Source organism: Myotis lucifugus, unplaced genomic scaffold, assembly GCF_000147115.1.
Source record: "Myotis lucifugus unplaced genomic scaffold, Myoluc2.0 scaffold_336, whole genome shotgun sequence".
Taxonomy (NCBI): domain Eukaryota; kingdom Metazoa; phylum Chordata; class Mammalia; order Chiroptera; family Vespertilionidae; genus Myotis; species Myotis lucifugus.
Window position 1 is genome coordinate 191323 of NW_005871384.1, and position 71555 is coordinate 262877.

The window sequence follows — 71555 nt, forward strand, 5'->3', positions numbered from 1 at the left end:
GATATGTTTATTAATTTTTTGGGGGGTGGGGGGCGGAGAAACATCAATGTGAGAAACATCGATTGGTTATCTTTCCACCAAGGTTCGAACCTGCAACCTGAGCTACCCAGCCAGGGCTCTGCCTCCATATATATATATTTTTTTAACATATTTTATTGATTTTTTTTACAGAGAGGAAGGGAGAGGGATAGAGAGCCAGAAACATCGATGAGAGAGAAACATCAATCAGCTGCCTCCTGCACACCTCCTACTGGGAATGTGCCTGCAACCAAGGTACATGCCCTTGACTGGAATCGAACCTGGGACCCTTCAGTCTGCAGGCCGATGCTCCATCCACTGAGCCAAACCGGTCAGGCTGCCTCCTTTTTTTAAAAAAAAAAATCTTTTTTGTTAATCCTCATCTAAGGATTTTTTTTTCTTTTTTGTTAATCCTCAGATGAGGATATTTTTTCCAGTGATTTTTAGAGAGTGGAAGGGAGAGGAGAGGAGAAGGTGAGAGAGAGAGAGAGAGAGAGAGAGAGAGAGACAGACAGACAGACATTGATTGGTTGCCTCCCGCACGTGCCTGGCCGGGACCAGGAATCGAACCTGAAACCCAGTATGTGCCCTTTACTGGAATAGAACCTGTGACCCTTTGGTGTGCAGGCTAACACTCTAACCATTGAGCATACCAGTCAGGGTTCTGCCTCCTTCTTACGAGGACACCTGTGGTTGCATTTAGGGCCCATGCCGATAATCTCTCCAACTCAAGAGCCTTCACTTAATTACATCTGCTGATGTACCTTTTTCCAAGCAAAGTAACATTTCTAGGTTCCAGGAATTAGGACTCAATATTCTGCCTACCGTAGTGTTTCTCGCTGAGCGTGAAAGTAGCTAACGCCTAGCAGCTCAGTCTGCACAACAGCCCTGTGAGACAGGCGTTGCCCCTCCTCTGTGTCAGATGAGGAGATCAAGGCACAGGGAGGCGAGATGACTTGCCAGTGGTCAGTCAGCAGCAGCTCAGGGCGCTAGCCCAGCGTCGGGGCGTTGAAGGCCATGCCCCTGGCCTCTGTGCTTCCTGCCTCCGTAACACTGAGTTACAGAGTGTGTGGGATGACTGAGCAAATAGTTTGAAGACCGAAAGACGACGAAGAGGAGGGAACGGCAGGATTCGGGGGGCAGGGTGAGTGTCCCCTGAGTTGCTCCTGGCACCCCACAGACTCTCCCAGACTTAACTTTTCATCTTAAAGGGCTAGTCACTTCTGGACTGGTCTCAAACACCCCTGCCCCGCGCCGCCTCAGGCATTCTTCCTAGAGGAAAAGCAGAAGCTGGCATGCCCCCAGGCTCACCTCTCCCCTCGCCTACAGGACACGAGAGCTACGTGACCTTCTGCCAGCTGGAGAACGAGGCTGCCTTCACGTGCAGCGCCGACCGCACCATCAGGAAGTGGGATGTGCTGACCGGGCAGTGCCTGCAGGTGTTCCGAGGACACACGTCCATTGTGAACAGGTCAGCATGGCCGGGCCCGGGCTGACAGGCAGTGAGGACTCGGCCTCTCCTCTGACCTGGCTGGGCCCCAGGGGACAGAGGGTAGCCCTGAGGCCGCTGCCCTGGAGGAACGTGGCTTCTGCGGGGAAGCCGCCTGTGGGCACGCAGGTTGGTCACCGGGAGCGCAGAGCAATGGGAAGTTCAGGACAGAAGTGTCCCCAGGTGTGACAAGTGCCCACTGCCCAGGGCTGCAGGTGGGGGTTTGGGAGGCAGAGGTGGGGAACACATTGACTTGGCTGCATACTGCCCCCTGCTGGGCACAGGGAAAGGCATCTGGAGGCCACAACTCCTAGGGTGGAACAGATTCCAGAGGAAATGGCTTAATTGGTACCCGATGGTGGGCCAGGGACGTGGTGGAGCAGCCAATGGGGGTGGCTCTGAAGACGAAGCCAGGGTATTTTTAAACCTCTCCTTTCCATGTTGCACTTGAAACTGTTCTCCTCCCTCTACCCTCACCCCCCGCCTCGGTTAGAGTTTTCCCTTATTGGATTTGGGTCTGAGCTGAGCCATGAAATTCCTTTGCTGGTCAGATCAATTTAACATTATTTATGTAACTGCGGCCATCGCAGGCTCCTGAGGGACTGCCCGGATCAGCAGGAGTCTGGCCCCGCCCTCGGCCTTCCCGATGCCTTACTGACAGGAGGCCACCTGCCTGGGCGGTAAATAAGGAGAGACCCAGTGCAGGCAGTGGTTTGAGCGGACAGAGGCGGGCGGGGCTGGGCTGGCGGACTAGGATATTCCCAGCCAGGAGGGACGCTGCCAGCACGGGTCGGGTGGGACCTGACTTGTTAATGGTCAAGTGCCCAGCAATGGCCAGACTGACCATTAACTGACCAAGTACCAGCGGCCTGCAGTCGGAATGGTGCACCCACAGGGCAGGAGCTCAACAATACCCCTAAGTAGAAAGACAGTAAAGAACTGTGTTGGCACACCACACACACATGTACACATGTTCACACACACACACAGGATGGTTCAGAGTGGGGAAGGCAGGCCCCGTCCCCCGCCCACCTTCCAGCAGCCCAACTTTTGTCCCCTACCGTTAGCTGGAGCAGGCAAGGCCGGAGACCTGGGAGGCCAGGGCCAAGCAGACAAGTGGACAAGTGGTAGCAAAGGGGTAGAATTAGGGCTCGGGACTCACAGCTCCGCTGGCCTCTCCCAGCGCTCTTGCTTCTTCCTCCCTCCCTTCCTCCCCCCTCCCTCCTTTCCTCCCTCGCTCCCTCCCTTCCATCCTTTCTCGCTCTTTTATGTATTTTTTTAAACATATTTTTATTGATTTTGGAGAAGAAGGGCGAGAGAGAGACACTGGGGATCGAGCCCACAACCTGGGTATGTGTGTTCTGACCGGGAATCGAACTGTGACCTTCTAGTTCATAGATTGACGCTCAACCACTGAGCCATGCTGGCTGGGCTCTTTCTTTCTTTTGAGAGAGAGAGGTGTGGGGAGAGAGAAACATCAGTTTGTTCTGCACTCATTTATGCATTCATTGGTTGGTTCTTGTATGTGCCCGACGGGATCAGACCCACAACCTGGGTGTATTGGGATGACACTAACTGAGCCACCCAGCCAGGTTCCAGCACTCTCTCTTGAGAACAATTTGTGACTGAGGAAAAGTATGGGAAAGGGGAGCCTCCTTTTGTGAGGCGTGAGTGGTTGGCAGTGCTGACAGGTGGGAGAAGCCACCCCTCAGGTGACCAGCTTGCTCTCAGGTTGTACCTGGAAACTATCAGCTGCTTTTTATTGATTTCAGAGAGGAAGGGAGAGGGAGAGAGAGATAGAAACATCAATGATGAGAATCGTTGATCGGCTGCCTCCTGCACATCCCCTAGTGAGGGTTGAGCCCGCAACCTGGGCACGTGCCCTTGACCGGAATTGAACCTGGGACCCTTCAGTCCACAAGCCGACACTCTATTCACTGAGCCAAACCGGCCAGTGCACACACTACTTTTGAGCAGTAGATCTGGGAAGACATTTGCATTAATAACTGTGTTTGCAAATGTGTGACACCGCTGAGGTGAGGACGTGGAATTCACTTCCTCCCGTGTTTTCAGAGCTGGGCCAGGTGTGTGAGCTTCTGGGAGTGCCCACCAGGCCTGGCGTCTCTGCTCTCTCATGCCAGGCCACACCCGGCAGCCTGCAGGCCCCCAGAACATCACCCATGGTGCTATGTGACAGCAGTCCTCACTTTCCTTTAGAAATACACACGTCGTGGAAACCACATCTACCAGGGCAGGAGCTGTTTCAGTGAGTCTGTTTCCTTAGTTACCTGCAGGAGGTGAGAACCTTGCAGGATGTGGGGCCTGGGTGCGGTGCAGGCAGGTCTGTTCTCTCGCGTGGTCCATCTCTCCTCCCGCCGCGCCAGCCTCCAGGACAGAGGGAGCGCACGGTGTCTCTAACCTGACCCCTCTGTCCCCACACCGAGGACGCGGCCTTATTCCAGCCTCAGCCTTGGCCTCTGCCCTTTGTGGTCTGTGCTCCTGGGGGCTCAGCCTCCTCAACACAGGCCCTTTGAAGTCACAGCCAATGTTCTATACTAAAGACAAATGTGTATTTTTCTGGGAAGACGGCCTTAGCATTTATCGAAAGGAGAAAAAGATTCACGAGTTTTTACTGTTGAGTGGCCTTTCTTCCTGCATTGGGGGCGGGGGGAGGTGGCCAGACCCTCCTGCTCCTCTCACCCAGGATTCCCTGGGGCCCTTGGCTGGAGTGTTGTCAGCAGACGTCGGCCCAAATGACATTCGGCTGTGCGAGCTGACAGCAGATGCCATGCCCACTCCCACCCCCACCCCACCGAGACTTGTCTGATTCTGTCTCCCGTGGCCCTGACTACAGAAGTCACTCGTGGGCTGATCTGGCACTGGCGCTGTGAGAGTGACACAGAGGCCTTTCAGAAAACACGCATAACTCGCAGCTTCCCCAAGGCTCTACCGTCCCGATGCCCCGCCCAGCCGCTGAGTCTGACCTGTCCTTAGGGTGACCAGTGTGTCCCACTTTGCCCAGAACTTTCCTGGTTTTTAAACTGCAAGTCCCATGTTCCCAGCAGCCTTTCAGTTCGGGGCAAACCTGGAGGGTGGGCCTCCCCACGCCCGCTTCTGTAACTAACGGGAGCGGCTGCCGTGGTCCACGCGTTGGGAGGGATGGAAGCATCGGAGCCTTGGGTCCTGCTGCGGGGAAGGTCTGAGTGGACCACGGCTCAGCACGTGGTGGGGATTCTGGGCGGCGTCCTAGAGAAGGGGTCTTCAGCTGAACCCCGGGGGTGACTGGCCACTGGGTGGAGAGGGAGGGTCTCCCAGCCACAGTGCAGAGGCAGCCGGCCCCTGGCTCGGGCAGGTGTCCATGCAGGTGGTGGGATTATGATGGCAGTGACCAGGACGCCTTCAGTCTGGGCTTTGTTCTGTGGGTGGTGGCCTCTGCCTGGGCCCCTGCGACTTCAGGGGTGTTCTCCTGACCCCCTCACAGTCCCCCCTGAAGCAGGGGCCTGGGGTGCTCCAACCCAGGACTTTCTCTGGGAGCATTTCATGCTTCCCATTGCCTGGGCTCAGTGAACATGGAGGACACCTGCCAAAGGGACCCTGTGACAGCCTGCCGGGCAGCCCTGTGGGCCAACCCCTGGCCTTTCCCTCTGCCACCAGGATCCTGGTCACCAACGACCAGCTCTTCAGCAGCTCCTATGACCGGACAGCTCGCGCCTGGAGTGTGGACAAGGGGCAGGTGTCCCGGGAGTTCCGGGGCCACCGCAACTGCGTGCTGACTCTGGCCTACTCCGCCCCCTGGGACCTGCCCGGGGCTCCCTTCGAGGAGGAGGCTGTGGCCGGGGGGCTGCTGGTCACAGGCAGCACGGATGGCACGGCCAAGGTGTGGCAGGTGGCTAGTGGCTGCTGCCACCAGACGCTACGGGGCCACACGGGTGCCGTGCTGTGCCTTGTGCTGGACACGCCCAGCCACACGGCCTTCACGGGCAGCACGGACACCACCATCCGCGCCTGGGACATCCTGAGTGGGGAGCAGCTGCGGGTGTTCCGGGAGCACCAGGGCTCTGTCATCTGTCTGGAGGTGAGACCGCCGCCCCCTCTGTCTGTGCTGCCCTGCCCCAGTGTACAGTCGGCTGGGCCTTCGTGACAAAGTGCCACAGGTGGGGGTGGGGTGGGGGTGAAACAGCAGAGCTCGGTGTCTCACAGTTCTAGAGGCTGGAAGTCCAAGATCAAGGTGTCTGCAGGGCTGGTTTCTCCTGAGGCCTCTCCCTCCGGCCACACATGGCCTTCCCTCTGTGTCCACATTTCCTCTACCTGGAAGGACACCAGTCCTACTGGGTTAGGCAGGAATCACCCCATTGGCACCTGGCAGAAGTAGTCTCTCTGCCGGCGAATGTTGGGGGTCCTTGCTCGTACCAGTATGGTGCTGGCACGGTCCTTACCTTCCGTGAAGCCGCTGAGGAGCAGTCAGTGACTTGGCCAAGGGCGAGTAACAGTGAAGACCTGAGCCGGGTCTGCCTGCCTGCCCAGCCCCACGCTCCCCGGGAAGCGGGGAGGAGCAGGGAGGTCCTGGGTGCCGGAGCAGGCGGTCAGGTGGGACCCACAGACGGGCGTTTCTGGTTCGTGCACTTTCTCCACTGAGCCCAGCACATCCCCTCCCCTTCCACTCGAGAGGCTGGGAGGGCCTCTGAGCCGCAGTACCCACGTCCCTCCTCAGCTCGCGAACCAGCATGTGTACTCGGGCAGCGCCGACAGGACCGTCAAGTGCTGGCTGGCGGACACGGGGGAGTGTGTGCGCACGTTCCCAGCCCACAGACACAGCGTGAGCGCCCTCAAGTACCATGCGGGCACCTGTAAGTGACCCTCCCTGCACCACCCCACCTGCCCAGCCCACCTTGTTCTGCCTGCCCCGCCACTCCGCTCCCCCAAATCCTCCCTGCCCAGCACCTCTGTGCTTCTCTACTTGAGGACTAATGGGCAGCTGTCATTCAGGACGGGCAGCACCCAAGAGCTGTGGCCAGGCCACCTCCATCCACGTGTTCCTCCAGCGTTACTAACAAAGCAAGCCCAGGAAGGGGTGTGGGGACTCCCCTCACTTTACCCACAAGAACATGCAGCCACCTGGATGCTCAGAGGTCCTAGGGCAAGAGCACGTCTCAGGACACATTCTGATTCTCAGTGAGACAGCGGCACTGCCGCTCCAGCCAGCGTGAGGCCACGTGGGTTGGGCTTCACTTGGCATTTAGGTTTGATTACAGATAAGAGGAAACGCAGAGAGCAGTGGTTTAAATGAGATGGTGGTTTATTTTTCTCTCAGAAGTATTTTAGGGGCTCTCAGTTATCAGGCACCCAGATTCCTTGTCACTTTGCTTCACCACACATACTGTCTATCGTTAAGGGGCTGATGGTCCAAGATAGCGGCTGGAGCTCTCCTGTTTTGTGCAGGAAGAAGAGGGAAGGGCAAAAGGATGTGTCTCTAGCTGATAAGGCCCCTTTAAAACTCTTCCCTGGAAGGGCCACCCAAAGACTTTTCCCTGGATCTCAGACCACGGCCTGCAGGGGCGGCTGAAGAAGGAAACCTCTTCTCTGGGGACGTAGCTCCCAGGAGGAACCAGGATTGTTTTGTGAAGGAAGAAGGGCAAATGGCTTATTCCGTGGGCAGCAAGCTGTTTATCCCCCAGGCTCATAGTCACACAGCTGGGCTTTGCGGGCTCTGTCCAATTGGCTTGTGTGTTTACACCCCAGGCACCAGAGGCAGACACTGTTCCAGGGAAGCGAGCCCCAACCTCCTCACATCTGCGGGGCAGGGGGCTCCCAGGTTCCTGAGCATCTCTCCCAAAGTGATGCCCAGTGCTCTGTGCTGCCATCAGCCTCCCTTCCCCCCATGTGTGCGCGTGCCCCCCACACACACACAGGTGCGCGCGCGAACACACACACACACACAGCACTGAGCCTGCTTGTCATCTTCCTAGCACTGGAGTGAGGGAGCAGACTGGGGCGGAGGAAGAGTCAGTGGGAAACTCACACTGACTTCACAGCATACGTGACAGATGAAGACGGAATGTAAATCTGAAAATAGCGCCTGAGATGCCCCCGGGATTTAGGTGTCTGACACGGACAAATTATTTTTTTCTTCTTCCTATATCCAAACCTGTGTGATTGTGTCTCAGCTCCCAAGTCGGGACACTTAGAAAGACTCTAACTTAAAAAGACTGTCGCCTAGAGCACCTCCCCATGGCAGCAGCCGGGATGGAAGCTGCCACTGTATTGGAGCGCAGGGACCCTCCTTGTTGTTGCCAGTTGTGAAGGAACTTGGTCTTTCCAACAGGCTGTAGGATGATTAGACTTAATTCCTGACCCTGCTCCCACCCATGGGATACACAGCGACCAGGCTGGGTTGGTGGGGAAGGGACGGCAGGAGAGGAGCTGAAAAGCCCAGAAAGGAAACTGCCCATCCAGGGCCACCTTGACGGGTAGCTTTAGCAGAAAGGCTGGGACACAGGAAGTGGGTAAGAAAGGGAGCCCTGGGTTTGCTTGCTGTGACCTGCTCAGGCTGCAGGTGGGTGTAGCGGATGCTGTGGGTACCGTGTTCAGGGGGTGCTTCTTGCCCCAGCACCTAAGGTCCTCAGCCCGCATGTGTGTTCCTGTGAGGGGCGGGGCAGCAGAGAGCTGGGATTGACACCCACCAGAGAGGCCCTCAGCCAATGACTAATGAGAATTGCTGGATAGGTAGCCAGCATCCTTGCCCTCAGGTAGGACAACTCTGGCACGTGGTCTGCACCTTCTCCCAAGGGCTCATTAGTGCACCTGTATGGTGTCCATCAGTGTTTCTCTCCCACTTCCTGGAACGCCTGCCAGGTGAACTATTGGCACTAAACTCCTAGTGTTGGGGTGGGCTCCTGGGACACCCTGGGCTAGACCATACGTGAACCAGAGGGTCAGTGTTCTCAGCGAGGTTCCTGACCAGCAGAATCAGAATCACCTGGAATGGTTAGAAGTGCAGGTCCCCAGGCTCCACCCCAGGCCCCTAAATCAGAAACTCAGGGGCGCCCAGCAGTCTGTGCTTAAGCCCAGCAGGTGATTCTAATGACCCTGGGCTTTGAGAACTCTACTTAAAGTTCTAAGAAACCAGCTTATCCTTGCAAGAGCTTGGGGCAGGGCACGCTGCTGACCCCCAGGCCTGCGCCGGGAGGCGAAGTTCATTAGTGCGGGAGGAGCATCTCTGGCTGGTGCTCCCCCCGCCCCCCCCCCCCATGGGCACGGCAGGGAAGGGGAGGCTCTCGAGTTGCGCCTCAGAGCTGCGGGAACACGGGGCAGAGACCACCAGTTTCACCAATGGCTTCCACCAAACGCCTAAGAGGGAACCTGGGCCCAGGTGGTACTGGGAGGGATGGCAGCCCCTGGAGGGGCAGCGCAGGACGATGGGAGCCCAAGGAAGAAGGCCTCTCCCGGCCCCACGGTCCCCCTGACGCGGGGAGGTGGTCAGATAATGAAGGTGCTGCATCCTTCTGTTCAGGGGCTTCCGCTAGGCCCCACGGGAACCTATGACATCCTTGTGAGGCGGGCGGGCGGAGCCCCCAGAGGGTCCAGGTGATGGGGCCAGCCCTGCCCCCTGCCCCGCGCGTGCTGGAGGTGGAAGGGCTGTGGGCAGGTGCCCAGTGGCGCGTGTGTCCACAGTGTTCACGGGCAGCGGGGACGCCCGCGCGCGCGCCTTCGACGCCGAGTCCGGAGCGCTCCAGAGGGTGTTCCGCGGCCACGCCTTCATCATCAACTGCATCCAGGTAGGCGCCCGGCCCGCATCCCCGGGGGCGTGTCTACTACGCCCGCCTGCCTGGGCGGGGCGGGGCGGGAAGGAGCTGGCGCCCACAGGCGGGCCTCCCCAAGGCCGAGGTCCTCGGGCTGACAGGCCCATCCTCGGCTTCGGTAGCGGATGTGCAGGATGCCCGGGCCTGCAGTGGCTGCGGTCGAGCAGGGTCTGCGTGGTTGATCCGTAACTGCGGGACCGATGCGGGGACCTACTGGGGCGGGAGTGGCAGCCGGCTCCTCCCAGCGCCGCCCGCGTCCCGCCCGCAGGTGCACGGCCAGGTGCTGTACACCGCCTCCCACGACGGCGCGCTGCGCCTCTGGGACGTGCGCGGACTCCCCCGCGCGCCGCCGCCTCGCCCCGCCGCCCCGCAGCGCAGCCTCTCCCGCCTCTTCAGCAACAAGGTGGGCTGCGCCGCCGCGCCCTTGCAGCCGGCCTGAGCCCGCGGCACCCACCACCCACGGACCCACCCAGAGACCCACAGAGGGAGCGCGCCCGTGCCCCCCTGGTGTCCGGAGGGCACAAGGTGGCGGTTTTGCCTTTCCCTTGTGTTCGTGGACGTTTGAAGCTCTCCCTGTCCACTGCGAGCCGGCCCACAGGACTCTGTGCTCGCCTGCGGGGAGACCTACCCGCCGCCTTCAGCCCAGGCCCCCTGCACAGCGGCCTGCTCCGGACCCTCCATGGTCTCCAGTCCCCAGAAGCCTAGCCTTTCCTGCTGAGAGGAAACAGATGTTTCTTCAAAGAGCCCTGAGCCACAAATTATTTTTGCAAATTGTTTGTCCTGAGGACACTGGTCAAGAACCAAAATAAATGTCCTTCAAAGTGCGTTGGATTCTCTGACTGATGTGGCTCGGTTGGTTGGGCATCATCCATGCACCAAATGGTTGCTGGCTCAATTCCTGATCAGGGCACATGTCTGGGTTGAGGGCAGGATCCCTGGTAGGGGGTGTGTAAGAGGCAACATAGAATTTTTTAGAATATATCTTTATTGATTTCAAAGAGGGAGGGAGGGAGGGAGAGAAACATCAATGATGAGAGAGAATCACTGATTGGCTGCCTCCTGCACATCCCCTACTGGGAATCAAGCCCAACCAGAATCAAAACAGGGACCCTTCAGTCCGCAGGCCAATGCTCTATGCACTGAGCCAAACCAGCTTAGGGCAGTGTGAATGTTTCTCTTCCTTTCCCTTCCTCTCCCTAAAAGTCAACTTAAAAAAAAAATAGTGCTCTGGAATTGTTCTGTAAATTGAGTCTCAACTCCTGGGGCCTCATACACCTGCTCCTCCCAGTGGGTGAAATGTGGGGCGGTGGCTGTGGAAGAGTCAGGGAGCAAGGGACCAGCTCTTTAGTGGGGACCCACCAACCCTGCTTTGGAGCTCCAATTTCCGCATGAATCAGGGAGTGTCTCTTCTCAATCTGGGGCAGTAGCCCCCTGGCCATGCACAGGAGCCAGCTCTGTCCTCTGTGGTGAAGGTGGGACAGACATAGGAGCAGCTGTAGCAGTACTAGCCAAGAGGTGCTTCATGGGAAGTGGGGCTCAGACTCTGGAGAGGCTGGGAGGGGAGCCGCCCCCAGCAGCCCCTCTCATCAGCAGAAGCTGGTACAGCTTTCTACATCCACATTGCCCTGTGTGCCAGGCCCTGGCTGGCCCCTGGTGCAGGAAGACAAGAAGGTGCAGGAAGAGAAACAACATTTGACACTGTCCTGCACCAGAGATTGAGAGGTGTAGCCGATCTACCTAATACATAGTCACAAACCCAAACAGGCAGCCAAAATGGGGAGACAAAAAACAACAACAAAAAACCCTCCCAAATGAAAGAACAAGATAATTCTCCAGAAGAAGAGATAAATGAAATGGAGATAAGAGCTCTCTGCCACTTGGCTTGCCGTTGCGTCGGTGAGTGTGGTCAGGGAGCTGAGATAGCTTGAATAAAGACTCTTATGCTTTTGCATTGGACACGGCTGGCTCCCTGGTGTGGTTTCTTGGGGATCCTGAAATCTGGGCATAACATTTGGGGGCTCGTCCGGGATCCCCAAGACCCTCGAGGGACCCCCGATCCGGAGAGTCTGACTGACCGCAGGATGCCCACTTTCACCATTCCTGTTCAACATAGTACTGGAAGTGCTATCCATAATAATCAGACAAGAAGAAGAAAGAAAAGGCATCCAAATTGGAAAAGAAGAAGTAAAATTGTCATTCACAGATGACATATTGTACTTAGAAAACCCTAAAGGCTCCATCAAAAACTACTATACTTAATAAATGCATTTGTCAATGTAGCAGGATAGAAAATACCCAGAAATCTATGGCTTTTTTATACATCAATAATAAATTCACAAAAAGAGAAAACAAAAACAAACATTCAACCCCCCCCCAAAAAAACAATCCTATTTACCATTGCAATAAAAAAATTAAGATACCTAGGAATAAATTTAACCAAGGAGGTAAAGGACCTGTACTCAGAAAATTACAGGACACTGAAAAAAGAGATAGAGAAAGACATAAACAAATGGAAGACTATACCATGTTCATGAATTGGTAGAATCAACATCATTAAAATGTCCATACTACCCAAAGCAATCTATAGATTCAATGAAATCCCCATTAACATACCAATGGCATACTTGAAAGACCTAGAACAAACTCTCCAAAAATTCATCTGGAATAAAAAAAGACCCCAAATAGCTGCAGCAATCCTGAGAAAGAAGAAAAAAGTTGGAGGGATCACAATACCAGATATCAAGCTATATTACAAAGCCACTGTTCTCAAAATTTCCTGGTGCTGGCACAAGAACAGACATTAGACCAATGGAACAGAACAGAGAACCTAGAGATTGACCCAAGCCAGTATGCTCAATTAATATTTGACAAAGGAGGCAAGACCATGCAATGGAGTCAAGACAGCTTCAATAAATGGTGCTGGGAAATTTGGTTAGATACATGCAAAAAAATGAAACTAGATCACCAACTTACACCATACACAAAAATACTCTCAAAATGGATAAAGGACTTAAACATAAGATGGAAACCATAAAAATCCTAGAAGAATCCATAGGCAGCAAAATAGTAGACAAGTGTTGTAGCAATTTCTTTACCGATACAGCTCCTAAGGCAATGAAAACTAAGGAGAAAATAAACAAACAGAACTACATCAAAATAAAAAGCTGCTGCACAGCAAAAGAAACCATCAACAAAACAACAAGAAAGCCCACTGCATGGGAGAACATATTTGCCAATGTTATCTCTGATAAGGATTTAATCTTCAAAATTTATAGGGAACTCATACAACTTAACAAAAGGAAGATAAACAATCCAATAAAAAATGGGCAAACAACCTAAATAGACACTTTTCAAAAGAAGACATACAGAATGCCAACAGACATATGAAAACATGCTCAAAGTCACTAATCACCTGAGAGATGCAAATCAAAACAACAATGAGGTACCATCTCACACCTGTCAGAATGGCTATCATCAACAAATCAACAAATGACAAGTGCTGGCGAGGATGTGGAAAAAAAGGAACCCTCGTGCACTGCTGGTGGAAATGCAGAGTGGCACAGCCACTGTGGAAAACAGTATGTCATTTCCTCAAAAAATTAAAAATGGAACTCCCATTTGACCCAGTAATCCCATTGCTAGGAATATATCCCAAGAAAACAGAAACACCAGTCAGAAAGGATATATGCATCCCTACGTTCATAGCAGCACAATTTACAATAGCTAAGATTTGGAAACAGCCTAAGTGCCTATTAGCAGATGAGTGGATTAGAAAACTGTGGTACATCTACACAATGGAATACTATGCTGCTGTAAAAAGAAGGAATTCTTATCATTTGCAACAGCATGCATACAACTGGAGAGCATTATGCTAAGAGAAATAAGCTAGTTAGAGAAAGACAAATATCACATGATCTCACTCATTTGTGGAGTATAATGAACAATATAAACTGATTAACAAAAATAGAGCCAGAGTCATAGAAGTATCGAACAGACTGTCCAACCTATGAGGGAAGGCTGGGGGTGAGGGGATAAGAGATCAACCAAAGGACTTGAATACATGCATATCAGCATAACCAATGGACACAGATGGCATGTGCTGGGGTTTGGGGGCGATCAGGGAGAGGTCAATGGGGGGGAAAGGAGACTTATGTAATACTTTCAACAATAAAGAATTTAAATTAAATATCTATCTATATCTATCTATCTATCTATCTATATTTATTTAAAAAAATAAAAAAATAAGTTTGTCAAAAAAAAAAGAAAGAAATGGAGATAAGAAATTTATCTGATACAGAGTTTAGAATAATGATAGTAAAGATGCTCAACAGCATGAGAAAAGTTATAGTAACTATGAAAAAAGAACAGTTGGAAATAAAGAATGACACAGCACTAATAAAGAACACATTGGAAAGAAAACAGCAGATTAGGGGAAACTGAGGATCAAATCAGTGAATTAGAACAGCGGTCACCAACAGGTGGCCCGTGGACCACTGATGGTCTGTGAGGTCCAAAAGGTAGGCGACCGCTAAATTAGAAGAAAGGGTAGAAAAAATCACTCAATCGGAGAACCAAAAGAAAAGACAATTAAAAAAACAGAAGGACAGCTTAAGGAAGCTGTGGGACAACATGAAACATTACATTTGCATATATGTGCCAGAAGGGGAAGAAAGGAAGCAAAGGATAGAGAACAAGTGTGAAGAAATTACGGCAGAGCCCTGGCCGGGTTGGCTCAGTGGATTGAGCGTCGGCCTGCTGACGGAAGGATCCTGGGTTCGATTCTGGTCAAGGGTACATGCCCGGGTTGCAGGCTCAATCCCCGGTAGGGGGCGTGCAGGAGGCAGCCAATCAATGATTCTCTCTCATCATTGATGTTTCTCTCTCCCTTTCCCTTCCTCTCTGAAATCAATAAAAATATATTTAAGAAAAAAAGAGGAAAAAGAAATCATGTCAGAAAACTTCCCTAACCTGGTGAAGGAAAAAGTCACACAAGTTCAGGAGACAAATAGAATCCCAAGTAAAAAGAACTCAAACAGGCCCATGCCCAGACATATCATAATTAAAATGCATAAAATTAAAGACAAAGAGAGAATCTTAAAGGCAGCAAGAGAAAAGCAATTTGTTACCTACGAAGGAGCTCCCGTAAGGGCTGACACCTGATTACTCATCAGAAACTCTACAGGCCAGAAGGGAATGGCATAAGTACTCAAGGTGATGGAAAGCAAGGATCTGAAACCAAGATTACTATATCCAATAAGGCTATCATTCAAAAGAGATGGTGAAATAAAGAGCTTCCCAGACCAAATAAAAAAAAGGGCTAAATGAGTTCATCACCACAAAGCAAGCGTTACAAGAAATAATAAAGGGACTGCTGTAATGAGAAGAAGAAATAGAGAAACCTAGGCATACAGAGTTAAAGTGACAATAAGTACCTGTCAATAATAACCTTAAGTATAAATGGATTAAATGCTACAATCAAAAGACATAGAGTAGCTGAATGGATACAAAAACACGACCCAAATATATGTTATCTACAATAGACCCACCTCAGAACAAAAGACAAACAGAATGAGAGTGAAGGGCTGAAAAAATTTTTTCCATGCAAATGGAAACAGAAAAAAAAAAAAAAGCTGGGGTAGCAATACTCATATTTGACAAAATAGATTTCAAAATGAAGGCCATCACAAGAGACAACAAAGTTCACTACATAATCCTAAAGGGATCAATCCTGCAAGAGATTATACCCTGGTAAACATATATGCACCCAATTTGGAGTACCTAAATATATAAAAATTTTGAGAACTTTAAAGGAGGGATCAACAACAATACAATCATGATAGGGGACTTTTATACCCTCCTGACTTCACTGGATAGATCTTCCAGACAAAAAATCAACAAGGAAACAGTAACTCTAAATGACACACTGGATGAGATGGATTTAATTGACATTTATAGGACATTTCACCCCAAAGCTACAGAATATACATTCTCCTCCATTGCACATGGGTCATTCACAAAGATAGACCACATGTTAGGACACAAAATAAGTCTCTACAAGTTCAAGAAGATTGAAATCATATTAAACATCTTCTCAGATCACAGTAGAATGAAATTAGAAATCAACTACAGTAAAAAACACCCCAAAACATTCAAACACATGGAGACTAAACAGTGTGTCATTAAACAATTAATGAGTTGCCAACGAGATCAAGAAAGAAATCAAAAACTTCCTGGAAACAAATGAAAATGAACACACAACAACCCCAAATCTGAGGCACAGCAAAAGCAGTCCCGAGAGGGAAGTTCATAGCACTACAGGCCAACCTTAAAAACAAGAAAAACCAACAATAAACTATTAACCCTACAACTTAAAAAATTAGAAAGAAAACAACAAGGAAAGCCCAGAGTAAGTAGAAGGAAGGAAATAATAAAGATTAGAGTAGAAATAAATGACACAGAGACTAAAAAAAAAATACAAAAAAATCAATGAAACCAAGAACTGGTTTTTTTTGAAAGGATAGGCAAGACTGATGAACTGTTAGCCAGACTCATCAAGAAACAAAGAGAGAGGACCCAAGTCAACAAAATCAGAAACTGAAGTGGAGAAGTAACCACTGACACCACAAAAATACAAAGGATTTTAAGAAAATACTATGAACAACTATATGCCAACAAGCTGGACAATGAGGATGAAATGGACAAATTCCTAGAAAAATACAATCTCCCAAAATGGAATCAGGAAGAATCAGAAAACCTGAGTAGGCTAATAACAACGGAGAAAATAGAAGCAGTAATAAAAAAAAACTCCCAGCAAACAAAATCCCAGGTCTAGTCGGCTTCACAGGGGAGTTTTACCATTCAAAGAAGAACTAACACCTATATGCCTCAAACTATTCAAAAAAAAAATTCAAGAGGAAGGAACACTTCCAAGCTCTTTTTATGAGGCCAGCATTATCCTAATTCCAAAACCAGATAAAGACAATACAAAGAAAGAGAATTACAGGCCAATATCCCTGATAACCATAGATGCTAAAATCCTCAACAAAATATTAGCAAATTGGATCCAGCAATATATTAAAAAGATCATACACCATGACCAAGGGGAATTTATTCCAGGGATGCAAGTCTGGTACAATATTTGCAAATTACATCACATAAACAAACTGAAAGACAAAAATCACATGATTATATCAATAGACAGAAAAGACATTCGACAAAATCCAATGCCCATTTGTGATAAAAACTCACAGTAAAATGGGAATAGAGGGAGCATATCACAACATGATAAAGGCCATATGTTACAAACCTACAGGGAACATCCTACTCAATGGGCAAACGCTAAAACCATTTCCCCCAAGAACAGGAATAAGCCCTAGCTGGTTTGGCTCAGCAGATAGAGCATCGGCCTGCGGACTGAAGGGTCCCAGGTTCGATTCCAGTCAAGGGCACATGCCTGGGTTGCAGGCTCGATGCCCAGTAGGGGGCGTGCAGGAGGCAGCCAATCAATGTTTCTCATCATTGATGTTTCTATCTCTCCCTCTCCCTCTCTGAAATCAATTAAGAAAAAATAAAAAGAACAGGAATAAGACAGGCATGTCCACTTTCCACTTTTCTTCAACATAGCACTGGAAGTCCCAGCCACAGGAATCAGACAAGAAGAAGAAATAAAAGACTTCCAAATTGGAAAGGAGGAAGTAAAACTCTCATTATTCGCAGATGACAGGATATTGTACATAGAAAACCCTAAAGACTCCACCAAAAATCTAGATTTAATAAATGGATTTGGCAATGTAGCAGGATATAAAGTCAACACTCAAAAATTGATGGCTTTTTTATATACCAACAATGAATTCTCAGAAAGAGAAACTAAAACAATTCCACTTACCACTGCAACAAAAAATTAAGACACCTAGGAATAAACTTAACTAAGGAGTTAAAAGACTTGTACTCAGAAAACTACAGGATGTTGAAAAAAGAGATAGAGGAAAATATAAACAAGTGGAAGAATATCCTATGTTCATGGATTGGTAGAATGAAGATCATTAAAATGTCCATACTATCCAATGCAATCTACAGATTCAATGCAATCCCTATTAAAATACCAATAGCATAGCTCACAGATCTAGAACAAACTCTCCAAAAATTTATATAGAACCAAAGAAGAAACTGATTGTCAAACTGCAGCGGGAAGACCAGGGAGGGTTGGGGGGCAGGAGGGAGGGGGGTAAGAGATCAACCGAAGGACTTGTATACATGCATATAAGCATAACCAATGGACATAAGACACGGGGGTAGGGGAGGCCAGGGGATTGTCAAGGGTGGGGGGAAAAAAAGGACACATATGTAATACCCTTTGTAATACTTTAAGCAATAAAGAAAAATAAATAAAAACAAACAAACAAACAAACAAAACAAAACAAAAAAAGAACCAAAAAAGATCCCCAATAGCTGCAGCAATCTTGAGAAAGAAGAACAAAGTTGGAGGAATCACAATACCAGATATCAAGTTATACTACAAAGCCACTGTAATCAAAACAGCCTGGTACTGGCACAAGAACAGGCATATAGATCAATGGAACAGAACAGAGACCCCAGAAATTGACCCAAGCCATTATGCTCAATTAACATTTGAAAAAGGAAGCGAGAACATACAATGGAGTCAAGACAGTCTCTCCAATAAATGGTGCTGGGAAAATTGGACAAATACATGCAAAAAAAATGAAACTAGACCACCAACTTAGACCATACACAAGGATTAACTCAAAATGGATAAAAGACTTAAATGTAAGTTGGGAAACCATAAATATCCTAGAAGAAACCATAGGCAGCAAAATCTCAGACATTTCTCATAGCAATGTGTTTACAGATATATCTCTTAGGGCAAAGGAAACTAAGGAAAAAATAAACAATATGGGACTACATAAAAGTAAACAGCTTCTGCACAGCAAAAGAAACCATCAACAAAACAAAAAGGGAGCCCACTGTATGGGAGAACATATTTGGCAATGATACATAAGATAAAGGGTGAATATCCAAAATACATATATGGAACTCATACACCTTAACAAAAGGAAGACAAATAATCCAATTTAAAAATGGGCAAAGGACCTAAATAGACACGTCTCCAAAGAGGACATACAGATGGCCAAGACATGAAAAAAATGCTCAAAGTCACTGATCATCAGAGAGATGCAAATTAAAACAACAATGAGGTATCACCTCACACCTGTCAGAATGCCTACCATCAACGAATCAACAAATGACAAGTGCTGGTGAGAATGTGGAGAAGAGGGAACCCTAGTTACTGGTGGTGGGAATGCAGACTGGTACAGCCATTATGGGAAACAGTATGGAGTTTCCTCAAAAAATTAAATATGGAACTGCCATTTGACCCAGTAACCCCACTTCTAGGAATATATCCTAAAAATTCCAAAACACCAGCCAGAAAGGATGTATGCACCCCTATGTTCACAGCAGCACAATTTACAATAGCTAAGATCTGGACACTGCCTAAATGCCCATCAGGTGAGTGGATAAAAAAGCTGTAATACATTTACATGATGGAATACTATGCAGCAGTAAAAAAGAATCTCTTACCCTTTGAGACAGCATGGAGGGACCTGGAGAATATCATGCTAAGTGAAATAAGTCAGTCAGAGAAAGACAAGTATCACATGATCTCTCATATGTGGAATCTAATTAAACAAAATAAACTGATGAATGGAGTGGATCCAGAGACATGGAAGCATGGAACGAGTGAGGAGTATCAGAGGGAAGGCAGGGGAAGGTGAGTGGGTGGGAGGTGATCAACCAAAGAACAACAACAACAAAAGGAAGCTGCAGTAGACATGTCTGTTCTTGAGAGCTCAGCATCTCTCCAAGGACAGGCCTCCCTGTGCAGAGGCAACCCTTGATACAGAGAAGTGGACACTCCACTGTCTTAGTGCAAAGGTGTTCCATTAGCAAGATGCACTGCTGGACGGGTGTCACCTGCTCCCCTGGTGCTCAGGTCCAGGCCTGATGAACAGGACAGTATTGGCACCATGTGTGGTAGGAAGGGGTGCACACCCTCAAATGCTAGGAGCCCAGGAAGACAGGCTTGCTGGTGAGAACCTGCAGAAGCCACATCACTCAGTAGGCATCCTTTGGGTGGGACTCACAGCACACGGTCCAGGTGTGGGGCTCCCTGGGTGCCACGGAGCACTCACGTCCTAGCCAGGGCCCACCCACCCCAAGAGGTTTCCCAGGACGCTGAGGTTCATGTCAGGGAGGGCAGGTGGAGCACCACCTTGAGTACTTGTGCCCACGTTCCCCCCCTCCTCAGACTGCTTTGCAGAGGCAGCTGGAGTACCAGAGCTGGGATGCTACCAACTGACACTGCATTCCTGGATCACCAGCTCTTACGTCATCAGATCCCCCGTCGTATAAGAATAAGCACACACGCTACGCATACCAGGGGACAGCCCCTGGGCGCAGACCCTACGGGGGTTCTGCACTTGCTTCTCCAGCCGGCCTCTCCTGGAGCGAGAGGAGGAAACAGAAAGCACCATCTGGCATTCATACAGCAGAGCATTGAGGAAATGTGTCCTTCAGCATCACAGAGGCCTTGGCTGGATGTTGAGCTTTAATAAAGACCAGACAACCAAAAGCTATTTCTTTGCTTTTGATATCTCCTTGCCTTTGATAAGGCAACAAAGACAGGAAGTAAAGGACACAGGGGCAGGGAAACTGAGATAGGACATGGCAGTGTCACCAGAGCCAAGAGCAGACAGGTTTCACAAGAAAAGTGATGGCATCAGATCTGACAGAGGGCAGCAGGTCCCAGCCACAGCCCCCCCTCCCGCCCCGGTATGCTGCCACTCAAATGTAGGTGCCTTTCAGGGTGCTCTGCAGTGGGACTCAGCAACCCTTCCAACCTCATTCTCTTCTCCCAACATGCACACGCTGGTGGCTCTAGAACAGCCCTGCGACCCCATAAACATGGCACACTTGGCCTCCCCGCTTTATTTTGTTAATCCTCACCCAAGGAACCTTTAGAGAGAGTGGGAGGGAGGGAGAGACCACACTCACCCTGACCTCCAACCCAGGTACATGCCCTTGACTGGAAATCAAACCCACAACCCTTAATCCGTGGGCCGATGCTCTAACCACTGAGCCAGTTAGAGCCATACCCCGGATCTTACCATTTGTCCCAGGTCTGAAATGTTCTTTTCTCCTCTATCCAAGGAGAGCCCCTCCCAGGACCATCTCCTCTTCCAGTCTGTTCCCTGCTGTTCACTTTAACAGCCTTTTCGTCACAAATGTCCTTTGCTTCTTCCCTTGCCCACCAGAGCAGGAGTGGCACGTGGTCGCTGCCTGCCCCGCTTCACATAACCAGCTAGAGGCAGGCAGCCCCCCAGGGGAACAGTGTAACCTGGGGCTGCCCCTAACTCAAGAACTGGCTTCTCTAGGTCTCTTCATGAGAAAATGGAGCTAAGTCAGAGACCTGCTGGTGTGGCTCTGCTTCCCTAGCCTTTTCCGTGATCATTAAGACAGCATTTGGGAAGCTACAGGCCATGCCTGACCCAAGCCCAGGACAGTAACTTATTAGCCAAAAGCTGCAATTCAGGTCCAAAATCTGACAGTCTGACATGGTCTCGATCGAGGCTGAGAACCCATCACCTGGGCCGTCAGCACAATCCCTCTTCCCCCACTCAGTCTGCCTCCCGACCATCAGCCCCTGCCCTGCCTTTTACATGCATTTTTTATAACAGGCATTGGTGTTTTGATTTCCACATGAACTTGGTGGAAGCAAAAGTTTCTAATCAAAATGATGCTCTAGGCCACCCAGGCATTTTCAACACTTGAACAGTTTAGAAGTTTGAGTAACTTACTGCAAAGTTAGGCTGACAAGTTTTGAATATATTTTCCTTTATTTCCCTCTGTATCATCCATTTTAGAATGACAAGAAAATATTTCCACCCATTCCAACTGGACTGCCGCCCAAGCTTTATGAAAATGACTAGTGAAAAAGTGACAGCACTTCAGCCAGTCCCGGCAAGACACGGCCGTGCCCGTCGCCCTCAGCCAGGGAGTTTCCAGTGACGTGGGAACACATCTGGCCATTGATTCTGGCAGTGCCCGCTGCCACCAGCTGTCCTGGTGCTAGAAGTTTTCATTTAATATCCATCTACAGAGGACCGCATGGCACAGTGAGAATTGTTATTTGAGCCAATAAGAGGCCATGTACCTTTCGAAAGAGTCTTCTGTAATATATATATGTATATATCCCCCTAAATCCCACAAAACCTGCAGAAAACATATCTTATTCTCTGTAGATAACTCAGCCAGCAGTGAGTTTAATGTAGCAGTACAGAATCTGAAAATGCTAGTTAAAAATAAGTTGCTTTTGTTAGAATTTAAGACTTTCCTATTTAATAAATTTTATTTTTGTAAAGAATTTGAACACATAAATTCTGAATTTCAAGAGCATATTTTACTAAACTAAGAGCATAAAACACTGACGTTGCAGGCTGAAGCGTCTGGCATAATTTGGATTGGCTGCTAAAGCCGATGCCCCATCTCTATGCCCCCAAAGCACTTGGAATGGTTGGAGATTTAAAGAACCTTCAGGGACAGGGCAGAGAGTGAAGCAGGCAGGCAGAGCTGCATCATGGGAAGAACGAAAAGATGAGCAGTGGGCTCAGGGCAGGAGAGCCAGGCAAGGTGAGGAGACAGAGCACTCCCTCCCATGATCTCACCTGAGATTTTCCCCAGGCCGCCCTAATCTCCAGTCCTTCCATTTCCGGGAGGAAAGAAACCCAGCAGGGAGCTCTTGCCCCAAATCACCCTGAGGGACCACACCCTGGCCCGTACCCCAAGTCTCCACTAACTTTATATGTCCCTGCCCCCTGCCTGCCCCTCCTATACTCAAGTAGGAAGCACTCTGGAGCAAAATTAGATGAAAAGAAGAAAAAAAGGGAAAACCTGCATTACACTTTGCATAATGATGGAATTTATAAGCAGAAACTCAGTGCTTCTTTCTGTTCGTTAGTTTTTCTTTGTTGCTGACTTTATATTTTCTACATAGGATAAGTACTCTGCAATAATAATTTCTTCGTCTTCCAGAGTTGAGTCAAGATAATCCTCTTCGTGTTCTGGAAGATCTTCCAGTATTTCATTGACAGCCTCTGTCTCCATATCTTCATCTGTAGAGACCCCAGAGGTACCTGCAACACAGTCACGCAGTGACAAGTGAGTCACGGGAGAACAGAAAGCGGAGAAAAACCCACGGAGAGACCGCACTGATCCACGTCAGCCTCGGCCACAACTTCCCTGGCCACACCACGCAGCCGGGTTGGATGTCCACGCCCTGCTCAGTCCCCAGGGAGGTCTACCGATGTCACATCCCCACCCTCACTTCCTCCGTGTGCAGAGGCCCAGACCGACCTGCAGAATCGGAGAGGGACGTGGTTGGCGTTGATGGAGACTCGTCCACCGGGAGCTGCAGGTCAGGAGGGAGACTGCCTCCGTTGTGAGCGAGGGTCTGAGCTGCCAGCTGCACGTTTCCCTTGAACACTCTCAGGGCAGCTTCGGCTGCTCCCGTGTCAAAGCCCATGTACACCAGCTGGGGGAGAACACAGAGGGTGGTGGCCACTGCTGAGGCTGGGCTGCCCGGAGCAGGCACAGGTCCAACACTCCTGTCCCCCGTGCAGCCAGGACAGCCTTATTGTCAGGGGAATAGGTTTTTAAAACCCTCGGCATGCGTGTCCTCGGCACGGGCCTTCTGCACACGCCGCTCACCAGCACCATGACTCGGCCTGGGAGGAAGACGGCCTCACACCTGTTGGTGCCTGGTCATCAGAAAGGCGACAAGCTCATGGGCTGAGGAAAGTGCTACCCAAACCTCGTTACTAAGGCCACTGGTTAAGCGGCCACAGCTCGGTGTCCTCATGCGAAGGGGGACAAACGTGGACCGAGGAGCTCCACAGACCTTTCTTACTCCTCCTGTTCCCCTTCCACCCACCACAACTCCCGGTGCTTGGCTGGACCCTGGGATGGGCCTGCGTCACACTAGGAGTCCGGGGAGCCAGGCCTCAGCCCTGTCCCACTGCCAACCACGTCACCCCACCAATCCCACCTGAGGCCGGGCAGGCGGAGCGGGGTATAAATGACTCTCGCTTACTTGGTCAATATTTTCCTGGGAAGGGCTTTCTTGATTGTTGTTGATGTTAGGATCGGAATCATTGAACCACCACATGTGAGGATTACTGAGAAGAATCTAAAACACACAAAAACAGCCTTTACTCAGCACAAACACCTGCGCACTTGTGCAGAGACTGAGCAGCTATTACGTGCCAGGCGGATGCAGCCATAGGGCTCACACACCTGGGGACATTGTGGTGAACTATGCAAAGGTGCTGTGGAAGCAGAGAATAGGGACCCCAAATGGGGCTGGGTGGGCAGGCAGGTGTTCAAAGGCTTCCTGCCAAAGGTAGGGACGAGATGAGGCCCATCATGCTGTCTCTATCATGGGGTTCGAGAACAAGACAGTACTGACCCTCAGATCCAAACCAGGAATGAGGGGCCCACAGGAGTGGGGCTCCATGCAGTGGGAAGGCCACTGGAGAGGAGCTCAAATGGAGAAGTGGAGGAAGCGGTGCCTGGGCCGAGAACAGGGGTTGCTCAGGGCAGCCAAGGGGCCCCTCGGGGACGGGTGTTACCTTCAGGGCCGCATCCAGGTTCCCACTGGCCTGATGGAGGGCCTGCTTGGCTGCGTGAGTGGAGTAGCCCATTCCTTTCAAAGAGTTGATGTTCTCCAGGCGGCGTCTTCTCTTCTCTTTTTCCTCTCTTCTTATTTGGGCCAATTCCTTCAGGAAAACAGCAAAATTCACTAAGTGGGGACTGAGGTGCTGTAGAAAGCCTGTTCAATCTATGCTCTGCGTCACACTACGTCACACTAGGAGTGTGGGGCCGACGGCAGGTGACCCCCTGCCAGTCTTGGCTAGTCAACAGCATGAGGGCTGCAGGGCAGACACCCTGGAGGGGCTCCCGGTGCAGGCCAGTGGGAGCAGGAGACTTCAGTCGGAGGGAAAGAGAGCACCTCACAGCTACCACAAGCCAGCACCAGAACTGCCACACAGAACCAGCGAGCTCACTGCTGGGTCCCAGAGAGGTGGACGGACCCCTTCCAGGGAGGGGGCTGGCAGAACATTCTGCATGGGTGGGAGGGCTGCTCAGCCTCTGATGAATCACTGGGCTCTTGGTAAAATGTGGATTCAAATGGGGGAGGGGTCCTGGGTGATGCCATAGCTGCTGATTCCCCCACCTCACTCTGGGTTTATAAGGTGTAAGAAACGATGAGAATTACTTTTCAAATTATCTCATTTAAAAACACTGGCTTTCAATGCTAATGAAATCTTACTGATAATCAAGTAATGGTACAGTAATAAATACGGTATCAGCGATGTTTGCTTTCCATAAGGACTGAAGTAGCCTGCGACCAATGCAAGCACACAGAACCGGGCTCTTCGGAGTCTCTGCCTTAACCTGAGATTTCTGTGGTTGGGTTGACAGCTCCTGGACCTGAGGTAATCTACACCAGCTCCGTGTTAGAGAAGAAAGTGGTTCCACCTCTCACTATCCCATCATTCACTCTCTGGACCTCAGCTTCTTTACTGTAAAACTAGCATATTAGTCATGTAACGTTCCTTCCAACTGCAAAATCCTAGTTCTTTTACTGTACTTATTTCTACTTGTTTTAAATGATAATTTTGTGCCTTTGCTTCCATAACATAATACTGATTGTTCCTATGATTTGACTCATGTTTCTAGGCAAGAATACCATCTCAAACCACAACCATGGCCCTATGGGAAAATGTGACCCCCTTTGCAAGGGTTTCCAGCACTGTACTATGATACGAATGGGAAAGCGAGAGAAGACTGCTTGGATCACTGTACTTAGGAGCTACCTGCCACCAGAGCAGGTGATAAGAAACTGCACTGTCTGACAATGAACGCAGTTAAAATGACCAGCTCCTCCTGACTTCCCAGCCTGAAGTGGCGGAGTTCCTTGTTAATACCTACTATGGAATTATCTTTTCCTGTTCTTTCATATCCGAGAGCTAAGGCACTTCAGAAATGAGCTGGCTATGCTTCAGGTTTCACACCTACTAACAGGCACAGGCGGCAAACCAGGGTCCTGAGACCACGTTAAGGTACCTCTCTGCGGTTGGTAATGTGGATGGCTGCGTGGTCCACGTTCCCGTCACAGGCCCTGAGGCCAAGCCGGGCTTCCTGGGCAGTAAAACCCAACTGCAACAAATTGTGAACTTTTGATGGATCAATATATAGCTCTTTAAAGAGCTGACGAGCCTATAGACAGGAAAATAGAAGAGTCATATAACCAATGCAACATTAATACAAACACAGAACTAAGCCTGGAGGAAATTAAACTATTCCCGATGGGAATTAGGGAGTGTCAGGCTCTAAAAACTCTCCACGAAAATGCAGACAGACAACACTCTGCTCACATGACTTATCCACAACATAACATGAGAAAATAGGCTGAATAGTGTAGAAGGAGCTGATATCCTTCATCCTCTCCTTTTTGCAATAAATCCCCTGAATCTGAGCTGTGCATCGCTATTTCTCACCCTCCCTTAAGCTGGGGGTAGCCATCTGGTTAGTCCAGATCAGGGGTCCTCAAACTTTTTAAACAGGGGGCCAGTTCACTGTCCCTCAGACTGTTGGAAGGCCGGACTATAGTTTTAAAAAAAACTATGAACAAATTCCTATGCACACTGCACATATCTTATTTTGAAGAAAAATACAAAACGGGAACAAATACAATATTTGTATTTGCATGTGGCCCGCCGGCCGTAGTTTGAGGACCCCTGGTCCAGATGACTGCATGCAGCAATACTGAGGGGCATAACTTCTGGTCCTCTCTCTAAAGACTCACTTGCCCCCTCTGCTGGCTGGAAGAGGCACTGACAGGACCAACTTTCAATGCCATAGCAGGGCCTCCGCTGCCCTGGCCTACTTGCCTCTAGGAGGCTGGATGACACAAAGAAACTTCTAAGCCAATTAAAGTCACCATCTTTTTACGGTTTCCTTATTGTGTGGCACCTGGTCTGACCACTAACAAATAAAAATATATTTATGGTATATGTGAGAGAGAGGGGATGGGAAATAGATATATGGTCATCACAAGTCACAAACTATCCTATATAATAAAAGGCTAATATGCAAATTGTCCCCTCGACCGGGAGTTCGATGAGGAGTTCGACCAGGGGGTGAGGCCGGCAGGCCAACTGCCTGCAGTCCCTGGTCCAGCCAGATCGGCCCCGATTGGGGTGGGCCAGCTGGACCCCACCCATGCACAAATTCATGCACCAGGCCTCCAGTTGAGTTTATAAAATACCTAACTTCGCTCTAAACAGTTTGGCTCAGTGGGTAGAGCGTCGGCCTGCAGACTGAAGGATCCCAGGTTTGATTCTGGCCAAGGGCACATGCCTGGGTTGTGGGTTCGATCCCCAGTAGGGGGCATGCAGGAGGCAGCTGATCAATGATTCTTTCTCATCATTGATGTTTCTCTCTCTCTATCCCTCTCTCCCTCTCTAAAATCAATACAAATATATTTTAAAAAAACAAAAAAACAAAACCTAACTTCTAGGAAAAAAAAAAAAAAAGTTAGGTGGCCCTGGCCAGGTGGCTCAGTTGTTGGAGCATTGTTCTGTACACAAAAAAGTTGTGGGTTTGATTCCTGGTTTGATGCCTGGGTTGCAGATTCGATCCCCAAAGTGTTGGAGTGCATACAGGAGGCAACAGATAGATGTTTCTCTCCCTCTCTCTTAAAGTCAATAGAAGCATGTCCTCGTGTGAAGATTTAAAAAACAAAACAAAACGTAGGTGGAGTGGTTACTGCTCTGATGCTCATTTCTTACCTTGTTGAGATACTCACAAGCCTCTTCACCATTTCCGCTGTGGTAATTTCGGATGCCTTGAAGCAGGTAAAGCCTTAAAAACAACACCTTCTCTTTTCCACAATTTCCCTAAAATTATTGGGAGGGAAAAAGGATAAAACTGTCTTATTTCTAATTACAGGTCAATGACAGTCGCATTTGTAATTCCATTCATCTCCATAGGAGTAAAACGGAATTCCTAAGATGTCTGTATTTTCACTCTTGCTGATGGTCAACGGTGAAGATCCCAGAGGACAACGACAGCCTCTGGCCCACATGGAAGAAATTATATCAGAAAACCTGTCTCAATCTCCAGGGCAGTGGCCCGCTAGTCAGTGAGAAAAATGCAAAACCCAAACCAGGAATAGCTTATGCTACCTGTCCTCCCCAGGCAGAATTCTGATGACTTGTGGAAATCACCTGAGAGAAATCCTTATTCAAATCATGGCACTTGAGCTGTGACTCATTCATGGGAACTGTTACTCTTCAAAATATCTATTTTCTGTATTTTAATCTCCTAATAGACTCTATTGAACAGTCACCTGCCCCCTCAGTCAGATGATCAGAGGGGTTCCATGAATAGGTAACCGTGTTCCTCTGGGTTAAATGCTGTACAGACCAAAGTAACAGCCAATCAATCGCCTTTGGGCAGCAGTCTAAATACTGTGGTAGGAATGAACTCAAATTCTAGAAACAGGCTCAATAACATAACAAATTACAGTAACGTACTTTTATGTGGACCAGTCTCTGATGATTTTCTCCATAGCAATTTTTAAAGCATTTCTGGGCCAAGTTTAATTTTTTTTCTGCATCATCAAGGCATTCCAGTTGCTCCAAGCGGAAGTAACACCACACTATGTCCAGCTGGAGCACTGCGTAGTTGTCCACCGTGTCCAGCAGCTCTCTGCAACACTCACTGGGGAGAGAAAGGCATGTCATCACCGAAACAGGGCCTTAAACACCCTTTTGGGAATTCCTAGGATTCTTCTCCAATTCTGGTGTATTTCCAAAGACTGGCTGCTCTAAAACAGAGACCTGGATGTCTATGAAGGGAGCTATATTTATAATCTCACACACACACACACACACACACACACACACACCACTCTGCTATGCTGGGTAACAGACCTATAGCAGAAAGTGGAAGCTGGGATCCCTGTGTCAGATCCCTAAGCAAACATGGGGACACCATGATTTAATGCAGTGGTTTCCAACCCTGAGTGCAAATTATAATCACCTGGATATGAGAAATTTCTCTTTTTTCTCTCTCTCTCTCTGTCTCTCTCACTTCTTTATTAACACTGATGCTGAGAACCAATCTAGATAATTTATAACAGAGCCACTGGGCCCTACAGGACCCCTACTATACAAGGTCACTCTACCAATTCCAGGAGACATAGCAGCTCTACCTAATACACAGAAACAAACACAGGGAAGCAGCCAAAATGCGGAGACAATGAAACATGTCACAAATGAAAGAAATGGAAGCAAGCAAACTACTGGATATAGAATTCAAAACCATGGTTATAAGGTTACTCAAGGATCTTAATGAGAGCTTCAAGAGACTTAGTGAGACTTTCAAGGATCTAAGTGAGAATGTCAAAGACATAAAAAAGGACCCGTCAGAAATTAAGCATACACTAACTGAAATAAAGAATAATTTACAGTATTCAACAGTAGAGTAGTGGATTCCGAGAATCAAATCAACGATTTGGAATATGAGGAAACAAAAACACCCAATCAGAAAAGCAAAAAGAAAAAGAGTAAAAAAATATGAAGATAGTGTAAGGAGCCTCTGGGACAACTTCAAGCATATCAACATTCTCATTATGGGGGTGCCAGAAGGAGAAGAAAGAGAGTAAGATATTGAAAACCCATTTGAAGAAATAATGACAGAAAACTCCCCCTACCTGGTGAAAGAAAGACTTACAAGCCCAGGAAGTGCAGAGAACCCCAAACAAGAGGAACCCAAAGAGGACCACACCAAGACACATCATAATTAAAATGTCAAGGGTTAAAGACAAAGAGAACCTTTTGTTTTTTAAATATATTTTTATTGATTTCAGAGAGGAAGGGAGAGGTATAGAGAGATAGAAACATCAATAATGAGAGAGAATCACTGATTGGCTGCCTCCTGCACTCCTCACACTGGGGATCAAATCTGCAACCCAGGCATGTGATCCAACTGGGAATCGAACCCTCACCTCCTGGTTCTTAGGCCTATGCTCAACCACTGAGCCATGCTGACTGGGCAAGACAAAGAGAATCTTAAAAGCAGCAAGAGAATAGCAGTTAGTTACCTAAAAGGGAGCACCCATACGACTGTCAGCTGATTTCTCAACAGAACTTTGCAGAAGGGAGTGGCAAGATATATTCAAAGTGATGAGTAGCAAGGACCTACAACCAAGATTACTCTACCCAGCAAAGCTCTCATTTAGAATTGAAGGTCAGATAAAGAGTTTTACAGACAAGAAAAAGCTAAAGAAGTTCATCAGCACCAAACCAGTTACATGAAATGTTGAAGGGTAATCTTTAAGAGGAGGAGGAGGAGAAAGTGGTAGAAGAACATTAAAATAACACTAAATACATATCTATCAACAACTGAATCTATAAATCAAAATAAATGAACAAGAAATCCAATGAAGAAAATAAACTGGTGAATAAGATAGAATCAGAGGCATGGAAACATGGAACAGAATGACGAATCTCAGAGGGGAGTAGAGGTGTGGGAAGAGATTAGCCAAAGATCTTACATGCATATAGTACGTATTACCTATGGACACAGACAACAGGGTGGTGAAGGCTTGGCACGGGACTCCACAAAGCTCTCTCCTTTGCCACCTTGGTCTTCCTCGAGTCCCAGCTCATCTTCCACTGGGGGAGACCACACAGGGCTGCTCCCTGCCCAGCAGCTGTAACCACCACGGCTCCCACCTTTGTTTCTCCACCTCAGGGACTACTGTCCTGAATTGCAAATAACCTATGTTTTCATACATTTTGCCCAATTTTTCAGTTATTTCAGGTGGGAGGGTAAATCTAGTCCTGGTTATTCCCTCTTGGCCAAAAGCACAACTCCCATTTCTTATTTTAAGTAAAGAAAGAAATGATTCTTGGTCATACTACATACCACTCCCCGAGGTGTATGACAAAGTTTACTAGCCCTTTTGGAGAAGAGAGGGGAAACATCAAGTGTTCGAAAGGAAATGAACTCAAACTTCTTCTAGTTACATGACCAACTTGCATTAGATTTGATCTCCTCAATGAAGAGGAGAAACTCACAAAAATTATGCTAAAAAGTTGGCCTAATAAACAGATCCTCAGAAAAGTCATTCTCTACTTAAAGACACTGACAGGTATTGTTGGATTATATCTACTACTTACTGAACATGTTGCTTTACTGTGAACTGAAGGGATTGTCATTGTTGCTCAGGGGCTCCCCGAGACCTGAGAATCACTGTGAGGACTTGCCCAGGGTCCGAGGAGAGAGAGGCACATACAGACCAACAAAGACCAGCCATGTCTTACTTGCTGAAACTTGATTATGGGTACATGGAATTCATTACACCAGTCCCTATTTTTATATACGTTTGAAATTTTCCCTAATGAATTAGGAACAACGATGGGAGGAAATGAAAAATGTGCCTGCATTTTAAGGACCTAACTTCGAGCCGGCACTGCCTGCAGCAGTGGAGAGTGACAGGGACGCTCAGCAAGCAGCAGACACAGAGGCGTAAGAAAAGCCTAGAGGCACCAAGCCCTTGTCCTAGCAACTTCTAGTGTTGCCCTTCCTCCCAAATATTTGAGACAATAAATCTCTTTTTTTGCTTAATTTGGTATTTACTCACTTAAAACTCAAGGGTGCTGCCAATACAGTTGGCAAACTATACACATTTGTATTTATCTTCCTGAATGTACAGTATATCTTGGGAATTCATCAAAATTGTAAAGAAAATGACACGAAAGTAATTTTGATCATTTCAAACATATCTATTTTTCAAATGTCTCATCTGCCTGGATCGTAGTTTCTCAGTACCATTTCCCAGCGGTTCTCAACCTGTGGGTTGCGACCCCTTCGGGGGTCGAATGACCCTTTCACAGGGGTCACCTAAGACCATCGGAAAACACATATATAATTACATATTGTTTTTGTGATTAATCACTATGCTTTAATTATGTTCAATTTGTAACAATGAAATTGGCCACAACATGAGGAAATGTATTCAAGGGTCGCGGCATTAGAAAGGTTGAGAACCACTGCATTATGAGGACAGGAGTCCCTGGGAAGCTGCTGGCTCATGGTGTGGAGTCGGAAATGCCCACGATGACTCTGGAACACCGTGGGCACCAGAGATACGAGACTACCAGGATTAGGTCAAAAAGATGCAAGACCTGCCTGCCGGCCACAGATGGCCAATTTAAGCACTGAGGTATGAAACACATCAAATGTGTTAAAATCCATATTGATACTTAAAAAGAAAGAAAACCTCGTTGGTAACGTCATGTTTGGAGGATGCTAGGGAGGCCACTCATTTATTCTGCACTTGATCTTGGGCAAAAGGCCGAGAAGTGATACACTCATTTATTCTGGAGGACAAGAAAATAAGGAAAAAGAACCAAGCATTTTATTCTGTCTTTCGGTACAATAGTACCTCAGCATAACCAAATGGCTGATGAGGAAAACTTTCTTTTCAGAAGAATTCTAGCAATAAATGAAGAAGGAGTAGAAAGGTATCACTTCTGCATCCTCAAAGAAACACTGGATTTGGGGAATGGTCATCAACACCAAAGCCAACGGATGAAAAGCTGATGGGGACTGGAGACTGGGCCATTCAGGCTGACAACACCTCGCAGAAAACAAACATGATGACCTACATGCTTGTTATAAAAACGTAAGTACATATGTTTATAACACTCTTTATAGGGAAGAGAGATTAGAAATATTTAAAAAAGAAATACTTTACAAATCGGCCTACACGGTAACTACTCTTTCACATTAACCATTGCCTGCGGTGAAAACCGGAAGTCTGCGGTGTACAGAGTTGAGAGGGTACAAAGGCGCCTACCAGAAATACTTGTCGGCGTCCAGAAGACAAGGCAGGGCTATTCCGTATTCTTTTCTTTTCAGGAAAGCTCTGCCCTTCTCATGATATCCCATAGCTAACGTAAGGGCCTAGGAAAAAAATAGGATTTTTAAAAACATCACTTTAAACTATAATAAAACGTTATATTAAAAGCATATTACGTCTAAAAAAAATCAAAGTTTAAAAAAAAAGATCACATCTAATTTAAAAGCCCAAATTAAAAAATATATAATTAGCCCTAGCTGGTTTGGCTCAGTGGATAGAGCATCAGCCTGCAGACTGAAGGGTCACAGGTTAGATTCTGGTCAAGGGCATATGACTGGGTTGTGGGCTCGACCCCCAGTAGGGGCATGCAGGATGCAGCCGATCAATGATTCTCTCTGATGTTTGTATCTCTCTCCCCCCCGCTCTCCCTTCCTCTCTGAAATCAATAAAAATATTTTTAAAAAATAAGAAAATATAATTAAAGCTTTATTTCACTTATGTAATTCAACCTTGCAAAAGTTTTCCAAAATGACCTGGATGTCATCATCTATCCTATCTAATAAAAGAGAAACATGGTAATTAGCCGTACCTCCACTACCCTTCCCATTGGCTAATCAGCATATCCTTATGCAAATTAACTGCCAGCCAAGATGGCAGCCGGCAGCCAGGCAGCTGACGCGAACAGGGAGGCTTGCTTGCTCCAGTGACGGAGGAAGCCAGGTTCCCCGCCTGCTGCTGCCGGCCTCTGAGCTTGCAGTTTGAAACATTGTTACAAATATAGAAGCTAAACAAAACCCCAGAAACCTGCTTTAATCAGCTGGGCTTCAGCCAGCAGGATCGCAACATTGTGTCAAATACAGAAGGTAAACAAAGGCCAGAAACCTGCTTTCAGCAGCGGAGGCCTCATAGCTGGAGCCGAGCCTCAGAGCTAAAGCTGGCCCAGAATAAAAAAAAAGAAAAAGGAGCGATTGGGAGCTTCAGTCACCCGCCAGCCTGAAAACGGCTCTCAGCCCCTCACCCAGACTGGCCAGGCACCCCAGTGGGGACCCCCACCCTGAAGGGGGTGTGACCAGATGCAAACAGCCATCATCCCCTCACCCAGGCTGGCCAGGCAGCCCAGTGGGGACCCCCACTCTGATCCAGGATACCCTTCAGGGCAAACCAGCCGGCCCCCACCCGTGCACCAGGCCTCTATCCTATATAGTAAAAGGGTAATATGCCTCCCAGCACCGGGATCAGCGGAGCCGAGAGGCCTCCTGGCCCCTGGAGCAGTGTGACAGGGGGCAGCGCCCAAACCCCGATCACCCTGTGGCTCTGTGTGACAGGGGGCGGGGCCACAACCTCCCTATCCGCCCTGCTCTGTTCGTGACAGGGGAAGGCGTCCCAACCCCCGATCAGCCCTGCTCTGTGCCTGATAGGGGGGAGCTCCCCAAACCCCTGATCGCCCTGCGGCTCTGTGTGTGACAGGGTGCGGCGCCCCAACCCCCTGATTGGCCCTGAGGCTCTGTGTGTGACAAAGTGTGGCGCCCCACCCCCCCCCCCCCAACGGGCCCTGCTGTGTGTGTGACGGGGTAGAGCCATAACCTCCCCATCAGCCCTGCCCTGAGTGTGACAGGGTGCGGCGCCCCAACCCCCTGATCCGCCCTGCTCTGTGGGTGATAGAGGGCGGTGCCCCAACCCCCTGATCCACCCTGCTCTGTGTGTGACAGGGGGCGGTGCCCCAACTCCCCTATTGGCCCTACTCTGTGAGTGACAGGGGGGAGCTCCTCAACCCCCTGATGGGCCCTGCTCTGTGCGTGACAGGGTACGGAGCCCCAACCCCCCTGATGGGCCCTGCTCTGTGAGTGACGGGGCAGCGCCCCAACCCCCTGATTGGCCCTGCTCTGTGCATGACAGGGGGTGGCGCCGCAACCTCCCCATCCACCCTGCCTTGAGTGTGACAGGGGGCGGTGCCCCAACCCCCCAATCGGCCCTACCCTGAGCGTGACTAGGGGTGGCATCGCAACCTCCCGATCCGCCCTGCTCTGTGCATGACAGGGGGCGGCGCCCCAACTCCCCAATCGGTCCTGCTCTGAGCCCGACCAGGGACTGCACCTAGGGATTGGGCCTGCCCTCTGCCACCCGGGAGCAGGCCTAAGCCAGCAGGTCGTTATCTCCCGAGGGGTCCCAGACTGCAAGAGGGCACAGGCCGGGCTGAGGGACCCCCCCTTCCCGCCCAGAGTGCACAAATTTTTGTGCACCGGGCCTCTAGTCTATAATAATAAAAGCATAATATGCTAATTAGACAGGACATCCTTCCGGACAAAGCCAGGGCTGTGAGGGAAGCCAGTGCCGGGGGAAGGAAGGCCTACTCTTGCATGAATTTCGTGCATCAAGCCTCTAATATATACATAAAAGGCTAAGTGACCGTCCAACCGTCTGACCATCCAGTACCTATGACGCACACTGACCACCAGGGGGAGATGCACAACGTAGGAGCTGCCAAGCTGCGGTGACTTGGCAGCAGCAGTTCTCGGGTGACACACCCCAAATCAGAGGGGAGGGAGCCCGATTCCTTGTGGGGCCATGCGATTCCACCTTTGGCCATGGGTTATGTTGTTCCTGGGGCACTGTCACCCAGAATCTGGTTTACTGCACACTTGTGTTTGCATTCTACACCCTGTATGACAGCAACTCGCACTCTGGGACCCCTTGGGGGATGTTGGAGAGCCGGTTTCAGCCAGATCCCCGCAGGCCAGGCTGAGGAACCCCACCTGCTGGAGGGACCGCGCTCACTCCCAGATGCCCTTCGAGCCACAGTGTCACCCCAGGAATTCTAGTTAATTTCCTTTCAATGTGCACGTCATCCATGCACTGGGCCACTAGTTTAATATAAGAGAGCATTGGACAAATAATTCCAACATTTAAAAAACAACAGGCCAGCCGGTGTGGCACAGTGGCTGAGCATCAACCTATGAACCAGGAGGTCACAGTTTGATTCCAAGTCAGGACACATGCCCGGATTGCAAGCTGGATCCCCTTTGTGGGGCGTGCAGGAGGCAGTCGATCAATGATTCTCTCTCATCATTGATGTTTCTATCTCTCTAGACCTCTCCCTTCATTGCTGAAATCAGTAACATTTTTTAAAAAATTAAAAAAACAATAAAGCAAACACCAATCCATTGGCAGTTACAAAGTTCTCTTATTAAAACTTAACTTTAATCTTCAATAATTTTAACATAGTAATTCATATAGTGAAACCTCCTCAAGACTGTCCTTTAAAGGTAGAAAAGTTAAAATTACCTAGACCCACAGTCACTAGTTATTTTGCTGTAGGAAGTTACTGGACTCCAGCTAGAGACCGAGCTCAGGGTCCAGGTTGTACAGTGCTGCTACATAGAGAACCCCTTGGATGTGTTCAAAGTTAAAACCACCCTCCTACCTATTCCAAATTCTAGAACAGGGACAGGGGGAGTGGAAAGACAAGGGAGACACAGTAGAATCACCTGTCATTCTTTCCCCAAACTACAGTTTCCCCAGTCTCCCACTCTAATCCATCCCTTAGGGGACTTGGCCCTCTCTCAAAATCAACCCCACCGAACCCCCAATACTGAAGGCAGGGCATCGCACCACTTGGGAATGTTCCAAGTCACTGCTACAGGACAGTGAGGTCATGCTGTTTTGTACCTCTGCCTTGGAAATCACAGAGTGAATATGCTTTGTGCTTTGTATGGTTATATCCTCTGTTTATAAGCTGGAGACAGAAAACTGCTTCTGATCCTTTGTAACATTCCAAGATAAAATGACTAGAAAACCAGCTGTTCCGACAGCAAATCCAAGAAGAAGCTGTAAGTGCCCTGGCCAGCATGGCTCAGTTGTTAGTATGTCGGCCCGGGCACTGGAGAGTTGCGGGTTTGATTCCTGGCCTGGCTGGTATGGCTCAATGGTTGAGCATCAACCTATGAACCAGGAGATCAGGGTTTGATTCCCAGTCAGGACACATGCCCGGGTTTGGGGCAGAATCCTCAGTAGGGGGCATGTATGAGGTATCCAATCAATGATTCCCTCTCATTACTGATGTTTCTCTCTCTCTTTCCTTCTCCCTAATTCTATGAAATCAATACAAATATGTAGTAACAACAAAAAAAGGATCTATACCTGGGTTGCAGGGCTGATCCCCACCCCCTGGTTAGATGTGTGTGGGAGGCAACGGATCAATGTCTCTGTCATATCGATGTTTCTCTCTTTCTCTCCCCTGTCTCTTCCACTCCCCTTAAAAAAAAAAAAAAAAAGAACAAGCCCTAACTTTTTAAAAAATATATTTTTATTTATTTCAGAAAGGAAGGGAGAGGGAGAGAGTGATAGAAACATCAATGATGAGAGGGAATCATTGATCTGATGCCTCCTGTATGTCCCCTACTGGGGATCGAGCCCACAACCCCGGCATGTGCCCTTGAACAGAATCAAACCCGGGACCCTTCAGTCCACAGGCCTAACCAAAGCTCTATCCAGAGCCAAATTAGCTAGGGCTGTAAATTTCTTACAGTACTTACTTTTCTTTCTGATGGAGGAATTTTAATTGATCTGCCCGTCTGGTTAGCTATCTCTAAGTATGGTGTGGTTTCTGAATCCACCATCTCACCTGCAAGAAGGCCAAAGGGAACTTTATGAATTCAATGTTAAAAAGCAATGACGGTTATACATACTTAAAATGTTAAAACTATTGGGAAGAAAACCAATGAGAGCACTGGCTGGTGTGGCTTAGTTGATTGGGCATCATCCCGTGCACTGAATTGATGTTTCTATCTCTCTCTCCCCCTCTGGAATCAATAAAAATACATTTAAAATGAATAAATAAATAAATAAATAAATAAATAAATAAAATAAAAATATTAAAAAGAAAAGCCATGAGAACTGTAATGCCCCCACATTGGTAGGATTGGCTGCTACCTTGAAGTACTCAGTGAGGTGAAAAGCCCAAAGCCCCGTGTACCTCTCTCTGCCAGTATCTCTAGTCCTCTCTTTGTCCTCTGAATTCTCTTTTCTTTGAGTTCGGCTTCATTTTGCTCTTCTTCTTCGACCTGGAAGTTCTTCCTTGCGTCCTCTTCAGACTGCTTTAGTTCCAGCACCATGGCTTTCACGTTGTGTGTCACTCCCTGCTCTTCAAGTGCTTTCCCTGTGAAAATGAGAAATGCACGCTGTAAAAAGCCTTTCCACGTACTCGGTAACAGGCCACTCTCTCCATGCTCAACAGGATTCTTAAACCTGCCTTAGCACTTGCAAACTGCCAGGTCAAATGGCGAGGACACGTTTAACTTTGGTTGTGTAACTCTATGACCATTAACCAGTGAGTAAAATCAGCCAGTGAAAACAGAGCAAATTCATTCTTTCCAATCTTCTTTATTTTCATCATTAGATCAGACTGAAGCAATACATATTTGAGACTATCACTGGGAGAGCACTACACTAGACAATAGAACAAGAAAACGAGAAAATGTAATAAGTGAATTTTCCTACCCCTGGTTCGAGAAGTGACCCACCCAACTCGGAGCAGTGAACGAGCAGCCACGGTGCAGCAGTGCACTGGGAGAAGTCATTTACTGTCGAGGTTAAGAGCACAGACCCTGGGTTCTATCACTTCTAACTCGGAGGCCCTGAGTAAGCTACGTATCTTCCAGGACCCAGTTTTCTAATATATAAGCTGGCTCTATGAAAAAAATTAATCAAAGCCCAGCCAGCATGGCTCAGTGGTTGAACATCAACTTATGATCCAGGAGATCACAGTTTGATTCTCGATCAGGGCACATGCCTGGGTTGCAGGCTCAATCCCCAGTGTGGGGCGTGTAGGAGGTGGCTGATCAATGATTCTCTCTCATCATTGATGTTTCTATCTTTCTCCCTTCTTCCTTCCTCTCTGAAATCAATAAAAAATATAATCAAATATATAAACCTAACAAAAATTAAGTCAAAGATACAAATAAACCACCACCAAAATGAAAAAAGGGTAAACATAAATGCAAACAGATTTTAAAATAAAAATTATGAACTACAAATATAAAAATCTGAACACAGTTCTGAAAAATGCTATTTGGATATATAATATATATATACACACGTACATATATGTGTATATATACATATAAATATATATATATGTGCATATATACATATGTTTAAATATAATTTTATTTTATTTTTTAAAATATATTTTATTGATTTTTTACAGAGAGGAAGGGAGAGAGATAGTTAGAAACATTGATGAGTGAGAAACATCTATCAGCTGCCCCCTGCACATCTCCTACTGGGGATGTACCCACAACCAAGGTACATGCCTTGACCGGAATTGAACCTGGGACCCTTCAGTCCGCAGGCTGACACTCTATCCATCGAGCCAAACTGGCTAGGGCTAAATATATTTTTATTGATTTGAGAGGGGAAGGGAGAGGGAGAGATAGAAACATCTATAAGAGAGAATCATTGATCGGCTGCCTCCTGCATGCCCCCCACTGGTGGTCGAGTCTGCAACCCAGGCATGCGCCCTTGACCGCAATCAAACCCGGGAACCTTTAGTCCACAGGCTGACACTCTATCCACTTAGCCAAACCAGCTAGGACTATTTATATATATAAAAGCCCAGTGACTGGAACGGTGGAACAACGGGAACGACCAGTGGCTATGACATTCACTGTGACAGCCAACCAGCATGATCCGGGCCCTGATTGGCCCCAGCCCCCAATCAGCTCCCTACACCCTGATTGGGGGTGGGCAAAATGCCCGCCCCCCACTGGCCATCGGGGCAGGCCAGCCAACCCCAACCATGCACGAATTCGTGCACCGGGCCTCTAGTCCATATATATAAAAGCCTAAGCGACCAGACGGCTGGACAGTAGCTATGACACGCACTGACCATCAGGGGGTAGACACTCAACACAGGAGCTGCCCCTTGGTGGTCAGTGCGGTCCCACAGCGGGCACACTGCTCAGCTGACAGACGGGTGCCAGACACCGGGCTCATGGCTGGCGAGCACAGCTACGGCGGCACAAGCCTCTCCCACGGACACTCCTCGTGCGCCCAAGCGACAGTGGTGGCAGGCGCAGCAGGGCCGGGATGAGTGGGAGCGGCACGTCACCCAGCCCAGGCTCAGGCTCCTCCCTGGCTACCTGCGGATTGACACAGACAGCGGGCTGGAGCCCGACGAGTTGGCGGGTAAGGCCGGGCTGCAGCGGCGTGGAGGTCCGCTGATCCCCGCAGGCCAGGCCAAGGGACCCCACTGGTGCACGAATCCGTGCACTGGGCCTCCAGTATATATATATTTTAAAGAAACTTGATATAAAGATCTACTGATGGCCAAGTCACATTGGTAAGGAACCAAGAGGGGACTTGTTTTACTAGGTTTTAAACCTATAATAAAACCACAGTAGGGAGATTAAAAATGGCATCAGAGTAATTGGAAGCTACACTGACATGCTTCCAAGACCAAACTGGAATTACAACTAAAATACAGGAAAATCATCCTGAATAACCAACTAAAGATTAGCTGGAGAGAACCCTGATAACCAAGTATGGAAAGTGGAGACCTCATAGAGACTGGTAGGAAGGGTGGAGGTGCGAAAGGGCTGGCCGGCCTTCCATAGTCAACAGGAGGAATATGTCAGCTGTGGGAGGTTCCTACTGAGAACTCTGGGGTCTAAACCCCAAGCTGGGCTCCTCAGCCCAAAGCACCAGAACTGAAAAAGGTGCCCACATAACATCTGGCTATGAAAAGCAACAGGGTTGCTGTCTGCCAAGGAGCGATGGCTGAAAATGCAGGCACCCTCTTAAAGGGCCAGCACACAAAATTTCACGTGCAGCCACTCACCTAGGGCTCCAGCAGAGGGAAGGCAGAGTGGACTGGAACTGTGTGAGCAGAAATAAGGTTTGGGTGGCTCTGGGGTTAGAACTCGAAAGGCAAACACCCTGGTTTACTATGCTGAGTCATTCCCTCATGCTGCAGAGAACATCTTTCTCTGGTGACCATTAAAACAGCAGTCGCCAACCTTTCGGACCTCACGGACCACCAGTGATCCGTGGACCACCAGCTGGCGACCGCTGCATTAAAAGACTAAGAATAACAATCAGCCTGAAGGCAGAAGAAATTGCCCCACCCTGTGGTCCATAGCCTGAGGTTAATCAAGACTGAATACAATCAGATTACAGGCAGAGGCAGGTCTCTGGAGACTTTGAGTCTTTGCCTGATCTAAGTCAGGGCCCAGGGCTAGGAAAAGCCCTTGTATACATCTTGGTCCTTTCCAAAGGTACCCAGCCCCAGCAGAGGGAGCCACAAGCTGTGGTTTGCTGATAGCTCCAAACAGGGAATTCAGAGTCTGACACTGTCATGCACTAGAGACTGGGAGACATAGCAGATCTACCTAATATATAGATAGAAACCCAAACAGGCAGCCAAAATGGGAAGACAAAAACCAAGCCCAAAAATGAAAGAACAAGAGAATTCTTTAGAAGAAGAGATAAATGAAATGGAAATAAGAAATTTATCAGACATAGAGTTCAGAATAATGACTGCATGCATAGATGCTCAACAGCATGAGAAGACATAATAACTCAAAGGGTTAAAGAGAATAAAACAGGACAGAAAAAAACTTATTGTACTTTGCAGATATCTTGCAGAAAGCCTGCAACCTTGAGCACCGCATGGCCCAGATAACTACTAGTCTCTGATGCTGGGAGGAACCAAGGACGGACTGGACCCTTATGTCAGCAGAGCCACTTACAGCCAGCAAAAATGAATAAAAACCTATCTCTCCCTGCTCTCTTCACTGATGCCTTTCTTGGTCTCAGCCCAACTGCACCCAGGTGCCTGAAATAAAAATCTCTTTTGATACATTATGACTTCATGTCATAGGTGTGCAACCCCAACCCACTCTGAACCTTTCAGTAACTATGAAGGATGACATTGCACTAATAAAGAATACAATGGAAGGAATACACAGCAGATTAGGGGAAGCTGAGGACTGGATCAGTGAATTAGAAGACAGGGTAGAAAATCACTCAGAGAACCAAAAAGAAAAAACAATTAAAAAACAGGAGGACAGCTTAAGGGAGCTGTGAGACAACAGGAAATTTAACAATGTTCGCATCATAGGAGTACCAGAATGGGAAGAAAGTGAGCAAGGGATAGAAAACATGTTTGAAGAAATAATGGAAGAAAACTTCTCTAATCTGGTGAAGGAAAAAGTTGCACAAGTCCAGGAGGCACAGAGAATCCCAAGCAAGCAGAACTCAAAAAGGCCCATGCCCAGACATATCATAATTAAAATGCAAAAAATTAAAGACAAAAAAAGAATCTTAAAGGCAGCAAGAGAAAAGCAATTTGTTACCTACGAAGGAGCTACCATAAGCCTGTCAGCTGATTTTTCATCAGAAACTTTACAGGCCAGAAGGAAATGGTATAAAATATTCAAGGTAATGAAAAGCAATGATTTGAAACCAGTATTACTATATCCAGCAAGGCTATCATTCAAAATAGATGATGAAATAAAGAGCTTCCAAGACAAAAAAAAATAAAGGCTAAATGAGTTCATCACCATCAAGCAAGCATTACAATAGTGAATGTCTTTCTTCCCCACTAGCACAGAGCAGACAATGAATATTAGAAAAGCTGTTTGCTGCTTTACCTTTTTATTTTAGTAAACTCTAAAATAATTGGTTTTGGATTATATATGCAATAAAACCACTAGACATTTGTGAATAGGGGAAGAGAAAAAAAGATGCAAAGCCATTATTTCTATATTAACTTTATTTTTAAATTCTGCCTATTTTGCCATAACATACCTAGTTGAAGTTGCTTCTTATTTATGACAATTTTGATATAATTTTCTTGAAATCCAAAGGTTTCAGCTATTCTGTAAAATAAACCAGTGAAAACTGTAATCAAATTTGTTATTTTCCCTTAAATAGTTTAACCATGATTAGCTATTTTATACATTTTACTCAGAAACACCCAGTATTTCAATTTACTGACTCACAAACATCACTTCATGATATGCAAGAGACAATGTCCTTTTTAAAACTAGCTATTTACTTGTTTCCTCATGAAGTGGAGACACTGGTACAGGATAGCCATTTAAACATCAGGGCCCTAGCTACCCATCAGGAGAAGATCCATTCTCTGTACCTTCTGCAGCCCCCTGGAGGAGCCCATAATAAGGAGCTGTTCCACACAATCCTGAATCCATCCCTAACAGCCCTGATGCAGACCAAAGAGGAAAATGAGAAAAATCAGCTTCAGAAATATGGGCTGGCGACACTCACCAGTGAGTGAGACAACTGACCAGGTCTCAAAAGTTAGAATTTCACTAGTAGGTGACAGGCAGGTATTTTTTTCTTTCTACAGATGGGCCAACAGTCTGAAACTCTTTGCTGAATGGCTCAGCAAGTTATCAGGGTACTAAGGAATAAAATTCAAAGCTAAGGACCTGGTGACCCCAGCTGTCTCCTATTTATATTAGTCATTCATTAGTCACACATGCATCAAGTGCTTGTTAGGTGGTGGACCTGGAGTTTCCACCTGATCTCGAGTTTTACCAGGAAATGAAGAAGAGTGGTGCGAGTCGAGTTCTCATTTGTCCTTCACTACCAGTGTGAGCCTGTAAGTCCTGCAGCCTCAAAGCCTCAATTTCCCTTCCATAAAGTGAGGAGACTAACACCTGCCCTATCTCTCTTCCAGGCTGGCCACCAGAATCAAATGCCCCAACTTAAAAGGTTTGGGGGCACCAGGCACACGGATACTTACTTAGATCTCAATTCTCTGCCGGTGATGTGCAATCGAGTTTCTAAGAGGTTCTTCCTATCCTATTAAAAATCAGACAAATAAAATAACTTTGGATTATAGCTTTCTTTATTATTATTATTATTTTTAGGGAGAGAAAAAGGGAGATAGATATATATATATAGAGAGAGAGAAACATCAATCAGTTCCCCCCTGCACACCCTCTACTGGGAATCAAGCCCACAACCCAGGCATGTGCCCTGACCGGGAATGGAACTGGCAACCTTTTGGTGCACAGGACAACACCCAACCAAGCCACTGGCCAGGGCTGGATTATAGCTTTTTAAAAAATATATCATAATTTATTTGATCACCTCACTAAGTTAACTAGGCATTACTACCTACATAAACTTGAGAAAATTACTCACTTTTCTTAGTCGTGGAGGTAAAAATACCTCAATTGTAGCAATTCCTGTTGTCTTATAATTTTCATTTCCTGTGCCACGCTCAATTGCTTTGCAACGTATTTCTTCTATTATCTTCTCTACTTCATTTTCACAACATTCTAGCTTGTCAGAGTACTTCTTAGCAAGGTCCTAAGAAAAACCAGAAAACAGTTCAGTGTAGTACCAACCCAAAATAAGATGGAGGTCAAAATACAGAATAGCACATGGATGATTCGAAGGCAAAAATCTCTGATGAGTGGTAGTCATATTATAGTGAAATCCAGGCTGGCCTGATATCTTTTTTTTTCCCCCTCACCCACAGAGTGAGGATATTTTTCCATTGATTTTTAGAGAAAGTGGGAGGGAGGGGGGCATGGGGGAGAGAGAGAAGAGAGAGAGAAAAACATCTATTGGTTGTCTCCGCTTAACGGTGACCAGGGCTGGGGATTGAACCTGCAACTGAGATACACACCCTTGACCAGGAATCAAATCCTTGACCCGTCAATCCTCTGGCCGACACTCTAACCACTGAGAAAACTGGCCAGGCCTGATATCTTGCAAGGTATAGAAACAAATAAAGGGTAGGAAAACTGACTCAAGAGAAAAAATGAAAATAACTGAGATTATTCTAGGGAAAAAAGACAAGTGGACTATAACTTATGCGACTGTAATATATAAAAATTATTTTAAGACATGCCCTGGCTAGGTAGCTCAGTTGGTTAGAGCGTCGTCCTAGATATGCCAAGGTTTCGGGTTTAATTCTCGGTCAGGGCACATACAAGCAACAATCAACAAATCCATTAAATAAGTGGGACAATAAATCAATGTTACTCTCTCTCCCTTCCTCTTTCTCTAAAATCAATCAACAAATAACATTTTTTAAAAAGAAAGAGTGAACTAATCAACTCCACTGGAGGGGGAAAAGACAAAACAGAGAAAACACTCTGTTTTCTAACTTGTGAGAACAAGTCAGGGTAAACATAAATAACTTTCTTAACAGAAAATTCAAGAAAATTCTGAATCACTGATACTGCTTGTAAAATAGTAATTTGTTAGACATATTCAACAGAACTCAAGAAAGTGCTCCACTTCCTATTATGGTTTATTTTAAAAGACACAAATGAACATCTAGCTAAAGAGGGAAACAGGTGGAGTCTGAAAGGGTCTGGGGTTCACCACATGGATGTGTTTGCCAATCTGGAAGCTCCCCAAAACCCACCACTTAAGGGATTTTATGGAGGTTCCATTATGTGGGCATGACTGATTAAACCATTGGGCACGGGTGATTAGCTGGCTCTCCAGCCCGCTCCTCTCCCCCCTTCCCAGAGGCTGGAGGGTGGAGCTGAGTCCCAAGCCTCTAATCAGTTTGGACTTTTGGTGACCAGCCCCATCCTGAAGCTGTTGCCAAGAGCTGCCTAATTAGAACAAAAGATACTCCTATCGCCCAGGGTTTTAGGAGTTCTGTGCCAGGAACCAAATAGCTTTCTTATCATGCCATGCCTAACTTCTGAGCCCCAAGAGATAATAATAAGCAAATTCAGAAAAGTCAGAAGGTGGTTGCAAAAAGTAAAAAGTGAGGCCTGTCAGGGACAGGAGATAGGAAAACTCTTAAGACCCTGATACAGTTGTCACCTTCCAAGTGCATCACTGTGTCACAACACAGGACAATCTAATGCCCTCATGACAATCCTTCATCCCTGATAAATGTTACATCATTTATCTCAAGATACTCATTCTGAAAAAGCAGAAAAGTGTGTGCTAGGATATTTCAATAGATTTCTATTAAAAAATTAATGTTTTTCTCTGCTCAAAAAAGCAGAAAAATTTCAATTTCTAGAAATTTCACATATGTTGAGTAAGGCCATTTCTGATGCCATCAAAAACTGAGGCATAACTACTGGGAAAATATGGTAGTTTGGGAAAATGAACAGAGCCACAGTGTAAGAAAAATCAGGAGAGGGAGCAATTGTTTCCTAGCAGACCATGTTAACAAGGGGGGCTGAGCCCCACCCAAGACACTCACCCTGCACACGTAACACTCACTCACTGGCACTGGTACTGCCACACTAGCAGGTCAAAGGCAGTCTCCAGATTAGTAACTTTAGATAATGCTGTGAAGGTATTAAAGAGAGTATATGGCCCAGCTGGTGTGGCTCAGAGGTTGAGCATCGATCTATGATCCAAGAGGGCACAAGCCCATGTTGCAGGCTCGATCCCCAGTAGGGGGCAAGCAGAAGGCAGCCAATCAATGATTCTCCCTCTTCATTGATGTTTCTATCTCTCTCTCTCCCTTCCTCTCTGAAATCAATAAAAATATATTTAAAAATGAAAAAATCTCATCCCCCACCTTGCTTTCTCCCTTGATTTCCTGTAATCTCCCTAATTTCGTTAATTCCAAATGTATATAAGAAACTGCAAACTGTCATTCTGGGAAGCATTTTTCTCAGACTGTTAAGATCTTGCTTCCAGGTTTGTACTCTGTTTGGTTCAAATAAAAACGCTAATAAACTTATACAAATTTCTACAGGTTTGGACATTCTTATGTCGACACCAAGGAGACTTGTAACACTGCTAATTATCTATGTCTTAAAAGATAAATACCTTCAATGCCAAACCAACTTCTTTGTTTTCATCTGTATATGGAGGTTTCCAAAGTTGAATTCTGTCTTCCCTTAAAAACTGGGTCAATTTTGCTTGGAGATACTTCTTTTGCGCCATCCTTGAAAGCAAAACAGTGCAGCAATGATACCCCCACACATCTCAAGGTGCTTGATAACTACCTACATGCTGATGTGTTTTGTAGCATAAGCAGAGCTCCTACACTCTTCCCACTCCAGTTTAATCTAAATTACTTGTAGGTTAGATTTTAACTAGCTCCAGACTTCTCTAAAATATACATATTTATATGTAGTGGGATATATATTTCTTATACATTCAATTATACATTACATTAAATATGTATTTCAAAGTTGCCAATATGTAGCAAGGTTTATTACACCTTTTTATTTGTTAACCTATTATTCTCTAAGCTACGTAAAAAGATAAAATAAGAGAAAGATGAATCCCTAAAGTAGTGAACTTTTCTAAGAAACTCAACAAGGAGCTTATAAAGTCTCTTGCATTTTGGCTAGTTTAACATGAAACAAATACCAACTACTCTGGTAGATAACCATAAAGAAAAACTTTATGTGAACTATCAATAATACATATTCTTTGTATCTGAATTTTTAAAATTCAGCACTTACAATACTGGAAAAGTACTGCATGATACTTTGTGACAACAGCACAACAGCAGACCTACACATTTAACACCAACTGCGTGAAACAACATTTTACAGCGGAGAAACCCAGGCCCCCGGTTTGTAAAATGACCCAGCTAAGGTCACATAATTAGCCAGCACCATCACTAGCTCTGGGACTTCTGCCTACAACATCGGACTCTGCATTCTGTCTCAAGTCTCTTGCTGCTTCTCTGTCCTATGTATGTAACTACCCTCTCCCAAAGCAGCACCTGCCAGCTACTCGAACCTCAGTAGCAGAACAGTCAAAGGGTTCGGTGGGGTTGCCAGGGTCAGGGAACAGCTGGAAGGGAAAGTGTAGCCAAATCAGACAAGCAGTAAAAAAAAATAGAAAGTTATTAGGTCCTGCCCTGGCTGGGTAGCTCAGTTGGTTAGAGCGTTGTCCCCATACGCCAAGGTTGTGGATTCTCTGGTCAAAAGCAACCAATGACTGCTTAAATAAATGGAACAACAAATCAATGTTTCTCTCTCCCTTCCTCTGTCTCTCTCAAATCAATCAAAAAAATTTTAAAGAAAGTTATTAGGGTCCTAGCCTGTTTGGCTCAGTGGATAGAGCGTCGGCCCATAGACTGATGGGTCCCGGGGTTCAATTCTGATCAAGGGCACATATCTCGGTTGCAGGCTCAATCCCCAGCCCCGGTTGCCATGCATGTGGGAGGCAACCAATCGATGTGTCTCTCTGACACTGATGTTCTCTCCCCCTCCCTTCCACTCTCTCTAAAAAATCAATGGAGCCCTGACCGGTTTGGCTCAGTGGATAGAGCGTCGGCCTGCGGACTCAAGGGTTCCAGGTTCGATTCTGGTCAAGGGCATGTATCTTGGTTGCGGGCACATCCCCAGCTGGGGGTGTGCAGGAGGCAGCTGATCGATGTTTCTCTCTCATCGATGTTTCTGGCTTTCTATCTCTCCCTCTCCCTTCCTCTCTGTAAAAAATCAATAAAATATATTTTCTTAAAAAATCAATGGAAAAATATCCTCAGGTGAGTATTAACAAACAAAAAAAGAAAGCTATTAGGTACTGAGGATGAAGATAAGTTCTAGAGAGCAAAAAAATAGGAGTTAGCCCTAGTCAGTATGTTCAGTGGTTAGAGTGTTGACCCTCAGACCGAAGGGTCTCGGGTTCGATTCCTGCTCAATGGCACATACCTCAATTGCAGGTTTGATCCCTGGCCTGAGCTATGTGAGGTATGTGTGGGAGGCAACCAATTGTTTCTCTCTGTCTCTCTTCCACCCTCTCTAAAAATCAATGGAAAAAAATATCCTCAGATAAGGATAAAAAAAGAAAAATAGGAGTTAATGTAACCTAGATAAGTAACTTTTCTATTCAGGACCTGTATTCCATACTCCCCAAAACCCAATTCACCTGATTTTTTTTTTTTAAAGAACAGTGTATTGATTTTTAGAGAGAGGGGGGAAAAGAGAGAAACATCCATGTGAGAGTGAGACATCAACTGGCTGCTTCCTACACTCCCCGCTACTGGGAATCCAGCCTGCAACCAGACATGTGCCTTGACCAGGAATGGAACCAGCAACTTCTCAATGCATAGGATGATGCTCAAAAAAATCAGCTCTGGTCAATGTGGCTCTGGTTTTTAAAATTTAATCCTCACCCGAGGATTTGTTTTACTAATTTTAGAGAGGAAGGGAGGGAGTGCGGGAGAGAAGGAGAGAGAGAAACATCGGCTGCCTTGCCCATTCACCCTGACTGGGGATGAAACCTGAAAGCCAGGTGTATGCCCTGACTGCAATCGACCCGCCACCTTTTGGGGTACCAGATGACTCTCCAGTTAACTGAGCCACACCAGCCAGGGCCCCAATTCACCCGATTTTTAAAATCAAGTGTGATAACTTCAGTGTATCCCATAAACAAGAATTTTAAAAGAAACTCCAAATCTATTCTATTTTATATCAGTTTGGAGGAGAGAAAGAGGGTCATCAGGACAGGGAGGAAGGGGAGGAAGGAACAAACACACCCGAAGAGGGTGGGGTGCGTTTGTCCCGGTCACCTAGAGAAAATCCTAGTTCAGTGATGGCGAACCTGTGACACACGTGTCAGAGGTGACACGCGAACTCATTTTTTTGGTTGATTTTTCTTTGTTAAATGGCATTTAAATATATAAAATAAATATCAAAAATATAAATCTTTGTTTTACTATGGTTGCAAATATCAAAAAATTTCTATATGTGACACGGCACCAGAGTTAAGTTAGGGTTTTTCAAAATGCTGACACGCCGAGCTCAAAAGGTTCGCCATCACTGTCTTCTAGGCCTTGCAGCACCAACTGCTTCTCACACAGTAAAAGCACAGAGAAGGGCGCCGTGTATTCGCTTTACAAACAAATAACATGACCACTACACAAAAACCAGTTCCCGGCTCACAAAATTTCAGAAATTCTGAATAAAATATTTGGAAGGTTGAATGCACAGCTCTCTGCCATTACCTGACCAAAGGGTCTCAGACACCCAGTGGGCGCCCCGCACGCCACCCACCAGCAAATAAACAGGACGGAGCCTGGGCCTGCACCGCCCACTCAATGCGTATAGAGGAAGATGAAACCTGTTGTGAAACCGACAAAACTTCAGTTACAGACAACAGAAAAGCGAGGATACAGACTTCAAGTCCAACCCAAAGGCAAAAAGGTTTAAAACACCCGTTTTCCATCCGAACTGGGGAACTGAAAGCACCGTGGGTGCCACACCCTGCTCCACGTTACAGCCCCCGAAGCAGGAATCCACTCGCTGCTCCGAACTGAAAGCGAAACGTTATCAACCTCCTTAAGTTTTCACTTTCGCTTTTGCAATAGACTGATCTACGCAACCTTTACCCAGAGCTCCTCAAATATATTTATACGTAAAATTAAAAGTTCCTGTATTTAAAAATAAGAGTAAGGGAAGGAAGTGGGAAATACTGGATCAGACCGTCAAGGCTGGAGAAGAGCGCCCGTGTTCTGCCACTAAACAGCAGAGAAAATCTGGCTCTGATTGCAAATGAACCGCAATGGCATCTGTGGACACCAGCGCCCGGGTCCGCGCTGGCCGGCCAGGAGGTCCGCGTCTCTGTGCACACACGTCCGTCTCCCGCCCACGCAGCCTCGGACCTTCGGAAATACCCCGCCACCCTCGCCCAGCCCAGCGCAGCGCGAACCGCGGGAGCGTCCCGACCCCCAGCCGCCGCCCCGGTCCCGGCCTGGCCTCCACGCAGGACGCCCAGCGCCCGCCGCGGGCGAGGAGGCGTCGGGGTCGCGCCGGGGACGATGGGCTCCGGGCGGCGATCCGGAGACCCCGGCCCAGGGCTGGAGGCTCGGCCGCTGTCTCCTCACCTGCGCCACCGGTGCGCCACCAGGACCCGCAGAGTGCCCGGATGCGGGGGCGGCCGCCGTTGGTTTTCATTCCGGGTGAGCCCGGCCACGCCCCCCCAGCCGCTGCCCCCAGCCGCTGCCGCCGCCGCTGCCCGTCCCGCCCCGCCCCGCCCTCTCGCGGCCAGAAAGAAGGGTTGTGGGCGGGGCTAGACGGGGCGGGCCTTAGGCAGAGAGAAAGCGGACTGGCGAGTAGGCTGTGGGGGCGTGGCAAGAGCAAAGATGGGGCGGGGCCGAAGCAAAGATGCGGTGGGGCCTGGCTGTGGTGGGGGCGGGGCCGGAGAGTGAACCTGGCCGAGCGCGAGGCAGTGGAGACTTGGGACCGCGCCGCTGGGAACCGAGGGGGAACCGTGTGCCCGACCCAGTTTGTCCGATTGAGTCTGGCTTCATTTTTCCAAAAGCCTTGAAAGAGGCCAGAGTGCCTTGCAGGAGGACCCGGAGGGAGGTCTGGGCCTCCTGCAGCCGGGTGCCGCCCCCTCGCCTGTCCTAAGCCTCGGGTGTCCTCCCGCCCCCCCCCCCCCCGCCCCAGAAACCCGGTAAACCTCGGGGTGCGGGTGAAGTTTCTCTGCCGCCCGCAGGCCCCGCTCTCTTAGACCAGTTCAATGTCGTAGATCCGCCAACCCCCAGAGCTTCCAGCTGCGGTAGATACAAGTCAACCTGTGGCCTGGGCTGTGTCCCTGCGTCCAGGTGAGGGAACCTGACGTTCGCGGAACAGCTGAGGGCGGCTGGAGAAATGTCCTGAGAACCGGGCAGAGCTCCGGTGGGTGAGCACAGGTTCTGGCAGGCAGACAGGGCATGGAAGACAGGAGTCCAGCCCCGGTCGCAGAGAGCTGGCTGGTTGAAGCGCTGGCCTCTCCTTTCCAGCCCCGAAGCCCGTCCTCGGACCTGCTCGAGCACCCCCCTGCGTGGGGCTGTGAGCACAGGGGCTGCGTGCGGGCAGCGGGTACCTGGGGAGCCACCAAGCGCTCGGCCTCAGCGGGGACATGTGGGTAAAACCTTGGGCTGGGGTCTGCCCCTGTCACTACACCGGGACAACTCCCGGGATTGGCCCCGGCAGTACATTTCCAAAAGCGGATGTACTGGGTCTAGGAATAACACCAGGGAGCCCTGCCTGTCCCAAAGGAGCTTTGTGTCGCCTCTGACACTGGCAGAAGAGTGGACCCCTCGTGGTGCCCTTCCACTCTCTGGGAGGAAGCCTTGGGTGGGATGTGCGCCTACATCCATTTAAAGGAAGAGGCGTGTGTTCCCGAAGGTGCCATGTGTGCCAGTGTCCCTGCCCATCACAGAGGGGACTGCGCACGATGCAGAGCAATCTCAGTTCTCCTTTCCTTATCTTTCAGGCATGTCCACCGACCTCGCAGTGCCTACAAAGCTGGCAGATTTCTGTCTTTCCAAATAAAACTTTTCTGTCTCGATAGCCTCCTTTGGGTACACAATCACTCACATAATCTTTGAAATTAAAGTGCTTTACCTTGGGCCAAATGCACTTCTTAGTCAAGGCAACAGACAAATGGCAAAATGGGGGAAATATTGTCAATTCACATCAAAAGGCAAATCTCTTTGGTATGTAAAGAGCTCTTCATTTCAATAAGTAAGAGACCAAAATGGAAAACGGGGCAAAGTTGGGAAATGTGATTCACTAAAAAGGAATTAGAAATGGTTTATAAATATGTGAAAAATTACTTAACCCCCCTCCTAATGAGATAAATATAAATTAAAACTACAAGATGTCACTTTTTACCTATCAGACGGGGAAATGGTAACATGCTATGATGGCAAGGCTGTGTGGGTACAGGCACCCTCATACAGTACTTGTGGACGTTAAATTGATAGAACGCTAGAAGGGAAATCTGGCAGGATCTATCAGAGTCAAAATGCATAGTCTCTTTGACCCAGTAATTCAACTTTTATTATTCTTGCTGTACGTTGTTAACCTGCCCCAGTCCTGTTTTTCCAAATATGTACTGACATTAGTGGTTTTAACTAAAATTTCTTGAGATGAAGATGTCTTCCTAATTCATGTTTGTGCTTTTGTTGCAGTGGGGTTTTGTGGTGGTAAAGAATTAGGGAACATTTACAGAAGGGATTTTACTTCAGATGGAGTAAAATCAGAAAGCCCTTACATATCCTTTGCATGACAGTGAAATTTAATGCTGGATGTTACCAGTTTTTACTAGAAAAGTAATTAAGTAACAGGAAGTTGGGTTTTCAGCTTTATTTATAGTTGTTTTGATAAGAACAATATATATGCATTGGGTTAGGTTGTATGGTAAATTAATCTTTTATAAATGGGGAAGTGGATTGAAAAAGAAACCAAGTCCATTCTTGAGTTCTCTATTTATAAGTATTTTTCTGGGGAGTGGTTATAAGCTGGAATTTTCGGGAAGTTTGAATGATGACTCACTTTCAGCCTGGGAGGCTTTCAGTGTTACTGATAACCATATTTGGAGACATGGTCATTTTATTCAGCATATTGGCTGGATGAGAAAAACATGGAAAGAACAGAGAAGACAAGCAGGTAGAGAGGGAAATACGTTCCCACCTGACTGGAAATATATAATTTCAATCACCCTTGAAGATGATAGAAGCTGAAAGAAGTTATGTGTAGGGAGCAGAGCCACATACAAGTCCAGGCTTGGAGGGCAGAGCTCTCCTAGCACAATTAAGCTTGGCCTTATAGTCCTCCCTTGTCCCTAGGTAGCTAATGGACTGTGGGAGGTGCAGCAAGTGCTGCAAAAACAAGGCTTGAGTAAGGAAATAGATTTGAAATAAATTTGAAACACGCAAGAACATTGTAAACATGTTGACCACACCCCTTGTTTTGCTTTGTGTGCTCTGACTATAAAATAAAGCTTCTGCTTACAGGCTGTGTCACTGTTTCCTCATCCAGGCAGTGATCCACCTGGTCCCAACTGTGTTCTCTTGTCTGTCTTTAATCCTTCACCGCCCCTCCTCAGGTTCACACCTGGCGGTGCTGGAGGAGTTCTGTTATGAAAAGATCAGATAAGAGCGTTACTCTGGTTCTCAGGGAAGGTGGGCTGGGAGGATGGACCTCCGGTACTGTCCGACAGCCTGGGACTCGGGTGGAATCTTTCTGAAAGCATGTAGCCCTCACATTCTGTATCCTGGTTTGAAATTGCTGAGATATTCTGGTCCCAGAGGTTAAACCCAAGTGCATCCATTTATCTCCTAATGGACGGGTAGGTGATGTACTAACTCTGAAAAGATAAACAGGGCAGAGATGATGAAGTTACCAAACCATAGTACCAGTGCTGTTGAATTCAGTTCAGGATAATCTGTTTTGTTGTTTAACCCACTTTTAATATTAAAATGAATTTTAATACAATATTAGTTTTGTGATTTTAAGTTTAAGGGCGAATGAAAAGTAAGGTAACGAGGCAGGCAAGAAAGTAGCTAATCATTGCTGTAGGTTTGCAGTTTGAGAAACTCCTCTGGAATGCTAGAATTTACTTTTTTAAAAACTTAATTCCAGGCCCTGACAGGGTAGCTCAGTTGGTTAGAGTGTCATCCCGATACACCAAGGCTGGGGGTTCGATCTCTGGGCAGAGCACATACAAGAATCAACAAGGAGCCGAAACCGGTTTGGCTCAGTGGATAGAGCGTCAGCCTGCGGACTGAAAGGTCCCAGGTTCGATTCCGGTCAAGGGCATGTACCTGGGTTGCGGGCACATCCCCAGTAGGAGGGGTGCAGGAGGCAGCTGATCGATGTTTCTCTCTCATCGATGTTTCTAACTCTCTATCTCTCTCCCTTCCTCTCTGTAAAAAAATCAATAAAATATATTTTTAAAAAAAAGAATCAACAAGGAATGCATAAATTAGTGGAGCAACAAACCCAAGTCTCTCTCTCTCTCTCACTCTCTCACTAAAACTCAATGAAGAAATTTTAAAAACCACAAAAAACTTAATTCCAGAAAAGATTTGTCAATCACATATTATACATGACAATTTAAAAGGTAAAATCAGCCCGGCTGCTGTGGCTCCGTGGTTGAACGTGGACCTGTGAACCAGGAGTCCCGGCGGGTGCGTGCCTGGGTTGCAGGCTCCATCCCCAGTAGGGAGTGTGTAGATAACAGCTGATCAACGATTCTCTCTCATCATTAATGTTTCTATCTCTCTCTCCCTTCCTCTCTGAAATCAATAAAAAAATTTTTTTTAATTTAAAAGATAAAATCAGAAATCTCCACCATCTCTATTTTCTAAGAAAAAACTAGTAAGAGTGCAGCCCACACTGATCATAAGGAATGAAGTATTTCCTCCCAAACTGAAGGAATGAACCCATGGTGGAGGAGAACCCCAGTATGTGGCATTGGTACCGAGGGAAGACAATATTAATACCACAGGCACCCTGCCTAACCAAGGAAGGATAACAGAATTTGATTGTATCGTCAGCTGATACATCATTACAAAAATTACTAAAGATGGGTTACTGTGCGATTTCTGGCCTGTAACTCATAGTTCAAACAGCCCAGGTTAGGTAGTTCAGTTGGTTAGTGTCATCCCAATATGCCATAGGTGGGTAGAACAATAGATCAATGTTTCTCTCTCAAAGAAATTTTTTTAAATTAAAAAAAAAGAACAAATTGTAAAAAAGAACAAATTGTAAAAAAGAACAAATTGTAAAAAAGAACAAATTCTCCATTCTCTTCTACTTATTATGTGAAAAAGTTTCTCAGTACCAGCATTTATAACAATAAAAAGAAGGAATAGAATTGATGTTAATAATGTGTCTTGCCCTGGCCAGTTTGCTCAGTAGATAGGGTCAAGGGCACGTACCTCGGTTGCAGGCTTGGTCCCCACCGCGGTCGGGGTGCATATAGGAGGCAACCAATGGATGCGTCTCTCTCACATGTTTCTCTCTGTGTGTCTTTTTCCCTTCCTTCCACTCTCCCTAAAAATCAATGGAGCCCGATGCTCAGTGGTTGAGCGTCGACCTATGAAGTAGGTCACAGTTCAGTTCCCCGTCAAGGCACATGCCAAGGTTGCAGGCTTGATCCCCAGTGGGAGGGAGGCAGCCAATCAATGATTCTCTCTCATCATTGATGTTTATCTCTCCCTCTCCCTTCCTCTGAAGTCAATAAAAAACATATTTTTTAAAAAATCAATGGAATCCTGCCTCCCCCCCCCCCAAAAAAAAGGAATACGCCAATAAAATAAAATTTAAAAAATGGAAAAATATTCTTGGGTGAGGATTAACACAAAATAAAAATAATGTGTCTTAATCCAGCAGAGAGATAAACTGATTGGAAAATGAAAACAATCTTATTCACCTCATTAAGAGATACATTTCCAATAAAATGTTACCTTTTTACATTTAACAATTATCAAAATTGGCAACATATTTATATTGCTTTAATCAAATGTGCATTACTAATAAGAAACTTTTCAGTGCCTAGAGACTTTTTTTAACTTTATATTTATTGTTGACACAGTACTTAGAGACTTTTGTTCATAGGATATGAAATTATCTTCAATTTTAATTTATATTTTTGTTGTTGAGAAGTATGACAAGGATAATCCATAAAAGGCTTCCAAACATAACATATATTAGGATAAAATTAGATGAGGCAACCAAGTGAAAAGGCAAGCTTATGAAGGAAAAAGAACCATTAAAGAATAACTTATTTTTAAAAAAAAGAATAACTTATTTATGTATTTTAAATAGTGAGTATCAAATTGCTATGGTATTTAGATATCACTGAATACAGAGTCAAAGTCACATAAGAGTATTGTTTTAAAATATATTAATATTGCCTAGCCAGTGATTCTCATCATTGATGTTTCTATCTCTCTCTCTCCCTCTCCCTTCCCCTCTGAAAATCAAAATATATTTTAAAATCTATTACTTATGATAAACTGGGAGTTGCATCCACTTAAACGCATGAGGAAAAATTTTAGGTGGAAAACAAAAAATTGTGAGGGGTCCAGGGTAGTTCCAAACTTTGAAGACAGTGCCTCCCCAAACTTCAAGGTCTGTCTCAGTGTAGGGCTCCTTCTGGTGGTACAAGTCAGAATTGTGTTGGTCTGAGCTGGAGAGAAGCATCTGCAAGAGCTAAGTGCCAGTTTTGCAAGCCGCATCCTTCCTGGAGTATTTCCTGGGATCTTCACTATAAAACTTGAGCCTCGCAGGAGTCAGCATCCTGTTCATGTTGGATCATCTTATCCGATCTCCACCCTGGCTTCCCTCCCCGCAAAAGCAGAAAAAGATGTTACTCCTCTACCCAAGCCCAGAATCAGCGAGGAGGGCAAAGAGCAGGACAGAATAGTGCCCTACACACCTCACCAAGTGGGACCTTGATGATCACACATTAATTTGACAGTTTTATTGAGTACCTACTATGCGCCAGGCATGAAACTCCATGACCTACTGGTGGAATCTGCCCTCTATTTCTCTCTTAAAAAGCTCAAGGACATCTATATATATAAAAGCCTAAGCCACCGGCCAACTGGCCGACCGGCCAATAGCTGTGACACACAATGACCACCAGGGGACAGATGCTCAACGCAGGAGCTGCCGAGAGACAGCAACTTTGCAGAGTGCCCTCTCGCACTACAGAACCCTTTGGGGGATGTCGGACTGCCAGTTTCTGCCCAATCCCCACAGGCCAGGCCAAGGAACCCCACCTGCCGGAGGGACCCCGCTCACTTCGCAGACACCCTTTGAGCCCTGGCACCACCCCAGGTGCAGCCGGCTGGCCGAGGAGGGGCCACTGGAGGTTGGCTCCTGGGTGTGTCTGGCCTGTCTCTCCCAGTCCCGCTCTGCTGGACACCTTCTAATTAATTTACTTTCAATGTGCACAAATCTGTGCACCGGGCCTCTAGTTCTTAAATAAGAGGGGAGCCCAGCAATAACTAGAAACCACAGGACCTCACACACACACAAAAATGAAACTGACCCACAAACATTTGAAAAGATGGTCAGCCCCTCTAGTTTATAGTAATAATCTATAATAATAAAAGCATAATATGTTAATTAGACCGGACGGCCGAACGACCTTCCGGACGTCATTCTGGATGTCCTTCCAAATGACCTTCTGGACAAAGCTGCAGTGGCGGGGGCTGAGGCAGAGGCAGTTAGGGGCAATCAGACAGGCAGGCAAGCAGTTAGGGGCGATCAGGCAGGCAGGCGAGCGATAAGGAACCAGCAGTCCCGGATTGCGAGAGAGATGTCCTACTGCCGGTTTAGGCCCAATCCCGTAGAGATTCCTGAGGGATTGGGCCTAAACCAGCAGTCAGACATCCTGAGGGGTCCTGGATTGTGAGAGGGGGCTGGGACCGCCCCCCCCCCCAGCACAAATTTTATGCACCGGGTCTCTAGTAAGTAAAACATTTCACTGCAATGAGAAATCACTTGCCTGCTGTTAGACTAGCACAGTTTGATAATATATCCAAGGCTGACAAGGGTAATACATTGATGAGGGTATACATTGGTATAATTTGAGGGAAAATGAATGCAAGAAAAATTTTTAAGCTAGAACCTTTTAATCCATGAACCCTCCCTTTAAGACTATTTTAGAATAGTAAGAAACTAGGAAAAGTGGAATAGTTCAAGAACAATTTGCAGCCACCTAGTAAATCCTATCTTCCCTAAACCTAGGACACTTAAGAGTAAATGGGCCCTAGCTGGTTTTGCTCAGTGGGTAGAGTGTCAATCTGCAGACTGAAGGGTCCAGGGTTCGATTCCAGTCAAGGGCATGTGGCTGCAGGCTCAATCCCCAGTTGTGGGTATGCAGGAGGCAGCCGATCAATGATTCTCTCCCATCATTGATGTTTCTATCTCTCTCTCCCTCTCCCTTCCTCTCTCTCTCTAAAAGAAAAAATCAATAAAAATAGTTACATATATATATATATAATATATATATATATATATATATATATATATATATAAAAGAGTAAATGGGCCTGGCTGGGTGTGGCTCAGTGCGGTTGAGCATTGACCCAGGAACCAAAAGTTCACTGGTTTGATTCCCGGTCAGGGCATATGCCCAGTTATGGGCTTGATCCCCAGTGGGGGATGTGCAGGAGGCAGCCAATCAATGATTCTCTCTTATCATTGATGTTTCTCTCTCTCCTTCTCCCTTCTTCTCTGAAATCAATAAAAAAATATTTTTTTTAAAAAAGAGTAAATGGTTTTCACTTCTCCTCCCCAATCAGAGGGTAAATAGCTTAAATCACCCTCCTCAGGGAGAAAGACAACAGAAATCCAATTAGTGCCATTTGCCAGCCACACCCAAGGACAGACAAATTAAGAAAATAAATCTAATTTTGTTACACCAGCATAAAGCTGATGAGTATTCTATTGATCTGCCCCTAAGACCTCCTCTATACCTCCAGCCTTTAAACCCCTGAAAATGAAGTTCCCAGGGTGCTCTGCCATTTCCTTCCCCCTCCCTCTCAACTCCCCTTTCCCACACATACCCCCTAACATCTAAGGGAGCCCATGAGACTTGCAACCAGGGAAGCAATGGGCAGCAGCAGCTCAGTCCCAGGGTGCTCTCCCTCCAGGGAGCATGCCCATGCCATTCCCTTTCCCCTCCCACCTCGGGCCCCCACCACACATTTCCCCTAACCTCTAAGGGACCCCATGAACTTGCAACCAGCGGAGCAAAGGCCCCTGTCCTCTGACTTCCCAGTGAGCTAAGGCAGCCGGCCTAGGCTCTTGTAGAGGGTCGGTGGGGGTGGGCAGGGGGGGACCACATGCTAACCTGGCAAGCTCAGGGAAGGCCTGCATGGCACTGTTGCAAACTTGAATTCCCCCAGCTTTAACCCTCCTTCTGCCCTCAAGGGGCTTGTCATCTGTAGGAAATAGGCCTCTGTGATCCATCTCCAGCAAGTTTTAATGGAAATGGTTACTGAATTTCCCCAGGGCAAACAGAAGTACGGAGGAGGGAAGAGGCTATAAGAATAAAGAATCGTGCACGTGGCCAGCATCACAGCGGAACCCCCCCCCCAAGTGCCCCCTCAACTAGACAGGACAAGGTGGAGACAACTAGAAAAGGCATCAGCCCATTGTTTTTAATGGCCCAATGGGAGACAGCAAGACCTACTATTAACCCATAGTACTCAGCCAATGAGGAACCGGAGGAGGGACTCTCATACCTTGGGAATAAATAGGCTGTGATCGCTACTCCATGCGTGCCTGGACAACCAGACTGACACCCACTCTGGAGAACATATTAAATGTCTAGTTTTCGCCATACTTCTCCCTCCCACTCTGTTGTTTTAATTCAGACAGGTGATGAGCATTTCTCACATCATCTAGTACAGGAGGCAGGAGCTGTATTCCTGCAATATTTAGTGGATGCAGTTAGGCATTCCAGCTCAAACATATATCAATATGACATGACCTCTTCCACTCCAAACCATAGTACAAAGTAAGACGTGACCATTTCTGTGAAAAAGAATTCTTTGCACATCCCAGGAAAAGGGGGCACATTTGTGTGAAGCTAGAGAGACTTCAAATAGACAGTGGCCAAATGAGCCACAGATTTAAAAAATGCCTGTGACATGACAGGAAATATCTGTGTGGTCTCTGCCCCCTTTTTCTTTTTTAAAAAATATATTTTATTGATTTTTTACAGACAGGAAGGGAGAGGGATAGAGTTAGAAACATCGATGAGAGAGAAACATCAATTCAGCTGCTTCCTGCACACCCCCTACTGGGGATGTGCCCGAAACCAAGGTACATGCCCTTGACCGAAATCGAACTGGGGACCCTTCAGTCCGCAGGCCGACGCTCTATCCACTGAGCCAAACCGGTTAGAGCGTCTGCCCCCTTTTTTCTGTTACCCAGCTCCTAAAGTGTCCAGTATCTGAAGTGACAAGTGTCTTTTTGTATGCCAATGAGATGGCGGGAGTGTGTGTGTGTGTGTGTGTGTGTGTGTGTGTGTGTGTAGGGTATGGTGGGGGGGAGGGGTGCAGGTGGGGGTGGTGGCTGGGGTCCTTAGGTAGCCTCAGGAGGGGCCCAGCTGCCAAGGCCAGCCCAGAGACTCAGAGCAGGACCAGGAAGGGTTCGGATGAACCTGGGGTGGGGCTGTGGGGACACAAAGGGGAAACCTGTGAACTGTGAGGCAGGGTTTGCACCAGCAGCTGAGGACTTGCTCAGCTACAGACACCTTGGTCAAGCCCTCTGTGCAGCTGTTTCCCCGCGGAGCCTCAGCACATCAATCCCCGGGACCAGGCCTTCAGGGGGCTGGAGGGCCCGGCCTTTCTGACTCCCTTGATGATGCCTGTGCCTCGAGGGAGGTGCACTGAATACTAAAAAATTTAAATGCTGCAATCAGGACTCTGAAGTAATGTAGCTGGAATTATTGAGGGAAATTTACAAGTTAAATAGCCTAAAAGGCTGCAGATGCAAATGACATTAAATTAGCAGGGACTTGAGGAACACAGGAATGACATGCCCTTCCTAGAAAAGCAAGTGGTCAGAGCTCACATCACAAGCCGCACAGGCCTCCTTGGACTCCAGCAGGGCAGGCTCTGTGTCTGCAGCCGCAGGGTGCTTAGCATTCCATCCCCCCACATGCTAGAAGCTCCCCAGTTCTCATGACAACCAAGAACGCCCTCCCCAAGGCCAGCAGAGGCCTCACCTCCCAGGGAGGAGCCTGAGTGGTGGCAGCTACTGAGGCTCTCCTCCCTGCTGGTGACAGAACTGGAAGGAGACCTGGCTCTCCAGGCCTGGGCTGGGCGGCCCCCACCAGCTGGGCCTCACCTGATGCTCTTGTGCTGAGAGCACGGTAGGTTCAGGTCTGTTGGTAGAGAGCTACGGTTCCACGTGCTGCCTGTGGGCCAGGGGGACCAGACCCGTCTTATTGATGTCGCCCGCTGATGGCTGGGCTGGGAAACATCCAGGAGAGGCCAACAGACAGACCAGCAGAGCAGCCTGGCGGGCGGGAGGCAAGCAGGTGATGCTTTGGGCAGTGCGTGAGGGCCACAGACGTGACCGACCTGCTTACACTACAGAGCTTATTGTCTCGATGTCCTGGAGGCCAGACGTCTCAGCTTGTGGCAGCAGAACCCCAATGGCCACGTGGCATTCCTCCCCCGTGTCTGTCTGTCTGTGTCCGATTTCCCCTTTTTATAAGGACACAGTCATAGTGGTTGGGGCTACCCTCATCCTAACTCATCACCCGCAAAGACTCCATTTCCAAATAAGGTCCCATTCACAGGTATTGGGGTTAGGACCTCAGCGTTTTGGGCGGACCAGTTCAACCTGACAGGCGGTGACCCCACAGTGTATTTAGCTCTGTGTGTGTATAGGTCTCCGTGCAGGCCACTGAGGAGCTGACCCCAACCTCACCAAGAGGAATGGTACCATCACCACTCCTCGCGACCAGCCACCTTTATGCAAAACTGAGCACTGGATTCATTCTGAACGGAACCCCTGCCTGGTCAGATATGAAACGTCTCAAAAGTTCACCTCTGAAGCATCCTTTCTCAGGAAGCTACTGTATTCAATCAAAATCGCAGAATAAAAGGGGTCCAGGAAACTGGGGCTGCCACTCAAGGGAGAGGCGGAGCTCCAGGAAGCCAGGTGGCACCAGGCACAAATAGCAGCCCGTTCACATCGGAGCAGAGCAGAAGGACCTGGGAAAGAATCATTCAAGACTGAAATTCATAGAGTATCCGCCACATTTGAATGTATCAGAGGGAGATTTACACAACTGGGCAAGAATTTGGTGGTGAAATAGAAATGAACATGTGGAGAACTGAGCAAAAGAACCTGCGAGGGAATTATTAAATCCAGAGCAAATAAAAGACTGTAGCGTAAAAGAAAACTGATCATCATATACAGTTCATAGTCATCTACTAAGAGTTCTCTACTGTATTAACATAAATGCTGAAAATTGATTTAACCCAAAATAACATATACCTGGGAGGGGAGAAGACAGGAAGTGTGTGTGTGTGTGGGGGGGGGGGGGCGGGGGTTGGGCAGGAAGTGCTGAGTCCTTCTCCATCCTCAGCAGAGAAGCCTGAAATGGGAGAGCTGAGACTGCAGATCTGTGGTTGGAGATATGGCGGTAAATAAAGAATCAGCTGGAAGAGTTTAGAGTGGGGAGGTGGGAACTGCCTTTTCTTACAAGTCTCCTTAACTACATATATGACTTTAAACTATAATTTCGATAACATTACAAAAAGTGAGACCATGAGTTGTTTGGTTGTGCCGTGTGGTTTGCCGTGTGGGTGGGCCGCACTCTCAGGAGGCTCCCTAGCAAGTGGGGCGCCCGGCCTATCATTCACACCCGGGCCTGGAGGAGCCATGTGGCCTCCACCGGGGAGTGGGAAGTGAGGGTCAAAGGTTAGGATCCGGAAAGAGTATATCTGGGTGCTGAAGGGGGCCAAGGCAGCATCAGGTGAGTCCACGCCTGGCGTGGCGTGGGGTTTGGAGCACCCCATTTGAGGGGCGGATGCTCCCGGGTTTGGAGAGCATCGCAGTGTGCCGATCCCTCGATGGCCGCCAGGTGGCGCCAGAGCCCGCACCAGCCCACAGCTTCCTGGGCTCCCAGGTCTAACCCAGAGGGAGCGGCCCAGGCCAGTCTCCAGGTGTGGACCTCGGGCCGCCTCAGCATCCCAGGGAGAAACTGTTTTCAATGGAAAATTCAAGTAGATACAAGATCAGACCAAATGGTATAACGAAAAGGCTAATTCCGTTTTCCCAGTTTCTCTTAATGCTGAATTCAATGCCTGGTCGTTGGTAATGTTCTCATTACATTGGCCCCTCCCAGACCCTCATCTTAGACTGGCCACTCTCACTCTGGGCCTCTTTGTTCACTCATCTGTCCTCTTGACAAATATGTATTTTTTAAAAAGATTTTCTTTTATTGATTTCAGAGAGAGAGAAGGGAAAGGGATAGAGAGTTAGAAACATCGATGAGAGAGGTCGATCAGCTGCCTCTTGCACGCCCCCCACTGGGGATGTGCCCGCAACCAAGGTACATGCCCTTGACCGGAATCGAACCTGGGACCCTTCAGTCCGCAGGCCGACGCTCTATCCACTGAGCTAAACCGGTTCGGCAACAAATATGTATTTTTTAAAAAGATTTTCTTTTATTGATTTCAGAGAGAGAGAGGAACGTAGAGGGAGAGAGAGAGAGAGAGAGAGAGAGAGAGAGAGAAGAGAAACATCTATGAGAGAGCGAAACATCAATCGGAGCTGCCCCCTACCGGGGACCAAGCCGGAAACTTGGGCATGTGCCCTGACGGGGAATTGAACCAGGGAACTTTCCGTGCATGGGACGACATCCAACCAACTGAGCCACCCCAGCCAGGGCTTGACAAATACGTACTGAGCGCTGACTGCGTGCTCAGTGCTAGGGGTGCCCCAGTGAGCCCTCCCTGGGCGCTGTTTCTGGAGGAGACACAGCCCGACCAGGCCATGTGGGTTTCAAGTGTGCAGCTCCAGGAGTGATGGGAACCTGGTGCCGGCTTTCCAGACGAGCAGGGCTTTTCCGGGGCGAGTGCTGGCAGATGCCCCCAGGGTGGGCTCACCTGGCCTGTTCAGTGCCGGCCAGAGGAACTGGTGGGATCTCTCGGGACCCCCGTTCCCCAGCTCATTCCCTGACACCCTGCCCAGCATGTGTCTCTTCCACAAAGGTTTCTCCCCCGTTTTTGGCTCCTCTCTCTCCTGGGCCTCACTGCTCTCTCTTCCTCAGCTGATTCCAAGCTTCTGGCCCACAAGGTGGAAAACAGGGACCCCGGGAACCTGAAGAGGCTCCTTGCAGCCCAGCCACCCGGAGAGACACTGAGTCAATCAGAAGAACTCTGACCCACTGCCCGATCCCGTCAGTATAACCAATTGGGTCACATTGTACGGTGAGGTCGAAGGAGGAAGCGGGGAGGCTGGGGCCCTGTGGTCGCCACCTCCTAGCCTCCCAAGAGCATTTCTCTTCCCCACCCATCGGGGCCCAGTATAGTTTTGTAAATAAGGACACTGAGGCTCGGGGAGGTGGGTGGGTTTCCCGTGGCAGCTGTCACACATCCCTCCACACTTGGCAGCTCAGACCAACAGAAGCTTATTCTCCCCCAGTTCTGGAGACCAGAGGATTGAAACCAAGGTATCAGCAGGGTCACGCTCCCTCCAGAGGCTGTAGGGGACAATCCGTCCCTTACCTGTTCCAGCTTCTGGTGGCAGCTGTCACTCGTTGACCTGTGGCCATGTCGCTCCAATCTTCAAGGCCAGCACCTTCCAGTGTCTCTCAGCCTCGTCTTCACAGCACCTTCTCCTCGGTGTGGGGGTCGTCTCCTCTGCCTCTACCTTAGGAAGGCATTTTGACTACATTTAGGGCCACCCAGCTCCTCCAGGACAGTGTCTCCATATCAAGATCCTCAGCTTAATCACATCTGCAAAGACCCTTTCCCAAAGCAGGCAGCGTTTGCAGGTCCAGTGGCGCTCCCACTTGTGGGAGTGCATTGACCACCAGGGGGCAGCTCCTGTGTTGAGCTCTGCCCCCTGGTGGTCAGTGCGTGTCATAGAGACTGGTCGACTGGTCATTCTGGTCGTTCCGCCGTTCGGTCACTGGGCTTTTATATATATAGACTAGAGGCCCGGTGCACAAAATTCATGCATGGGGGAGGGGTTTCCTCAGCCCAGCCTGCACCCTCTCACAATCCGGGACCCCTCGGGGGATGTCCAACCCCTGCAGGATTGGGCCTAAACTGGCAGTCGGACATCCCTCTCATAATCCGGGACCACTGGCTCCTAACCGCTAGCCTGCCTGCCTCATTGCCTCTAACCACTCTGCTTGCCTGCCTGATCGCCCCTAACCATCTCTGCCTCGGCCCCTGCCGCCACAGCTTCGTCCAGAATGATGTCTGGCAGGTCGTTCGGCTGTCTGGTCTAATTAGCATATTACGCTTTTATTATTATAGGTAATACAAGAAAGGAGGAGTGGGTAGAAACATAGATGATCACAAGACTGGTGTGACTTGTTGAAGCTGGGTGATGGGTGCATGGGGTCAGCTGTGTATATGTTTAAATTTTTTCATAAGAAAAGGTTAAAAAATTTTAGAAAGACCAAAGACATAGGGCCCCTCTGAGGGCTGTCAACCACCTAAGAAATATTTCCTATTCAGTTCTTTTCCTGCTCCCGCCAGCTCCCCACTGATGAGTCATTTTCCCACAGGGACCACTAGGGGGTGCTCTGTCCCTAGAGCAAGGCTTGCTGAGTCTGAGGGGCCAGTAAACTGGAATCTTGATGCCCAGAGGCACGCCCATCTACTTATTGAAAGGATTCCTAGACTGAAGGAGCAGGGAGGTGAGACGGTCCCTCATCACTATCCTTCTACCAGCACACTTCACCCGTCCCGTCCCAGCCTCCTGTGGCACTTTCCTGGTAGGATTGTTACAGCTGGAAGAGCAAAGAGCATCCCAACACCGGCAGCCCTGATGCTTCACACCTCCCCGTGACTGCTTGGACCAGAGAGACTCCAGAGGAACCCGACAGACTGGAGACCCGCTCACCTCCACAGGTGCTTCGAGGTTTGAAGTGGGGACTTGCACAGATTCACCAGAAGTCTCCTAAAATCAGAGATCCCAGGCTCAGGAGGAAGGTTGAGCTTTCCTTGGGATGCTGGATATACACAGGATGTCCCCAAAACACTTTCACAGCTGATTGCTCAATTCTTTGCAGATTTAACCCATTGGAATTAATAATGGGTTAAATATGTGCATATATTTTGGGGGGGACACCCTGTATATGATTATGGGGAAATTCCACAAACTACAATTGGCAAGCTAGAGGCTCAGGAGAGACGATGGTGTAAGTCCCAGGTCAGGGCAGGAGCAGACCCATGTCCCAGCTCAAACAGCAGGCAGAGAGGAAATTCTCTGTTACCCTGCCTTTTTATTTTATTTATTTATTTTTAATGTATTTTTATTGATTTCAGAGAGGAAGGAAGAGGGAGAGAGAAATAGAAACATCAATGATGTGAGAGAATTATTGATTGTCTGCCTCCTGCACACCCCACACTAGGGATCGAGCCTGAAACCTGGGCATGTGCCCTGACCGAGAATTGAACTGTGACCTTCGGTTCATAAGTTGATGCTCAACCACTGAGCCATGTCGCCTGGGCTGTTATCCTGCCTTAAAAAAAAAACAAAACTTTATTGTTGAGAGTATTAAAGATGTCCTCATTTTTCCTCCTATTGCCCCCTCCACCCAGTTCCCATCCCACCCCAGGCCTTCACCATCCTATTGTTTGTTCCCATAGATAATGCTAATATGTATATAAGATCTTTGGTTAATCTCTTCCTGCCCCTCCCCCCCGTATTTGTCAGTCTGTTCCATGTTCTATATCTATTTTATTCATCAGTTTATTCTGTTCATTAGATTCCTTGTTTGTTTATTTTGATTTTTAGATTCAATTGTTGATAGGTATAAATTTATTACCATTTTACTGTTTCCTCTTCTTCTTCTTCTTCTTCTTCTTCTTTAAATATATTTTATTGATTTTTTACAGAGAGGAAGGGAGAGGGATAGAGAGTTAGAAACATCCATGAGAGAGAAACATCGATCAGCTGCCTCCTGCACACCCCCTACTGGGGATGTGCCCGCAACCAAGGTACATGCCCTCGACCGGAATCGAACCTGGGACCCTTCAGTCCACAGGCCGATGCTCTATCCACTGAGCCAAACTGGTCAGGGCTTCTTCTTCTTCTTCTTCCTCTTCTTCTTCTTCTTCTTCTTCTTCTTCTTCTTCTTCGTCTTCGTCTTCGTCTTCGTCTTCATCTTCGTCTTCTTCTTTTTCTTCTCCTCCTCCTCTTTCTCTTCCTCTTCTTAAAGACTACCCTTCAACATTTCATGTACACTGGTTTGGTGGTGATGAACTCCTTTAGCTTTTTCTTGTCTGTCAATTCTAAATGAGAGCTTTGCAGGCTAGAGTAATCTTGGTTGTAGGTCCTTGCTACTCATCACTTTGAATATTTCTTGCCACTCCCTTCTGGCCTGAAAAATTTCTGTTGAGAAATCAGCTGACAGCTGTATAGGTGCTCCCTTGTAAGTAACTAACTGCTTTTCTCTTGCTGCTTTTAAGATTATCTCTTTGGCCCTAGCCGGTTTGGCTCAGTGGATAGAGCATCGGCCTGTGAACTGACGGGTCCCAGGTTCAATTCTGGCCAAGGGCACATGCCCAGGTTGTGGGCTCAATCCCCAGTAGGGGGTGTGCAGGAGGCAGCCAATCAATGATTCTCTCTCATCATTGATGTTTCTATCTCTCTCTCCCTCTCCCTTCCTCTCTGAAATCAATAAAAATATATTTTAAAAAAAGAAAAGAAAGAAACCATGAAATGAAAAAAAAAGGTTCTCTCTTTGTCTTTAACCCTTAGCATTTTAATTATTATGTGTCTTGATGTGGGCCTCTTTGGATTCCTCTTGTTTGGGACTCTCTGCACTTCATGAACTTGTAACTCTATTTCTTTAACCAGGTAGGGGAAGTTTTCTGTCATTATTTCTTCAAATAGGTTTTCAATATCTAGCTCTCTCTCTTCTCCTTCTGGCACCCCCATGATGCAAATGTTGGTACTCTTCAAGTTGTCCCAGAGGCTCCTTACATTATCTTCATATTTTTAAATTTTTTCTTCTTCTTTTTGTACTTCTGATTGGGTGCTTTTTCCTTCCTCATATTCCAAATCATTGATTTGATCTCGGAATCCTCAATTCTACTGTTGAATCCCTGTAAATTATTCTTTATTTCAGTTAGTGTCTGCTTAATTTCTAACTGGTCCTTTTTTAGGCCTTTGACATTCTCACTAAGATCCTTAAAGTCACACTAAGTCCCTTGAAACTGTCATTAAGATCCTTGATTAACCTTATAAACATGGTTTTGAACTCTGTATCCAGTAGTTTCCTGGCTTCCATTTTATTTCGTTCTTTTTCTGGAGATTTCTTCTGTTCTTTCATTTGTGACATGTTTTGTTGTCTCCACATTTTGGTTGCTTCCCTGTGTTTGTCTATGTATTAGGTACATCTGCTACGTCTCCTGGAACTGGTAGAGTGGCCTTGTGAAATACATGTCTTATAGGGCCCAGTGGCTCAGCCTCCCCAGTCACCTGAGCTGGGCACTCTAGGTGTGGCCCTATGTGGGCTTTGTGCACAGTCTAGTTGTAGTTGAGCCTTGATTGTAGTTGGCATCACTGGGAGGAATTGACCTCCAGGCCAATTGGCTGTGAGGACCAGCTGAGACTACACTGGAAGAGCTGCTGTGCAGGAGACACCACTATGGAGAGGACTTGCTTCAGTGGGGCTTTGGTGCTCACTGAGTCTGACCCTTGAGTGTGTTGCTTGTGGATGTGTAGAGTTGTAATCTGGTGTGGTCTGAAGCTGTCCACCAGGTGCACTGGCTCTGGGGCCTCCCAGGAGGTGCAAAGTCAGCCACTGCCTAGGGCCACCTGGCAGGAGCTACAGAGAGGTTTGCAGATGGCTGCTACTTGTATCGGGCTTGGAAGTGCTCAACAAGGCCAACCTCTGAAGCAAGTCAGGTTGGTGCTAGTGCCAGGTCTTGGGCCTTTTGTTGATAGGTTTGGGTCATGCTGATGCCAGCTGCTGCTTGTTTGAGACATTTTAGCAAAGTCTGAGACAGGCCATTCATATGGAAAAGCTGCAGCACACAGTTTGGGTAGGGCCGCACAATGGATGGGGCGGGGTCTCAGGGAATCACCAGAGTGGAGCAAACAGTGTGAGCCAGGCTGATGGAAACTCAGATATGGTTGCCAGTCAGCCCTGTGACAGGGGAGGTCCCAGCACAGAAACAATGACCCCCGCCCCTCGAGAAAGCTGCCCGAGTTCCTGCCCTGTTGCCAGACAATCCAGTTCCTCCTTGTATGTCCCTGCATCCCCCAAAACTGTCACCCAGCTCTGAAGCCCAGAGGGAGCAAGTCCAAGTAAGTAAATGCACCAGCCCTTTAAGAGGAACACCTGTGCCCGGCTGGCAAGGCTTAGTGGTTGAGCATCGACCTATAAACCAGGAGGTCACAGTTCGATTCCCAGTAGGGCACATGCCTGGGTTGTGGGCTCAATCCCCAGTGCTGGGTGTAAAGGAGGCAGCCAATCAATGATTCGCTCTCATCATTGATATTTCTCTCTCTCTCTCTCTCTCTCTTTCTCTCTCTCTCTCTCTCTCTCTCTCTCTCTCTCTCTCTCTCTCCCTCTCCCTTCCTCTGTGAAATCAATAAAAATACATTTTTTTTAAAAAAGAGGAACACCTGGGTCTCCAACAGCCTCCGTGTCACTCAGCCACAATCCCCTGTTTTTCACAGCCCACAGTTACGGGGACTTGTCTTACCAGCTTTGGAACCCTGGGCTGGGGGGCTGGTGTGGGGCTGGGACCCCTTGCTCCTCACAGGGGGCCTCCGCAGCGGAGATATCTCTCCTTATTAAGAAATATGCCACATGTGGGTGTCAAACCAGCCCATTTTGCATCTCTGCCCCTCCCACCAGTCTCAGTGTGCTTTCTTCTTTACTTCTCTAGTTGTAGGACTGCCTTTCAGCCAGCTTTCAGCAGGTTCTGAATGATGGTTGTTCTGTATTTTAGTTGTAATTTTGATGTGGTTGTGGGAGGCGGAGAGTACAGGTGTTTACCTATGCCGCCATCTTGGTTCTGTCACCCTGCCTTTTTGTTTTATTCAGGGTTCCATTGAATTGGACGAGGCCCATCTGCTTTATTCAGTGTACCGACTCAAATGTAATCTCATCCAGAACCACCCATTAAAATGTTTAACCAAATATCTGGGTGCCCCATGACCTACTCATCCTGAAACATGAAATTAACCATCACAGGGGGTGATAGATTCATAATTTCATTATCTTGATTGTGGTGATGGTTTCACAACAAATATATGTATCCCCTTCCCCCAGTAATAACATCTTGCAAAACTGCAGTGCAATATACAGTTATATTAGTTACTGTACAAATTATCACCAACTGGGTGGTTTAAAATAATAGAAATTTATTTCCTCGAAGTTCTAGAGGCCAGAAGTTCTAAATCAAGGTGCTCCCTCCAGGGGCTCTGGGAGCGCAATGATCCTTACCCCTTCCAGCTTCTGGAGCTCATCTGCTGAATCTTTCTCTGCCATATCTTCACATCACCTTCTCCTGTGTGTGTGTGTGTGTGTGTGTGTGTGTCTGTGTGTGTGTGTGTGTGTGTGTCTGCCTGTGTAATGTTCTTCTGCCTCTCGCTTATAACATTTAGAGCCCACCTGGAATATCCAGGATAATCCCATCTTAAGATCCTTTTTAATTTAATCACAGCTTTTAAATTTAATCACACCTGCAAAGATATTTTTCAAACATGTTAATACCAACCGGTTCTGGGCGTTAGGAGGTGAAGGAGGTGAACATATCTTTGGGACCAAAATGATTGTTGAATTTTGTCAAATGCTTTATTTTTTAATATTGAACCAGCCTTGCATGCCTGGAATAACATCCCACATACGTTTCTTACCTGTTGTCTGTCTCTCCCATTTGAAGCTAAGTTCCAAGAGACAGAAGCTGTTTGGTTCATTTTGTTCATTGCTGTATCCCAGTGCCTAAAACAATGCCAGGTGTAGGCAAGCACTCAATACTTATTTGATGAATGCGTGAAAGAACAGTAGAGAGGTGAAGGGAATTCTCAAAATTATGTTGAAAGGAAACTCCAGGATGACAGCTGTGGGCAGCCAGGCCAGACTGGAATAGGTCTGCCAGGGTTGCCTGTGTGGTTGGGAAGAAGCCTGGGGGATGCGGATTTGAATCCCAGCTCTGCCACATGCTAGTTATGCGGCCTCAGACGTGTCACTCCACGTCTCTGAGCTTCACGTTGTATCTTCTGTAAACGCAGGGTTGTTTGGAAGACCAAACTCGGACACAGTGCTGGGCACGTGGTGACGGTGAGGAAGCACGTCTTTACCTCTTTCTGCTGGCATTTAAAAATTTTTAAATTGTGGTAAAATACAAGTAACACAATTTACCATCCGAACCATGTTTACGTGCACAGTTCAGCAGTATTAAGTACATTCATATTATTGTGCAGCCACCACCACCACCATCTCCAGAACTTCTTAATCTCATCAAACAGAAACTGTCCCCAGCCCAGCCCATGTGGCTCAGTGGTTGAGCATCTACCCAAGAACCAAGAAGTCTCTGCTTCTATTCCCAGTCAAGGTGCATGCCCAGGTTTCGGCTTGATCCCCAGTAGGGGGCGTGCAGGAGGCAGCCAAGCAATGATGTTTCTATCTCTCTATCCTTCTCCCTTCCTCTCCCTCTAAAATCAATTAAAAACAAACAAACAAAAACTGTCTCCATTTAACACTAACTCCCCATTCCTTCTCCTCCCACCCCCGGTGACCTCCATCCTATTTCTGTCCCCTGCAGCATTCATAATAGCTTCTGTGACTGCACATC

At 47.5% G+C, this 71555-nt stretch overlaps 2 protein-coding genes across 3 annotated transcripts in view; one reads left to right on the forward strand and one right to left on the reverse strand.

Annotated features, from left to right (window-relative positions):
- The window catches only part of WDR86 (WD repeat domain 86), a 26086-nt gene extending 16234 nt beyond the window's left edge, over positions 1–9852 (forward strand). The window contains exons 4-8 of the mRNA XM_014466370.2: positions 1348–1489; positions 5162–5582; positions 6219–6354; positions 9179–9282; positions 9575–9852. Coding sequence (XP_014321856.2) covers positions 1348–1489; positions 5162–5582; positions 6219–6354; positions 9179–9282; positions 9575–9745 — 974 coding nt within the window. The 3' untranslated portion in view covers positions 9746–9852. The remainder of the gene's footprint in view (positions 1–1347; positions 1490–5161; positions 5583–6218; positions 6355–9178; positions 9283–9574) is intronic.
- Positions 9853–21620: 11768 nt separating this feature from the next.
- On the reverse strand, positions 21621–50240 carry NUB1 (negative regulator of ubiquitin like proteins 1). Of its 2 annotated transcripts, none has more exons than XM_006100994.3 (15): positions 50127–50240; positions 46109–46226; positions 43490–43657; positions 43086–43144; positions 42125–42195; positions 37290–37472; positions 36850–36938; positions 32315–32421; positions 27981–28167; positions 27234–27341; positions 25507–25659; positions 24009–24155; positions 23471–23566; positions 22735–22912; positions 21621–22514 (listed from the first exon to the last, which is right to left on the reverse strand). In XM_006100994.3, the coding sequence occupies exons 2-15, from the start codon at positions 46223–46225 to the stop codon at positions 22336–22338; spliced, it is 1842 nt and encodes a 613-aa protein (XP_006101056.1). In that variant the 5' UTR covers position 46226; positions 50127–50240; the 3' UTR covers positions 21621–22335. The 2 variants fall into 2 exon arrangements, with proteins under 2 accessions (XP_006101056.1, XP_023620312.1); XM_023764544.1 differs by lacking the exon at positions 50127–50240 and adding an exon at positions 49726–49868.
- Positions 50241–71555: the final 21315 nt, after the last annotated feature.

Bases quoted from the DNA above. Each gene is read 5' to 3' on its own strand.
- NUB1 (XM_006100994.3), bottom strand. From the start codon at position 46,225: ATGGCGCAAAAGAAGTATCTCCAAGCAAAATTGACCCAGTTTTTAAGG. The intron at 42,196-43,085 runs GTAAGTATCCGT...TTTATTTTACAG, and splicing joins GGCAGAGAATTGAGATCTAA to AATAGCTGAAACCTTTGGAT. The intron at 36,939-37,289 runs GTACACGGGGCT...GCCTTCTTGCAG, and splicing joins AGAGATACTGGCAGAGAGAG to GTGAGATGGTGGATTCAGAA.